The 72,089-nt window shown below is 44.7% G+C and overlaps 2 long non-coding RNA genes across 2 annotated transcripts in view; both read right to left on the bottom strand.

The window, feature by feature from the left end:
* Positions 1–15,192: 15,192 nt before the first annotated feature.
* LOC144772161 (uncharacterized) lies at positions 15,193–56,630 on the bottom strand. Its single transcript, XR_013599675.1, has 2 exons — positions 56,481–56,630; positions 15,193–15,402 (listed from the first exon to the last, which is right to left on the bottom strand). It is a non-coding gene; the product is annotated as an uncharacterized LOC144772161 (long non-coding RNA).
* A 4,869-nt stretch (positions 56,631–61,499) lies between these two features.
* Positions 61,500–72,089, bottom strand: part of LOC144773649 (uncharacterized) — a 15,981-nt gene continuing 5,391 nt past the window's right edge. The window contains exons 2-4 of the long non-coding RNA XR_013600044.1: positions 68,516–68,626; positions 64,152–64,250; positions 61,500–61,711 (exon numbers count right to left, since the gene is read on the bottom strand). This is a non-coding gene — a long non-coding RNA (uncharacterized LOC144773649). The remainder of the gene's footprint in view (positions 61,712–64,151; positions 64,251–68,515; positions 68,627–72,089) is intronic.

The raw sequence follows: 72,089 nt of genomic DNA, 5'->3' as shown, positions 1-72,089 counted from the left end.
GGAAGGCATAGATCAGGCATATGAGAAATGGACAGAGGACCGCCTGAAGCCTCTGACCGAATCTACCCTGTTTAAAGTGTGCAAGATGGTTAAACGAATCTCCCCTAACCCATGTTTCAAATTAATACAGTTTAAATCTGTTTTACAGGTACCTTACGCCGAAGAAACTTGCATTAATATATCCTTGCACACAGCCTTTATGCAATAGGTACAATTCACAGGGTGCAGACATCTGCACAAGACATGGCGCTGTAATGAGTTGCTGGGTTTTGGGGTTAAGTGGTTCGAAGATGTTTCATTCAACGAGCACACTGCTCAAGAAATCCATAAAACTGTATTTATTGAGGATATTTCCTTATAGAACAAGCATTTGCAATGCAGTAGGTCTCGCATTTGCAAGAGTTTCAGCTATTACCATTGTAAATGACAATGCCTTTTAGCTATATAAATAAAAGGCAATGACATTTACAATGCCAATATCTCAAACTTGTGTTAATGCGAGACCTTTTGCATTGCAAATGCTTGTTTTATTATTTACTGACTGTCTGCGCCACGGTTACTGCTGGCGGCTCTTCAAACACAGGGCAAATCATATTTTAGAAAGATCATCACACTTTTTTTTTTTATCCCTTTGGCTTTAATGGATTTTTTCATTTCTTTTGAGCACTGCCAGCCAAGTAAAAGTAAGTAAAAGTAAAAGTAAGTATGTCATAGTAGAGATTATACCATTTAGAATAGCCAGGGTTAAATTTAGGCCTGCCCTTCTGGCAGCCTTGTAGTATGGCAATGCACAAGGTGCCCCGCCCGCTGCCAGTGGCAATTGCTGGCGCCTCTGACTCGGTTCATGTGACCGGCCCCACGTGCCAGTAAAAGGAGCAGCATTGTGTGTTTTTTTTACTTACGGAGGTTACTGCTGGTGGCACTGACTTACTAGGAGGCCTGCTGCTGCTTCAAAGTGCCCGCCTCGATGTTGTGCTAAAGGGTGCTGGTGACTCGTCCAGAACGTGTGTGCTGGGGTGTGGCCGCGTGGTCCACCATCCCTGGACAGATAAAAGGTTACGCACGCACGGCACGCTGCCGCAGCTCCCTAGCCTATAGATCTAAATACAGCCCACCTCCAGCAACACTGAAAGCAAACACTGCAGAGAAACACTCTTCTTCACCGAGGAGAGAACTCTGGAGACTGTCTGTGAAGTGAACAACATGGCAGTAAGGCAATTGTATTTAATTTACTTTGACCATAACGTGCAGACTGCAGTGTAGTCGTGTTGATGAAGTGAGTTGCCAGTGGCAGTGTAGACCCGGCCCTGATAAAAAGGTGCCGGTGCTAAACACCAGCAAGCTCCGGCACAAATTAAGCATTTCTATCAGAAGAAATGTGGAAACGCTAGGTGGTAGAAAATATGTGAATACCCTCGAATCCCATACTTTCCTCACAGAAATGTCAGGAAACTGTGTGAGTTTAACTAAAGTTTGAGGTTTTCAGGGCATGCCAGATAAGTAGACCTTTTGTTATTATCAATTGAATTTCTCTCCATTTTTCCTGCATGAAAGAAACAACGTGTTTTGTAAATGCCTTTGGATCACCTCATAGTATATATAACCCCAAGATAATTGATACATGATTAACCACCATTACAAAATTCAGAATAATAGGCACATTTAAGGAATACATAGGGGACCTGCATCTCTATATTTCATTCAATTATTATAAAAAACATCTGTTTTTCAGCATAAAAATACCATTGGGTGACCCTGCACTTTACAAATACACATGTTGCTTTACAAACATACGTTATGTTATGTTACCAGATGGTTACTGACGAAATTTCGATTCAATCAAATGTTTATGGTATTATGGGACGTGAAAGGCTGGGGTAGGCCGGAGGACATTCCCCCTTGTAAATGTGATGACCTCTCTCCCCAAGATACTGTACATTTTTTGCTTTTCTGTAGTCTGTTTTCCATCCCTCGGAAACGGTTTATTACACCATTATTGAAAAAGATGAATTTTAAACAATATAACCCTGCTTTATTATTTCTCCAAATGATGGAAACGCCTGAAACTATGTACTGTGTGGCTAGCTTCTTGGCAGCATCTGTTAGAATAAGGAGGTCTAGACTGGAAGTTTAACGCTGTAAGCTAATTTCCTTTAAATAAGCTCTCGTACCTGTGAAAAATGGCCTCGAATATTAATCGTAATAGGTTCACTATTATGGGCTTTTTATGGAAATGTATATTGAATGGAATTGTAAAATTTTAATCTTTTTTTTATCATGTTTTTTAATTGTCTGTAATTTTGTATAGCATACTTTTATGATTTTAATTAATCGAATAAAGTGGTTTGACTTGACTTGTTACCTTATGTTATTTTATTGTGTGAGTTGCTGGATGGTCAATCCACAATGAAATATTGTTACCAACTTCAGCTCTAGGCATTGCATGATTTGGCACCAGCAAACAAAATATACCCCTGTGACAAGAAAGGTGCGATGGACTTAATAGTATATATATCTGTAAATCAGCTATGAGAACAAAATTCCAGATAAAAATGCTGCCATCTATTTCTATTTTTTCTGTCTATTTTTATTATTATTTTAATTTCAACTACTCACCACTTGGGTGCTGCGTGTGGGTCGGGCATGCTTTAGCACCCACCCATGGAAAAGCACTGGCACTCGCCCGGCAGCAAGCCCTCGGGTTGGCAGCGGAAGAGGTGCTGCAGCCACCCATAACCGTTCCCTGGTGATCTGATGACATCAGAGCAGGCAAGGAGTGCCGATGTCACCAAGAGGTGGTGAGATACCCTGGAAGTCATTTGATTCCAACACAGTCGACGAGAGGACACCTTCTAGGTGAGTCCTCTTTTGTGGATTTTTGTGGGTCGGGTCAGGAGGGAAGAGACACTGAGAGAAAGGGAAAAGTGTTTTCTTTTCCTGGTGTCTGTCTGCTGTGCATTCTTCCTGCAGGATTGTGGGTGGGAGCACAATTGTGCATCAGGAATGCACTCACTAGACACCAGGGATTGTTTCTGTGTGTCCATTTTTAGGACAATCTGCCCCTGAGCGTGGAAAGCCACTAAATATCAGGAATATGTAAAGAAATCATGTTTATACAGAGGGAACACTTGGACACGGGTTACTTCCCTTCCAGGCCCAATTTTTGTTATGTGTCCATCCCCCTGGGGCATATCCAGGGCCGGACTGGGAACCACAACCTGTAGCTGTATTTACTGTTTGATACCGCTACATTTTGTAGGCCTCACAGTAGTACATATCCTACCTTTTAGTTACACAGCGCCCTGCCCTAAGGGCTACCTATGGACTACTTTAGGGGTGACTTATGTGTAATAAAAAGGGAAGTTTAAAGCTTGGCAAGGGGGTTTAAATGCCAAGTTGAAATGGCAGTAAACCTGCGCACACAGACTCTGCGGTGGCAGGTCTGAGACATTTTTTAAGGTGCTACTTCTTTAGGGGGCACAACCAGTGTTGCAGGCCCCCTAGTAGCATTTAAGTTACAGGACATGGGCACAGGTAGGGCCCTCTATTAGGGGCTTTCAAATAATTTAAATATACCAATAGTGGATAAACCAGTGTTAATGTCATTTTAGGTGAGAAGCACATGCACTTCAGCCCTATTCAGCAGTGGTAAAGTGCTCAGACTTCTAAGGCCAACAAAAAGAATCCGCAAAAAGAGGAGGTAAGCAGGCAAAGAAGTTTGGTGGAAGACCACACACTAAGGCTGATTGGTCTATCATCTGTTTTTAAAAAAGGGAACCGCTCGGATCCCAAATGCTACCTCCCCGTTTCTTTGAGAAGCTCCACTGCCTTGATTATTGGCCTCTTCATATGGAATGGATTAGTGGACTCAGCCATGGATCAGAATGTCTTATCTAAAATTTAGTACTGTTTTTTTCTTAGCCCTAGGCAGTATTGTTCAGGGTCTTAACTTGTATCTGACTCTAGGAAAATACATAATTTCAGAACAAGGGGTATTACAACTTGCATTCATGGACCTGAGCACAGCTGTTGAGAGGGTCAATGAGGACAAACTTTGAGCCATCATGTTGGAGTTAGGGGTAGATCCCCAGTTTTTGTTTTTCTTGCAGAACATTAATTTTAATGTGTGTGGTTCAGTTAAATTTGCTGATGGTGGGAATGCACTGAGCACTTTAAGCTTAAACGGGGGAGGAGGGGTTGAGGGGTTTGTCCTGGCTGTATTTTGGCCTTGTATTTTGTTTACACTACACATTAACAGCCTAGAGAAGGCAATGATTGCAATTGGCAGGGACATGCCTAAAATTGGTTTCTGTCTGACCCTACTTATTGCTTTACACAGACGACGCTGTCCTTATATCACCGATCACCACGGGCTTATATTTTTTGCGGATGTATGACATTACAACGCATGCTTTTACCACGCATGCTTTTACATCACAGTTTTTACAACGCATACCATTACAACGCATAGCGCTTTGGGGTGCTGGATAGTGAATAGTTTAATTTACTATTCCAACTCCAGGCCCCGTGGATAGTAGAGAAGGTGTTGGATAGTAAATTAAATCTATTCCCTATCCTAGAGCGCCCCCCAGCGCAATGCGTTGTAATGGTTTGCGTTGTAAAAGTTGCGATGTAAAAGCACTGCGTGGTAAAAGTCGCGTTGTAAAGGATGTTTCCCATTTTTTGCTCAATCAATTTGTGGAATTTCTGGATAAACTTGATTTAAGCACCAATTTCACTTACTCCCAAGTTGTGGTGATTGGGCGTCGGTCTACTAAGACCACAACATATCTCACAAAAGGCAATCTTCCCAGTTGTGTTCCTGTATTTCCTTCCCTGGGAGTCTTGTTCCACTCCTCCCTATCTTGGTCTCCCTGATACCAGCCTGGGGACATATGTTCTCCAGGAGCATGGCTTATGTGTTGATCTTATGATACAGATTTCGGCATGAATCCATCAAGGTCATGCTAGAGATTTACCGCGCGAAAGGTGTTTCCATGGCAGCGATATTTGGGGGCATGCTGATGGGTCTTCCTTTCCAGTTCTTCAGGATAAGTTTCTGAGAAGTCTCCTCTGTCTCACCAGAGTCCATCCTCCATAGTCATACACGCGGAACATAAGGGCAGATTTACAATAAGTGGCGCCTCCCTGCATATCCCCAGGGATGCGCCAGTTATTGTGCGCCGCAGCTCCGCCACTATTGATGTGCCGCATTGTAAATGCGGTGCACCAATTGGCAAAAAAGGCCCAGATGCATCACGCATCTGTGCCGTAAAGGCGACGCATTGCTGGAGTTGCATCGCAAGCGCGACACAGCTCCAGCAATGCTCTGGGGGGTCCTATCTTGTTAATGCTGCATCAATCCTTACGCCTGCTTCAAGCAGGCACAGGGTTTTGACGCAGCATGGGCTCCAAAGTGACTGAGTGAAATCTTGTAGATTTCACTCAGCCACTTTTAGGAGGCGTTCCTGCGCCGGAACGCCCCCCCTTGCACAGGAACGCCTCCTTCTGGCGCAGGGCTTTACAACGTGACGCATCTCCCAGATGCGTCACGTTGTAAGTACCCCGCACCATGGCGCATCTTTTGCACCCACGCTGCGCCACAAAAGTGATGCAACGGCGGCGTAAAACAGGTGCAAGGGGCTTGTAAATCTGCCTCTTGGTATTGATTATATAGGGGACATGTTGTTGCTAAATCCCCTTCTATGGATTTCAATATGGACACATCCTGCTAAACACCCTATCTGACCTATATTATGTTTGATTACCATCCATTCCTTTTGATACGTTTTAGACTAAATTTAATTCACAGTTTGTTCGCGGCCCCCTATGGCAGGGCATATGGCGCAGCCCCCATCGTCTGTCGCTGCGACAACCACTCAGCCCAGGACATGTTGCACTTTATCATGTTTTGCACTTTTTACAAAAGATTGTGTTGTCTTTTATTGCACTTCTGTTTGCTGATAAGCATTTTGCACTAATATGTCCAGCTTTGTTTCATCTAATGTTATTACCAGATGTGTTTACTTGCTTCAAACTGATTTGTTTGTTACCCGATGCTGTTCGTTTGCAAAGGGTTTTATTCATTACAGGATGTGGCTTCTCTAGAAAACTTGTTGCTGCTGTGAATATATGCATTTTCCATCTATGATTAATTTAGATGTACTTTTTACTAAAGCTGAATAAAGATACTTGATGTGGAAGACTTGTTTTTGTGGGGTTTTTTCCTGTGTTCATTTTTAGCTAAAAATGTAACCTGGAGGCACATAAAAGAGTATTTTAAAACCATTTGTTCCAGGTATATTGTAGGTGGCCATTCTTACTTCTTCATATAAATCATTCATTTAGAGGGTGAACAAAGGGGGGTCCAAGAGGCACTCTTGCTTCATACCATTCCTGATATGAAATCTTTTGCTGATGTGTCCTTTCTGATAAGCTTACTAGTGATCTAGTTTGGGTGAACGATAGCTTTATTACAGGAGGGCTGTGTCCATGCCCCTGGTTGATAACTTTTTCCAGAGGTGGGGCCTCATTTATGAGAAATGTGTGAAAGCAGCGATGCGTCACTTCTCAGTCGCACTCCTTGCGACATGATTGATGCGTCATATTTATAATATGATGCATCATATCGCAAGGAGTTACAGATACATCCGTATTTCTGACGTATCTGTAGGCGCAAGAGTGACGCATTGCTGGTGTGTCACGAAAGTGACTCAACTCCAGCAATGTGTACTTTCACAAGGGCAAGTCCCATGTTGTTAGTGTCTGCGTCAGTCTTATGCCTGCCGTGAAGAAGGCGTAAGATTTTGATGCATTAGCGGCCAAGAATCTTATAGATTTCACTGCGTCACTTCCATGACCCTTTCTTGCTTCAAAACGCCCCCCCTTGCATACATTATACCTGGCGCAGGTATAATGTGGCGCAGGGGTTTACAAAGTGGCGCATCTACCTAGATGCGTCACTTTGTAAATATGGCGCATTTTTTACGCCACTGGTGCGTCACAAAAAGTGACGCGCCGGCGGACAAAAAGTGATGCACAGCCTCATAAATGAGGCCTGTGGTGTCTTGGCACCAGGTGAAAAGCTGAAGTGAAGTCAAAAAATGCCTTGTAAAGGGACAGTTCCTTTGCTGTACTGGAATTGTGGATACGGTGTAGGAATGTGACTATCTGCTCGATACTTGAGAGTTCTTCTCTGAACCCACAGTGGATGGGGTGTTATTATTGATGTCACTCTATGCAGAGATACGTGTATATTCAAAAACGAGATCAAGTCACTGTTGTTGAAATCTCCCAAGATGGCCCATCCATCAACCCAGAGTAAGAAATACATGGTCATGAAGGCCCTGCGACCTAGGCCTGAGGTTACTGGTTGACAGATCATAGGTGGGGTGGCTTGAAACCACCCCGAGAGACACGCAAACAGGAAATACCCAGATTAGTCCCACAGATAAGCAGCAACACCAAAATGGTCCCAGGATATTGACCCCATTAAAGCACATAAGGTCAGAGGGGCGCGTGTGTACCCAAAACACCATAAAGTTAGATGCCACATAAAGTTAGGAACATTCAGCCAATCAGAACTCAGCACACAAAGTACACACAGTGATCACTCAATCACCACACCAGACACCTGCACACTTCGCCTACTGGCACTCATTGTGTCTGCACAAGGTCGAGAACTAACTGCATTCTCTGTAAGGTGGCCTGATTTATAACTCCATGACTAGGCCACATTACTTTCTCTAAAATAAGATCTAAATTGTTTTATGATGCTCCAAACTTTATATAAAGGCACTTAGAACAAATGTATGTTGACAGTCCTCAGACCCATTTCTCTGCCTGATCTTGCAGGATGGATATTTGAGGGGCAACCATAATTTGTTCAACTTTCCAAACTATTATGTGTGGCTCAAGAGTGGGATTTCATCTCATTCTTATTTACAACCAGAATCCAAGAAGATCTTCAAATGTTGAACTTCTCTTAATTCGATCTCTCTGATGTGTTTCATTTGTAGGCTTTCCAACCTCCACTGTATTTGTAGGTTTTCAAATCTATCTCAATCTCTTGCCTATAATCAGGTGTAGCCGATCACACAACGGACCCTTTGAGCACTGCACATAAGTACATCAGGGTTGTTATTATCCTAGGAATTTAGTGCTGATAAGAAACCCTCCTTTTAACAGAGTTTGGCCATACGCTTCCCTTTTGGGTCTACCCTTAGAAAAGTGTGACTTAAAATAAAGATCCATTACACTGATTTAAGTTCAATCAATGATTCATCGTGGATCCCCCATTCACCCAGCTTGCCGTTAAATTTGCCGCATATTAGGATATGTACATTAGGCTTGCTCCTTCCTTGATACAGGTTAGACATTTCTTGAAGCCCTTTTTCTTTGTTTATTATTCTTAATGTGCAATTATCCAGTGGTTTAACATCACAAAATTGCAGGCTTTTTATGGCAATTATCCTATTCTTAGGGCGCCATGCATATGGCGGTCCTACATGCTATCTTCACGCCACCACAATTTTTGCCAATTCTATTGTGCATTTCTAGTGGTGATGTATCCAGGAGGTATCCAAGTCCATCTGCACAAAGCTTATATTACCAACTTTTTGAGGGATACCTTCCATATGCGTAGAGATGAACCAGGTGTTTACTTTCCAGGTAGTGCATCTGCTTCCCAGGCTTCCCTGGATGTTTACTAGTCAGAATGTCTTCCACCCGTTGCTTGTTGTTTCCTTCAGCTGCCCCAACAAGGATACTTCCTTCTTGTGTGGGCTAGTTTTTCCTTCTCCACTACTGATACTTCCTGGTGCTTGTGTATTTATTTTCTTTTGCTGGTCACTTTTGGGTCCTGCGATCTGCCTGTTGCCAGGATCAAAGACCTGTGTTTTCATTCTGCGGTCTTATTTGAGGGGACCTTTGGATAGATGTGGTCTTACCTGTGCTGGTACAGATTGAGTACAATGCCAGTTATTGATAATGGGTTTGCAGAGGTTTAGTTTTGCACATATATTCTATTAAGTTTGAGGATCCGGTGCCCACTATTATGCCACAGCTCTTGTCCAAAGTCCTGCTGGATTAGTGAGTTATGATTTGGAGGTTGTCCATTTCAACAGCAGAATCTCCTTGATTATCAGTTAGCCATTTGTATACTTTTTTTCTCTGAGAGATTCTTCCATGCTCTTTTGAGGTTGGTGGCAAATTGCAATTCATAAACTTTCTAATGACTTTAACCCACTTCATGATCTCACGCTGTAGAACTGTACTGCTTGTATCTTTTAAATCATGCTTCTCTTATTGATGTCAGGCCAGAGTGTGTAGCCAAGTTCATCCTTCAGAAGTACAAAGATGATTCTTATGGATCAGTGTGATCAGTAGTTGGTCGTCTCAATTTATTTTTTGGGCAATTGGGACTCTTGGTGGTCCTTATTGGACTGGAATGGTCTGGTCTGGTTTTAAAGGGAAGGCACCTCAAATATCAAATTATCCAATAACCTTGTTTATATTTTGCACAAAAGTCCAACAACAAAGTTTCTTGAGTGATGGTCAGTAGAAACGCTGCAGTCAGTTCACTGAAAGTAACAGAATGTCCAGATCAGAACAATTTTCATTCTCTCTTATTCTTGCTTCTTTTTCTAGTTATCCAACATTCATAATTTATTACAGCATTCAGCAAACACAGCAATGGTCCAGCCAATGAGTTTCGACCCAGCCATGGGACTTTATCAGGGAAATCCTTAATCTTGAAAATTTAATGAGATACCGATTTTTGTGCATTCATCTGCTATGTATTATTTATTTTTCAAAACTAAATCCATTCCACATTAGACACCTCAGCATAGTAGCTAACCCTGGCCGAAGTACTCCGCTACGCTTGCGTAGTTTGCGAAGTTTGAGCTACTTCGCACTACGCGAATTACACATAGCACAGTGCAAACACGCGTACCATAGCGGTCATTGTTTGCTTGCTCGCAGTCTTCAATGTCAAGTTGGTGACCGTGAGCAAGCAAAATGACAACCCGGTGAGACTTTTTCCTCGTTCGCGATCCGCAACATCAAGTTGCCGATCGCGAGCGTGGAAAATAAAGCTCCCGGTGAGATTCTCAATGCAGAAGCTTCAGGTTTCTCATTCGGAGTGGTCGCGTATGCTCGTGACCGCTCGCGATGAGAAACTGCCAGTCTGCGTTGAGAAAGCTGCCACTCGAGTAGAAAACTACTCAAGCGGCAGGAAAACGACTGCTTGTACTGTGCAAGATGCGGTCTGCACTGATTGCACAGTGCGGACAAGCATCCGGCACTGTGCAATTAGTGCGAACAGCATTTTGCACAGTGCACTACGTAGTTCATGTAGTTACGCGTAGCTCACGAAGTGCATTACACGTAGCTCCCGAAGTGCACTTCGCGTAGCCACGTGTAGCGCGACTACGCGAACTACGCCCAGGGTTAACTAGCAGCAACTGCAATAGCAAGACTAACTCCAGCCTGCCAAAGGTCCACTGAGAAGGGATAGACAAAAATCTGTGGAAGAATAAAATTATGTAGTGCAAGTAATTCAAACACAGGCTTTAAAGACACACTGCTGGTGTGCATCTTTTTGTGTCTCTTACACTCTCATGGTTCCAGGGCATTACCACACTGATGTTGTGTGAGACTCTGGCAAATAGCCCCAACAAAACACAACACAACACTAGGGTCTCTAGCTGAAGCTATAAGTACTATCTATGAGCAATTTGCACACATCACTACTGGGCTAGTGCTCAGCTGGTACAGTGATACAAACACACAACAGCACAGTGATACAAACACACAACAGCACCATGCAAACATCTTGGCATGACACAGTATAGCACAATGTGCCCATAGGAATGGACACCCTAGGACACATAACGGCACTTAGTTGTTTCAGCTACCTCTCTAGTCTACCAGTCTACCTTACATTTACTCTCCACCTTGGTCCACATGCCCAGTGATCAGTGAAGCAGTATGGGGCCTGATGTGATGCCCAGGAGGGAAAGATTGTGCCACCCAATTTCACACTGAAGAGTACTGTCTCACTATCTCCCTAGTCAGTTTATGATCCAGATAAAATACAGCCTTCTGTGAGGAGAATACAGTTAAGCCATACACATCCTCAACAGCTAAAGAACTGCTGTAACAAGTAGCTGCAAGCCGAGTAAGGGCCTGGCGGCCAGGAGCCCAAGGTAAGCAAGGATTACAGGAAGAAAGGAGGGTGCCTGTGACCAAGACGCATCGGATGATACGCCGATCACTTCTGTATCTTACTGGAGCCGCCCTAAAGCATCAGACTCCAACTACACCCTAAGAGACACCATCCAATCTGGAGAACATGTGGGAAAAAAGTGTATCCTTCTGAGAAGCAGTGAGGAGGGTAGCTCTTGCAATCTGCATTAAACAAGAGCACATGAAGCTCTGACCAGCCACCTTTCAAGCTGCAGGGGACAATGATAAACACAAGCAAGATTTGCGGCAGAAAGACTACTTTGAATCTTAATTCCAACTTTATAATTATTACTACCTACATTTTGAATGCAGCTGAAAATCACAGATTACTGTATGGATGCTTATTTCATTGGAAATTTACTCTGCCACTGATGGAAAAACAACTTTTTGTGTGAGTTGTAGTTCCCATAGGTAAATTTGCAGGTCATGCTTAGTACTCATGGCTTGAGGTGTCTGTTGTGAAATATATTGTTAGCTTTGGGCCAAATGTACGACCCTGACAATTTGCAACTTCCAAATTGCTCTCGATTACAAGTCGCAATTTGTGAGTTGGAAATTGCCATGTACAACAGTGTCTGAGACACTGTTTGCGATTCCCAATGGGGTCGCAGAATGCATGCCTCATCAATATTCATGAGGAAATCGCAAATTGGGACTCAATTGGGAATGTCTGGCTCTCCCAGGGATGGTGGCCTGCTGGGCTCAACACACCTCCATGTCTGGCACTGCTTTTTAAATAAAGCAGTTTTGTTTTTATAATTGCAGCCCATGTTCCCTAAAGGAAAATAGGATGCATTTTAAAAAGAAGAAAAAATTTACTGTTTCCGTTTCATGTTTTTAAGGGCAGGTAGTGGTCCCTTAGACAACTGCCTGCCCCTAGAAAATATTCACCCCTTCATTTGCACAGGGGAAGAGGTCCCCTGGGGACCCCCTACCATTTGAGAGTGCATTGCCAACCTCTTGAAGATGGTGGTAAATTGCTAGTGTTTTGCAACCGCAATTCAAGTCGCAAAACATTCATACATGGGATAGAGAGTCGCTATTGGGGACACCCTTGAAATGCCCCTTCCTAATAGCGAGTCGCAATTCCTATTTATCGAGTCACAATTTTACTAGGAATTGTACATGGCACTATTCGTTTTTGCAAGTGCAAAGGGGGCGCTAACCCGCTTGCGCATGCTATTTAGGGTCGCACATCTGGCCCTTAGAGCCCACACATATCTTACCATTGGTTTCCTTTATAATCACTCTCATTTGCTTGCTTTTTATTCGTTAGAATGTGGACTTTCTTTCTTCTTTTAGTCTTTCCACTGTTTGCTTTTCAGACTCTACTTTGTCTTTTTGTCTAAGCAATGAGAGTGCATTTATTTTCCAACTGTCTGCTTCATGTACTTCGCTTTCCCATCCCCCACTTTCCATGTTTCTCTCTTGCCTGTGAGCCCCCACACTCACCCTGCAATGCATTCTCACTGAGTGCTCCACTTTGCTCTCTCTCGGTATTGTTTCCTTTCCCCAAATTGTGGCCTCCATGTTGGCTCTACTACCTGCACCCTCAGTTTTGCTTCACCCCACACACTCCCCATGTTACTTCTGCCCTATGGTGCCCTTATCTTGTCCTACTCTCCCATTTACTTCCCCAGAGCTTCTGCCCTCGGAACACCATGGGTCATATTAACAAGCCCCTTGCGACACTTTTACACCGCTGTTTTGTCACTTTTGTGGCGCTGCGGAGGCGTAAACCATGCCCCACGTTGCGACTTATTTACAACGTGACGCATCTAGGCAGATGCGTCACGTTGTAAAGCCCTGCGCCACATGAAACCTGCATCAGGTTTCATATGCGCGTTCTGTCGCAGGGTGGGTGTTCCCTCGCAAGAAGGCCCCGTAAAACTGACGCAGTGAAATCTACAAGATTTCACTGAGTCCGTTTTACAACGCTGCTGCGTCAAATCCTTACGCCTGCTTCAAGCACCACGTTAAGTATGGGTGGCCCCTGTACCTTGCAGGAGTTGTGTCGCACTTGCAATGCAACTCCAGCAATGCGCCGTCCGTACGCCACAAGATGCGTCACGCATCTGCCCCTCCTTGCACCATGGTGCGCCGCATTGTTAATGTGACGCAAACGTGGTGGCGCAAGGGGGGGATTGCATGACACATCTGTTCTAGCGCATCCCTGCTGATTTGCAGAGATGCGCCAGAAGTTGTAAATCTGCCCCCATGTTTATATATCTGCTTGCTTTTGTTACTAACCTGCCGCTGTACCTTCCCGGTCCGAAAACCCAGCAATTTACCCACCCTCCCAGTATCACCATTTTCTTAGGTTGAATTAGATCATGTTGCGTATACAAATTGGCAGTAAATAAAGTAAAGCAACCTTCAAGGCACCCCCTATGATACTGAATCTGGGTTGGTTCAACCTCCGATATGGGTTTGGGCCTGGCTGGAGAGATATGTCTAGAGACAGTTTGTCCCTTTAGCCCAGTTTCAGGGTTGATTTCATCGGTACCATTACTTTAGTCAGGGAGGGGGTGACCTAGCTTGAAGATAGCATCTAGCCACCTGGTGCTCCTGCACCCATTCACTGTAAATATACCGAACAAGGAGTTCTCACATACCCACTAACTCACTCATACAGGCACTCAACGCAACCAGTTGCTGACCCATACAGATAGTCTCACACACACATACTTACTCATACAGATACTAGCACATGCACTCAGTCACCTAAACAGACACTAAAACAACCACATAGTCTCCCATTGAGCCTCTCTCATACTCACTTACTCACCCATACAGTCACTCACACACCCCCCCTCGCCTACCCATACAGCCACTCACATACCTACTCACTCACCCATACACCCACTTAAACACCCATCATTGACCCATACAGCCTGACATGTACCCTCTCATTTACCCATGCAAACACTCATGGACCTGTTCACTCCATACAGTCACTCATGCACCCTGTTTTTCACCATTTGCAGCCATTCACCCACCTGTTTACTTACCCATAGAGCCACAAATTAACCATTTTATTCTCCAATTACAGCCATTTACACACCCACTCATTCACCCACACAGCCACGCACATAGCCGCTCACTTACTCACACAGCCACAGGCACACCCACTCATTCACCCACACAGCCACGCACATAGCCGCTCACTTACTCACACAGCCACAGGCACACCCACTCACTCACCCACACAGCCACGCACATAGCCGCTCACTTACTCACACTGCCACAGGCACACCCACTCGCTCACTCATACATACACTCAAAGACTCACTCACTAATCTATACAGTCTCTCACATACCCACTCACTCATCCACACACCACTTACACACCCACTCACACATCCATACAGGCACTCAAACAGCTACCTACTCATCCATATAGCCACTCACATCCAACTGTCTACCCATAGAGTCACACTCACCCACTCACACACATATGCACACAGTTACACAGACACTTGCATAATCTAATTAAAATAGAATCATTCATTGGTAGTACACAAATTATACTAATGCAACTTTTCTGGTACCTTAGTATATATGTTTAACACTTTAGGAAAACACCAACAATCACAGGATGATGTCATCAGTGATGTCATTTGGAATGTCATGTGTGATGTCATTGACCATATCATGAGTGATCTCACATTTTGTATGAGTGAAATCTGAGCCTAACTATAACGTCCCTGGAACCTTTGTTTTTCTTAGTGAATATGTATATATGTATAAACATGACGTATAAAAATTGCTAGTTTATTAACCCCTTAAGTGCTGCCGTCGGCCAACGGTCGTCACGGGCACTACCTCCCCAGTGCTGCGTGCGACCGCTGGACGTCCAGTTCAGCACCGGATAATGGACAGCGCAGCACTGGGGAGGTTTGTTTACTAGCTCCCAAGTGGTTAAATAGAAAGAGGCATACATTATTGACTGTCTCTTTATTATACATACTCCACAACAGGGTACCAAGTAACATCATAATGAAGCAGTATACAGTAATAGTGCAACCACTGGTATATCCTCTGTTGTCACGAAGACGTCGTCCTAGAGATCATCCACTCAGGGATGAGCCAGTGACTGCTAGAAGGTGGCATCCTTGGAGGGAAAGAGACATGCCAGGCGGCCCCATCAGCCTGAAAGGGAAGGACAGAATTAACAAAAGACCATGAGTGGCAGCATTAGATTCAATAAGCAAACATCCAGTCATTCACTTGAATCCCACAGCATCTCACACAGGTGAATTCCAAGGTGTATCCCAAGCTGGCACATCCACATAGGTTTTATTGTCATTAGGAAAAGTGGTGTACCTCTGTCTGTCAGATACAGAAGTCCCCATTACAGGCATGTTTCTACCCTTTCATGACTTGCCTGCCACAGTTTTTACTGGGCTGAAATATTTGTCCTGTGGACTTGAGTGTGTGTCTGAGACACTCTTGTACCCTCATTGAAAGTCATGACTGAATGAAGGTTGGTTTTACTCCAGAGTGGTCTGGGGACACCTCTGATGATCTAAAATACTTTCTCTAGCAAGTGGTTCTCCATCTGAAATGGACTGAGGTCTTGAGTGTCCCCTTGTCTGATCTCATCTCACAGAGATGTTGAGGATGCTGTTGATGGGCAGTTGGAATCAGTATGTTTCTTGTGCTCACCTGCCTGTTTCTTGGTGAGCTCTGCTGTCTGTGTGTAGCTCCTGTCCTGTGTTACTCTGCACTTGTAATATGCGGGGCGCCGGTGTCAGTGTCCAACAAATTCACACCCAGGGAACAGATAGTCACTGTCTGGACCCAGATTGGAGGCAAGTCTTTCACACTGGATCTGTCCATGCCGGTCGCCTTTGGCTCAAGGACCAATGCAGAGACATGGCTATGTCTGGGAACAGGTGAGCATTGTAAAGTTTTGATTGAACTCCTAAGATATTTTGGTCTCCTGGTTGTTTACATATTTAGCATTGTTATTGTGCAAGTTTATTTCTTTTATTCCTTCTTTTGGGTAGCTAAATATCTTATACATTTTATAAATATTTAAATACATTTGAATTTTTGTGAGGATAGTATCTGTGAAATATTCTAAAGGTCAAAATAATTGTATTTCTTACATTCTTCACAATTTCCATCTGCTCTGTGTAAGAAGGGTTTTTGTGTGGTAAAGACCTCATGAGGACTTGGGGACATATTACCGAGCCCCTTTGCGCCGCTCTTGCCCCAAACAACATGGTGCATGAGCGATGCAAATTAAAAGAGAGATTTATGAAGCCACGGATGGCCACTTTGTGTGGCCCTGAGTGGCTTCTTAATTCTCGCGTAATGCAATGCTGTGTATATCGCTGTGTTGCATTACTCTCTGTTGGGGAGGCGTTTCCATGGGCGTTGCATTCGCCTCTTCAGGTGAGGCGAGAAGGTAAAATCACTGGGCACACTTTGGATTGTTGCCGAAGCATAGACACGAGATTTGGATCAGAGGAGCACTGGCTCCTGCAAATTGTCTTTCGTTCATGATACAGGTGGGACATACTCATAAGTTTGTTGATCAATAAGAATATTGTTGTGTTAACTTAAAGAAGATAGGATTTCTAACACGGGATATAATTTATAAACAAAACAACAGACACTGTGGTCCTCATTTATGAGATGTGATGCATCGTGGCGTGAAAGCAGTGATGCGTCACTTCTCAATGCGCCCTCCTTGCGACACTAATGATGCGTCATATTGACTGTATGACGCATCATGTCACAAGGAGTTACAGATATGTCAGTATTTCTGATGTATCTGGAGACGCGAAATTGACGCTTTGCTGGAGTGTGTCACAAAAGTGACGCAACTCCAGCAATGTGTCCTTTCACATGGGGCAAGCCCCATGTGAAAGGGTCTGCGTCAGTCTTACGCCTGCAGTCAGGCAGGCGTAAGAAATTGACGTATTTGTGTCCTAGTAGTGGCGCAGTGAAATCTGCGTCACTTCTACAAGGCTTACTTACGTGGGCACGCCCACCCTGCATACATTATACCTAACACAGGTATAATGTAGCGCAGGGGTTTTCAAAGTGACGCATCTGCTTAGATGCGTCACTTTGTAAATAGTGCGCAACAGGAGGCATGTTTTACGCCACCGAGGCGTCACAAAAAGTGATGCATCAGAAGCGCAAAACTGTCGCAAGGCCTCATAAATAAGGCCCTTTGTTTGATTCACTATGGCGCCCTGATAGTTTAAAATGGCTGGTAGGGTCCAAATGGGGTGATCTTTTTAACAACGACGAAATGAAATGTAAAAACACGATAGCATGAGTTTCAGCGTACGTTTTGCACTAGGAGCTGTAAATCAATATGACACAATGTCACAGATGCAGTGGGGCTGACATATATAAGCACACTGCAACCGGATCTCTGCTGTTCTTTATATCTTTTAGCCCTGGAAAAGTCGTGGGTTAATCCCTACATGACGAAACACGTGTTGGCAGGCTAAAGAAGACAGAAAATCAAAGACAACACAAATGCTGATTGTGGTTTCTATCACTTACAAATGATGGGGAATGATGGGGAAACATCCTTTACAACGCAACTTTTACAACGCACTACCATTACGACGCAACTTTTACAATGCAAGTTATTACAATGAATTGCGCTGGGGGGCGCTCTAGGATAGGGAATAGTTTAATTACTATCCAACACCTTCCCTACTATCCACGGGGACTGGAGTAGGAATAGTAAATTAAACTATTCACTATCCAGCACCCCCCAACGCAAGTCGTTGTAACGACTTGCGTTGTAAAACCTGCGTCGTAATGGCATGCGTTGTAAAAGCATTCGTTGTAGTGACATACATCCCAAATGATGGTGTCGTTACTGAGCTGTGAGCTCAGCGACATGATCTATGTGTTGAAGTAAGCTGTCCATCCATGGAGCCTATGAGGCTGGACGTCAGAAACTTTAGGGTCTGCTGTCTCTAAATGAGCTGTGCAAGCGAGGGCTGTGTGGACGGGGTTCGGCGTCATACTAGCAAAGGAGTATCCTGCCCGCCAAACTCGAAATCAGGCTCCACCTGTCTTAGCTTTGTTTCCTTTTGAAGCTAGCAGATATCACGTGACAAAGTGAGGTGTGTGGAAAAGTAAAATTTTGCTATGTTCTGTGTCCCTACGCGTCCTCCATCATATGTTATCTGTGCATGATTAATATGCATATGTTATTCCCCATGTTTGATTAAAGACGCAATTATAGTTGTGTCCACCTCTAGTATGCCAGTTTCCAGTTCTCGTGAATAATACGAATATCAGGCCTATGTAAAGCTACGTTGCCACGTTTCTCAGTGTGCACGTTAATGCATTGTAAAATCTCAGTTTCTAGGCCTCAAAAGGGCCTGGACACCAGATTCAGCTCCTGTCCCCTGAAGCCTCGCTGAGGAGCGATACAGCCCCCACCTGTATCCTCGACCCTTCACTTATTTCCTGCATCGCAGTGCCCGGCCCAGCTTGGCTCTGCCTCTGAGTCTGCCAAGAGTATGTTATGATTCGAGTTATCAGTACAGCCCTCTTTCTCTGCATTCCTAAGCTACTGAATCGCATCAATAGTTTCCGTCATTGTCTAGCCTCTACGTCTCCATGTAAGAGAAATACTGCATTTAGTGGTCATTTAATATTCTTCATCGCGCACTACATGTAGAATAATGCATGCTCCAGTCTTAGAGTCTGTTAGCCTTTCCCCTCCTGACTTCTAGTTTATATCAACATGTTCTCTAAACATCAGATACTAGATACTGCTTAGGTACATGTCGCCCTGACTCTCCAGACTTCAGTCTCTGCTCCTAGCACAGAGTTCATAGCCCCCAGCTTCTCCTAGTAACACGTCATCGCCAGTTTGCGCGCACCATCAGGTTAGAGGTCCCGGCTCCTTAGGTAGCCCCCTCCATGGGTTCCGCCCCATTCATGACATATTCTGTTACGTTTGCATCACATGTCTATGTATACGCCCTGTTACACCTACTTTCACCCTTATCTTTCGCGACTGCTACGCGTCACGCTTTCTGCTCCACCCACTGCTACGCCTATTGCAATGTAATGCTATGTGTTTGCGTTATGTATATATGCTCATGTACTGTTATTAAAAGTTATCCTTCCTTCCTTCCTATGCTTCCCTTGTCCCGATCCTGTCCCCGGCAGCTGCCATCCTATTCCCGTGCAGGTCGTCCTGTTCCTGTCCTTATGCTGTATTAAACCTGCAAAACTCCTACTACCTCGAATCTTGACTCTTATTTATTGAGCTATCTGTTATTCATTTATGCATTCAAAAATAGGGTATTATTTATTTATTTACCACATAATGGCGCCCGAATAGGGACTTGCCCTTTCCCCACGCGTCGGTGAAGCCACGCCGACCCCCTGACCCTCTGCAGTCGTGACGGAACTCTTCTGCGCACCGGCAGATATTTCTGCTTCAAGTATCCCTCAGGCCCACGGAGGAGACGGAGGAGGCGGTCCAGCATCCAGACGAGACGGTGGAGGAACGCGGCAAGTCCCGACCAGAGCCCAGGCCGAGAGTCCAAGGTCCGAGGTATCCGGAGGTCCACCCGTAACTGAAGTCCGAAGTTCGTCGTCCGTCGTCGTAGCAGTCCAGTCCAGTCCGAGGCCTTCCGTTCTTGCTGCCCGGTGAGTACCGTTACTGGGGTAGTATCTAGACAGGGTCAATTTAATTGACTCTGGTCCGTGGGTTGGTGGTACACAAGCCCACAAACGAAGTGTCCACTCCGGTGGATACGGGTCCTGACGTGTCTCTTGATGAGACCGGTAAGTTTCGTACTGTTTCAGCAGTGCATCTAGTTTCTGTTCTAGTCAGTTCTGTTCTCGAGAAAATTCATGTATACTGTGTTCCGTATTCCAGGTGGTATTTCTGTTCGAACTGTTATTTTAAATGTTCTTCATGTATTTTAATGTCGTGGTATGAATGGGGAATAAGTATCGTGTTCATTGTGTATTGTATTGTGTCTAGATTACAGTTCAGTCATGCCCTTGTTTTCCAAGTTACGTCAGTTAAAAACTAGAAAGGGTCTGCTGGAAGCAGCAGTTCCTGTCCCGCCTAGGGACAATCCAGGTCATTTTATGTATCAGAGGCATGGCATAAGTGCCATATTGTATCTAGATTTATGGGTCGAGTATACCAAACAGTTAGAGGAAAAGTACAGATGGCCTGTGTCAGGCACATGGGATGCCGAGTGCATCATGAGAGTAGAAGAAGCATTATGGAAAAAGAAAGCCAGACAGTCACAGAAAGATGCCATCGAGTTATGGCGCAAAGAATCTCATAAAAGAACCGAAAAAGAAATCAGAAAGTCAGAATTAAGTAGAGAATCCTTAGAACGAGCCCAAGAAAGGGAATTAATCGAGATTGGTGAACAAGTTAAAACCGAACAGTCAGACAGACAGAGGCATGCTCTTATTAAGGGTATGTATCCTCTTCTTGCCGAGGGCCTGCCAAAAGCGACCCCGGAGGCATCCAGTAACTTTCCGCCACCATTAGTTCCGACCAAGCTACGTCACAAACAGACCGCAGCTGATATTTTCATTTCGTCCTATTTGGACGACACAGTCCCAGAATATGCAAATCCTGTTCGCGCTCCGCCAGTCCCTGCAAATCAGGCACTTCCCGTTCCTCCAGACACCGGGGTACCCCTTGCAGTACCTGCTACGGCCCCCCTGGTCCAGCCCGCCATACCAGTTCAGCCCGCATTTCAATTTCCTGCCACACTAGTACGAAGAGGATCAGTCGACGATTCTAGTTTAGGGGCCGCAGGAGGAGGTCCTCCTCAGACCCCGCCGCCACATAAGCGTTTAACGTCAGCCGAATTACATGCACAAGCGTCACAGCGTACGCCCAGACATCAGACTGTAGCAGAAATAAGAAAAGCCCTTAATGAATGCGGCTATGATCCAGTCCCAGGCGAGGATAATATGGTTTTATATTCATTTCGCGTAAGAAAGGTGGCCGAGTATCTAGTCACCCTACCGAATATGAAAGAAGACCTAGACAGAATATATCGTTTCATCCGTACAGGGGATGATCCAGAAAGCATTAGCGAGGCCATGTTTCAAAGGAAAGCCGAGATCCAGCTCATGATATTAAAGTTTCTGATTAACTGTCTAATAAGAGAACAAGATTACCCGTCTAAAGATCCGGCCGAAATGAAAATCCTGACAAGGTGGAGTGATAATATAGCCGAGGGTAAGCACAAGACCGTCGGTGCTATGGAGAGTATGTACAAGAAAATCCGTAAAGAAATAATAAAGTTACACGAACAGCGTAAAGCAGCACAAGTAAGCGAGAAAGAAAGTAACTCTGATACTGAAGAGGTAGAGGACGAGAATCCCGCCAGAATAGCGTATGTAGGAAAATCTAGATTTCCAGATCGCCATTTACGCCTAGAACACAAGTCTACTTTCCATCATCCAGCACCAGAACAAGGTTCTCTAGAACAAGTGTTTCAAGCTACCGATCACATTCTGAAATCACGAATCGGTTACAGTGAGTTAAGTACTATGCATGAACAAGAACTAGCCCGATCAGCAGTCCGATGGACTACTGATTCTACCACTTTTCCAGACGAAATAGTGGCACAAATGTTTCTGAAAATGCCCCCAGCCGAGCAACGACTGGCGGGTATGTATATGATTCAGCACCTCATTACATTGTATGAGGGTCAGCACTCTGATCCAGGCCCGTTACATGATATCCTAAACGAGTTACTCCAGTATAGATGGAAAGGTCTAGGTACCGATTTAATTAGTGTCATTCTAGAACAGCGTCACAAATATAGAACGTTTTTGAACCCGCATTTTGTTCACGTCTCACCCCCAGAAAGTAAACCATTTTACATGGAGAGACAGAATCCGTTACGAGAAGTCCACCCAGTTAGAGGAACGGGTGGCGAACTAGAACGAGTGTTTGTTTACACTCCGATCACAAAGATGGAACTCTTAGAGATGAAAAAATTAATTCCCTGTCATGATAAAGATCCAGCAGGGTTCCATCGAGAATTAAAAGACATGCTCCGTATGGGAGAATACACGTATCCAGATATAATTAAAATGTTAAAGGTTCTGTTGCCCGCAGGGGTGTATGAAAAGCTCAAGGAAAAAGAATGGGAGGTGGGAGAGAAAAAGATCGATTGGGCAGTTCTAGAAGCTGAAGATAAGGCACGAGTACCAGGTACCGGTCTTGGAGCGAAATGTAAAGAATTACCTGAATTATTGATTCAAGTTTTACCCAGATTGTTAACAACGAAAAAGGAAGACTGGGATGCAATCTCAGCCTGTAAACAGAAACAAGACGAAGACATTAGTGATTTTTATTCTAGATTTTAGAAATGTTTTAGCATCAACAGTGGCCTCAAGACAAGTAGTGAGTCATACCCTCACCTTTTTGTTACTAAATTAGTCGAGAATTCAAGTCCACAAATTAAGAATCGAGTTTTGAAAGTCGAAAGTACCTGGCAAGCTAATACCCCGTCCCAGATGTTACAGATGCTCCAATACCACCAGAATAGAATCAGAGAAGAGCAAGAACACGAGAGAAAGCGTATGAAAGACACGAAAATGAAAGTACTAGTTGCACAATCTGTTCCTCAAGACAGTCAGAAGAGGGGTCCGAATCAAGCCAGTCATCCGGCAGCTCCCGTTAAAGGGAACTGCAATTATTGTAAACAGCCAGGTCATTTTATAAACGAGTGTACAGTTCTGAAACACAACATAGCTACTGGTAAGACTAAAGAAAGACCACGTCCGCCTAGACAAGAACAAGTTTTACAGATTCCTCAGCCACAGAATGCACCACAGACGGTTACAGCACCGCAGCCCATCGCTGCAACACAGCATGTTACACAGCAAATGTATCAGTATGCACAGTCTGAGTATCCAGAGTACCAGCCATATTCATGAAACAGCCTAGAGAGGGAGGTAGGCTTGCCTCTCATCGAGATACCTGTAGATCAAGAAGGTCCCTATGTTCATAGTCAAGTATTAGGGAAAGACAGAAAGTTTTTGATTGATACAGGGGCAAGTAGGACCACAATTAGTCACGCCGAAGTTCCAGGGGCTCCGCTCTCAGGCTCTAGAAATGTTTCCCTTGGATTTTCAGGAAAACCCATCGTAAATGAAATATCAAAGCCAGTTACTCTAGAAGTAGGTCCATTGTCCCGTACTACTGACCTGTTACTTACTAAGTCATGTCCAGAGAATTTATTAGGCATTAAAACACTGAAAGAGTTAGGTGCAGTTATATGCTGTTCCCCAGAGGGAATACGATTGTTCCTGCGTGACTTTAAGGGTCACTATGTATTACGAGATTTTGATCCCAGATTGTCTAATGTTCCGCAGCATTTATGGGCGCAAGGTCCAACTGATGTAGGGTACATGCAAATCACACCCCATCGTGTGACTCTCAAGCCAGGTGTAGTGTTACCACGAATCAGACAGTACAGATTGCCACCTGAGGCTGTAGCAGCCTTATCCAAAATTATTGACGAGCTCATCGCTCAAGGAGTAGTTGTAGAAACTGACTCCAATGTATGCAATTCTCCGATCATTCCAGTCATGAAACGTACTGATCCAAATGCACCCCCAGTATATCGATTAGTGATTGACCTACGAGAACTTAACAAATGTATTATTCCTCAGTACCCAGTTGTCCCAGATATCTCTTCCTTATTGACAGCCATTGATTCCGAAGCCACGTTCTTTACTGTAATCGACCTCAAGAACGCATTTTTCAGTGTTCCCATTCATCCAGGCAGCCAGTTTCTTTTCGGATTTTGTTTAAATGGAAGGAGCTATATGTTCACACAAGCTCCTCAAGGTTTCACAGAAAGTCCTAGTATTTACAGTCAAGCACTCAAGAGACAGCTTGATAATATTCACATGCCAACTGACACTGCCCTGCTCCAGTATGTCGATGATCTACTGGTCACAGCCCGCTCTGAACGTGACTGCGAGCGAGCGTCACTGACGGTTCTGTATTTCCTAGCCGAGATGGGGCACAAGGTGTCCCCTTCGAAGCTTCAATTCTGTGTCCAGCAAGTGGTATACTTAGGACACTTACTGTCCAAGAGGGGTAGGCAGTTGACACCTGACCGTATCCAGTTAATAGCGAGTCTTCCTCAGCCCAAGACCCAGAAGGAGGTACGTGCTTTTATCGGCCTCACTTCTTACTGCCGACAATGGATTCCTCAGTATGCATTTCTAGCCAAGCCACTGATACAGTTAACGACACAGGAGACAGCCGTATCGTCTGTCCTCCCTTGGACATCTGAACATACACTCAGTTTCAATGAGTTAAAGAAAGCTTTATGCCAAGCTCCAGTTCTAGCTACACCGAACTACAGTAAGCCTTTTACACTTTTCGTCACTGAACGTGAAGGTACAGCATTATCTGTTCTCACACAAGATCAAGCAGGACAATACAAGCCTTGTGCTTATTTTTCGAGCACATTGGATCCTGTAGCCCAGGCTCTGCCTGCGTGCCTCAAGTCAGTTGCAGCCACAGCACTAGCTATCAGACAAAGTGATTCCATAGTATTAGGACACTCCCTGACAGTACAAGTTCCACACTCCGTGGAAGTTCTTTTAAACCGAACACAGACTCAGCACTTGACAATCGCACGTTTAACAGGTTATGAATTGACACTGTTCCAGCCACACATAGAAATCAGACGCTGCAACATCCTGAACCCTGCTACACTGTTACCATCAGTTACTTTAAGTCCGGACACACACGACTGTGTGGAAGTAGTCAACATCATGACAAAGCCAAGACAAGATCTGACAGATATTCCATTACCAGATCCCGACCTGACACTTTATGTGGATGGTTCATGTATGAGAACAAGTACAGGAGAACTAGTCGCCGCATATGCAGTGACTACTGACACCGAAGTTATTGAGACACACCGTATTGACACCCTGTCCGCTCAAGCAGCAGAGCTAGTTGCTCTGACACAAGCCTGCATACACGCTAAGAACCGGAAAGTTAATGTTTACACAGATTCACGCTACGCATTTGGAGTCGTACACGACTTTGGAGTGCTCTGGCAGGAGAGAGGTTTCATGACTTCTCATGGAACCAAGATTCAGCATGGTCTCCTTATTCAAGCTCTGTTAGATGCCATACATTTACCGACATCCATTGCTATCATGAAATGCAAAGCACATACGAAAGTTACTGACATTATTTCCCAGGGTAACGATCTAGCAGATCGCACAGCCAAGCTTACAGCACAGACTCCAGACATTCCAGTTAACATGACACACACTCCAGATCCGATTACATGTATGACAGTTAAGGATCCTACTCAAGATGTCATAGATATCCAGCTACATGCTACTCCCGATGAAATCAAGAAATGGTCCGAACAAGGAGGGGTCCAGACAGATCAAGGATGGGTGACGAAGGGTAGAGCCACATGGTTTCTCCCCGACTCTATGGTTCAAGTCATTATCAATACCGCACATAGTCCAGCACATTTAGGAGAAAAAGCTATGTTAGACAGTATCCAGAAAATTTGGTTCAACAAGCATTTACGAGCTGCAGCCAAGCAGAAAGTCCGTACCTGTATGATATGTTGTCAGTTTAATCCAGGTAAAAGTGTCCCGGTGGAACAAGGGGGATTCCAGCCTCCTGACCACCCTTTTGAAGTCCTCCAGATGGATTATATTCAGATGGAGCGATGTCGAGGTTTCAAGTATGTCCTTGTAGTTGTATGCGCTTTGTCCAGGTGGACAGAGGCATATCCAGTCCCAGATTACACAGCCGCGACCACTGCCAAGCAGTTGGTTCGTGAGTTCTTCCCCCGTTACGGACTCCCTAGGGTCGTATATTCTGATAACGGCCAGCCATTCTCCTCAGAGTTAATGAAGCATGTTTCCCTTTTGTTAGGATACCAGTGGAAGTTCCATTGTGTACGCCATCCTGAAGCAGCAGGTCTCGTAGAGAGACATAACCAGACCCTGAAAATTCGCATCACAAAAATTTGTAAAGAGAAAGGTGTGGACTGGCTAGTAGCTCTGCCAGTCGCTTTATTCTATATGCGCATGGTCGCACATTCCAGATCAGGTCTGTCCCCGTATGAGGTCGTTTTCGGCCGCCCCCCTAACATGTGGGGTACTCCTAGACCCCGAAGTATTACCGATGTTTCAAGTAATATGCTGACAGATTACCTAGCTTCCTTGATGTCTGCCCTCAACTCTTGTCGTTCACAGGTTGCCGCCGCATTTCCAGACAATACCGAGGTGGCACCGCATGAAATCGTTCCCGGATCCATGGTCTTAATTCGCAATTTTGATCGCTCAAGTCCGCTGGAGCCACGCTGGAAGGAGCCCCGACAGGTCCTCCTCGCCACCCGTACGGCCGTGAAGTTGGAGGGTCGCAAAGGCTGGGTGCACCTTTCGCACGTGAAAAAGTTTTATGGACTGAAACCGGTCTCAAAGAACATTTCCCAGGATTTGAAGGACTGCCAAAGTACTATTCTTAAGGACTGTCCCGCAAAAGACATTGCTACAAACCCTCCCCTGTTAGAGAAAACTCCGCAACAGGAGTATAAGTTGAAACTCCGGTCTAGTAAAATAAGTCAGCCAGTTTGATTGTCTAAGTCCTCCCCTAGGTGAAATGGTTAGACTGTTTCTGACATGTATAAAATAGACCCCCATAGTGAGAGAGTTAGTCAAAACTCAATCCGATGTATCGTTTTTCTATGTTTCATATTATTTCTCAGCATTATGATTTCCTGCACCAGTTATGCCTTTTACCTGTATTTTCCAGTTTCTCATGTAAATACGTCTTCTAATGTTACAGTAGAGCACACGTTTAGTGATCTGCCTCCTCATGAACTCTCTTACCGCCTCGCTATGCGAAATAATACTTTCATCCGCATGTTACATTATTCACACCAGACCAGCAATGCCACTAATTGTTGGGTGTGTGGTCGACTCCCCCCTTTCCAGACGCCGAAGGGAGTTCTGCCACTCTTTCCTTATCCGTTTTCACATAATGGTTCGTGTGGAGCATGGTCCACGTTAACGTCGTCCTCAACAGATATGTCTTTTCTTAACAGTACATGTTTTCCAGACAAGCAAGGTCTTCCCCACAGAACCGGGTTAGATCTAGAAAATGAAGTGTATAATTTAGGTAATTATTCTTCGAATTTCATGGTCCTGAATGTTCAGTCTGATACTACTCCAGACTTACCTGCTATTTCAGTACTACCAGTCAAAGGCGAATTATGTGTCCGAAATAATGGTTCCGTACATGTAGGACATAGTGATTGTACTACTATTGTCAAGTATAGTGACAGTAGGAAATCTATTTTCAAAGCTTCACGTCATTCTTATTTTATTTGTGGTCAGACCGCATATGTTCGTCTGCCCCTCGATTGGGAGGGAACCTGTTACATTGCCTTCCTACTGCCACCGGTTTTTCTAGCCCCACCCGATTACCATAGGAATTCCCACCTAGTACATACTAGACACAAGAGAAACCTCCCGATTGTCGATTATACTGAAACTGCTCTAGAACAATATATAGATATCAATAAAGGTGTCTTTCCTTATTTAGGTACAGTTGTGAATAGTAAACTGATACGTAGATTAACCAGAACCCTCGAAGCAGTAGTAATTGAGACTACTTCTGCTCTAAGTAATTTAACCGAAGAACAATCCTTTATGAGAATTGTCGTGCTCCAAAATCGTCTCGTCCTTGACGTCATACTGGCCGATAGGGGCGGGGCCTGTAGAGTCATCGGATCTAGTTGCTGCATTTTCATTCCAAATAACGCGCCGTCTGTTTATTCAGCTATAACCAGACTTCATAAAATTGCCCATCTGTTACACCAAAATCCAGGCACCTGGACTTGGTCCGGTTGGTTCTGGAATATAATTTCCGCCTGGGGATGGAAAGTCTTGTCCTTTCTAGGTATTGCAGTAGCGATCATATTTAGCTGCTGCCTATGTATACAATGTGGCCCTGCGATTTGCGGCATTTGTGCTACCTCTTGTATTCCTAGTCCCAAGCCCCGTTCTAAATCCTGTTCCAAGAAAATTCGAGACGAGCAAATGATACTGTATGAAATGATAGATGGTATCATGAATATTGATGTTTCCTGAAGGAAACGTAGTGACAAGGAGGGAATGTGGAAAAGTAAAATTTTGCTATGTTCTGTGTCCCTACGCGTCCTCCATCATATGTTATCTGTGCATGATTAATATGCATATGTTATTCCCCATGTTTGATTAAAGACGCAATTATAGTTGTGTCCACCTCTAGTATGCCAGTTTCCAGTTCTCGTGAATAATACGAATATCAGGCCTATGTAAAGCTACGTTGCCACGTTTCTCAGTGTGCACGTTAATGCATTGTAAAATCTCCGTTTCTAGGCCTCAAAAGGGCCTGGACACCAGATTCAGCTCCTGTCCCCTGAAGCCTCGCTGAGGAGCGATACGGCCCCCACCTGTATCCTCGACCCTTCACTTATTTCCTGCATCGCAGTGCCCGGCCCAGCTTGGCTCTGCCTCTGAGTCTGCCAAGAGTATGTTATGATTCGAGTTATCAGTACAGCCCTCTTTCTCTGCATTCCTAAGCTACTGAATCGCATCAATAGTTTCCGTCATTGTCTAGCCTCTACGTCTCCATGTAAGAGAAATACTGCATTTAGTGGTCATTTAATATTCTTCATCGCGCACTACATGTAGAATAATGCATGCTCCAGTCTTAGAGTCTGTTAGCCTTTCCCCTCCTAACTTCTAGTTTATATCAACATGTTCTCTAAACATCAGATACTAGATACTGCTTAGGTACATGTCGCCCTGACTCTCCAGACTTCAGTCTCTGCTCCTAGCACAGAGTTCATAGCCCCCAGCTTCTCCTAGTAACACGTCATCGCCAGTTTGCGCGCACCATCAGGTTAGAGGTCCCGGCTCCTTAGGTAGCCCCCTCCATGGGTTCCGCCCCATTCATGACATATTCTGTTACGTTTGCATCACATGTCTATGTATACGCCCTGTTACACCTACTTTCACCCTTATCTTTCGCGACTGCTACGCGTCACGCTTTCTGCTCCACCCACTGCTACGCCTATTGCGATGTAATGCTATGTGTTTGCGTTATGTATATATGCTCATGTACTGTTATTAAAAGTTATCCTTCCTTCCTTCCTATGCTTCCCTTGTCCCGATCCTGTCCCCGGCAGCTGCCATCCTATTCCCGTGCAGGTCGTCCTGTTCCTGTCCTTATGCTGTATTAAACCTGCAAAACTCCTACTACCTCGAATCTTGACTCTTATTTATTGAGCTATCTGTTATTCATTTATGCATTCAAAAATAGGGTATTATTTATTTATTTACCACAGGTGGATGATCTAACACTAGGGGCCAACAGATGGGCACATATTTTATTTATTCAAGCTAAAAAGAACTTTTGGAAATAGAGGACAGCAAATATTACATTTGACCACTAAAGATCTAGGGCCATATTATCAAGGTGAAGTATCGGCGCTTTTTCGGCGAATTGTGCCAAGAAAGCGGTGATACTTCCAGCGCCCTATCAACAAGGGCATGCTAACGCCTGCCTCAAGCCTCATACCGCCCCACTTTGCATGTCAGCGATAAACATCGCTAATGACATGCAAAGTGGGCTTTCCCACGCCCAACTACATGTAAAATGTAGTTAGAGGTGGGAACGCATTATTTTCAAGGCGGCCCGTGATAGGCGTTGTGAGATAAAAACCTGCGATAAACTCGTTTATCGCAGGTCTCCCAACGCCTGCTATTTTTGGGTCTTAGCCATACTTTGCATGGGGGGGGTGGATTGCAATGCTGAATCAACCCCCCATATTCACAAGGTGAACATTAGCGGGTGAAAACATCGCTTGTTTTCACGCGATAATGTTCACTATCACCATCTATCACCGGTTTGGACATCGCCTGTTAGCTGAGCATTGATAATACGCCACTAACAGGCCGATGCAAATCGGCGATAGATGGCGATAGGATTGTGAGCGATAAATGTATTTATTGCACTTCTTAGATAATATGCCCCCTAGACTTTTTCCTGCGCTTTCACTGAAGAGTTTCATGGTATTTCAGTGGGTCACATTCTTCCATTGTATTGTGAACAAGGTGGAGTTGCTAAATTAACATTCTCAAGCAGCAGTATTCACAGTGGAACCCTCACCACTAACACAAACACATGAGGGGAGGGCCCTATCCTGGGCCAGCCACCACCCTCTTTGCCAAAGCGCCGGGACACTCCTTGGAGTAGCCGTGCGCTATAAAAGAGACCATATAACATAACATAACATAACATAACCGTTCTTCTGTTGTGCTATTGTCAAGTTTGGACTGTCCATCCACACTCACCTCCACATCATGCGCATGCTGTCCCGCCACAAGATGTTTTTTTGCATTTTTTGCCATCTGCACATTTTTCGCCTAGCTTACACAAATTTGCACATATTCCTGGGAAAAAAGTAAAGAAGCAAGAAAAGGACATTAAAAACTGGGTGTGGGAATATTAGAACAGCTGTGACAAGTGGAGCGGTACCCCACCTTGTAATCAGCTCCTATGTGCACTGGTGCTTATAAGAACTAATGCATCATATCCCAAACTATCGCGACAAACAAGATGGCGGAAGGAAGCAATTGAGATGGTGCTGCCAAAGCAAAGGGGATAACTCTGCATGCATTCAGTCTCATCTTTTTTAGTCTGTGTCTGTCCTTACAGAAGGGGCCTGTGAGTCTGTCCAGACAGCTGGGCTCTATCTAGTGCCACAAAGTGTCTCACAGCTCTTCATCAGGAGGTGGCGGCTGTCCCCTAACTGAGAAGGATGCGCCCTGACTCAGGGCCGGTGAGCACCTGCCTGGCATTGGTACTCCAGCCGTCCCTCACCCAGGAGCCCCAGTAGGGCTGGAATAAGCCCAAGGTTGCTTGCATTGCCTTAGACCCCCTGGTGACTCAGGATGGGTTCCTCATCCATTGCAGCGCGTCTGCAGCCCACCAGCACATGGGAAGACACTGATGAGTGAATACACAATCAAATCGAATGACACCCAAAGAAATGTAAACATGTTTGGGTCCTTTCATAGAGCAAACCTTGCTATCGAGGCACATGGGGCCAGCTGTACATAGACTTCCGTTTGAGATTTCCTAATAGCGATGAGGCTATCGCAAACAGCTGCGTACAACCGTGCGAATCCCAATGGGTTGCAAGGGACCTGCCTCGTTAATATTCATGAAGCAGGTCGCAATTTGCGACCCACTGGGAAAGGCCAACACTGACAGGGGTTGCTGCCTGCCGGGGACAGCGGACCACCATGTCTGTGACTGCCTTTTTCAAAAAGCAGCTTTTTGTTATGAAACATACCCCGTTAAAGGAAAACAGAATGCATTTTTTTTAATAAACTGAAAAGTTTCCTTTTCATTTTTTAAGAGTAGGCAGTGGTCCGTGGCTGCGCAGCCTGCTCTTAGAAAATGTTTGCCTCCAAATTCACATAGAGGAAGGCTCCCTTAGGGACCCCTTCCCCTTTGCATTTGAGTTACCCCTACTTCACAGTGTCTGTAAAGTATGAATGTTTTGCGACCGGACTCATTATTAGGACTGGGCACCCTTAGCATGCCGCTTCCTGATAGTGATTTGCAAACCCAAGTTGCAATTCGGTAATAGCTTACCGAATCGGAAATAGGGCCTTATTGATTTTAAAAGTGCTTTTTTTCATGTCCCAAACATTTGTGAGCTGAAAAGAGCTTTGTACAGCTGGCCCATTGCGCTGTTCAATGGAAAGGGTATAGAGTGACGGCAAGTAAGAATCAGGAAAGAAGGGGGGTACCGATGAACTCATATTTCTACAGGTTGAGTGGTTCCTTAAAGATGGGCCTCAGGTTCTTCTGAAGTGGGTTGTGTAGCATGAGTTGGATATATTTGTTTATTTTGTTTAATGACATTGGGGCCGATTCACAGAACTAACTTAAGACAAAATCCTAAACTTACTACTTTTGGCATTCACAGAAGTTAGGATTTTGTCTTAAGTTTGTCTTAAGACAGTCTTAAGAAAGACTTAAGACTAAATCCTAACTTAAGACTGTCTTAAGTCTGTCTAAGTTTGTCTAAAGACAAAATCCTAACTCCAAAAGTAGTAAGTTTAGGATTCTGTCTTAAGGTCGTTCTGTGAATCGGGCCCATTGTGTGGAGTGCACTACACAGTTAATTCTCGCTAGGCACCCAACGGCCAAAGGAAAAAGCATGGACCAAGGAGATACTTGGACAGAGGGCTGAACCCAGTCACCAAATAGAGGGGTTTTCAGCCCCACCCCATTGCAGCTCACGAAGGTCGGTCTTTTTTAAAGGTCTGGATACAGGATGACCGCTCTTTAGGGCCTTTGGCACCAAAACAGTGACAACCCTTCCAGCACTTTAAAAAACATTGAAACCGGGGATCTAAGCGCTCAGACTGGGCAGCGGGTCCTGGTTTGAACCCTGGAGCTAGAAGAGGCCTCGTTCTTTGTGCATTTGCAGATTACAATGATGATTTTGAATATGCTCTGTCCATACATTGGCAGCCTGCGATAAGATCTAGGGCCCGATGTACGAACTTTTCATTTTATGAGTCGCAATTAGAGACTCGCAAAATGAAATGTACTAATGCGTCTCAGACACATTAGCGATTCCCAAATGGAGTCGCAATGGACCTGCCTCATCAATATTCATGAGCCCGCTTGCAATTTGCGACTCATTGGGAATGGGAAATAACACAGGGATGGTGGCCAACTCAGGACAGCAGATCACCATGTCTGTGTTTGCTTTTTAATAAAGCTGTTTTTTTTTAATTGAAATGTGTGAGGATATAAGTTTAAGGCGTATTGGAGGCTCCGTGCGACGACATGGAGAGGAGCATGGGCCGATAAGTGGCACATCTGGAGATGCTGTGTTCAGTGAGCCGCTGGGCACCTGCATGTCAAGACCATTGCTTTTACCTTTGCTTCTCATGATAGTGCTAAGATTCTGAGCACCTATTTGAATCTCAAATGGCTCTTCAGGCTCCAATAGCCTGTGCTTCCTTTCAGTATAAGCCAATCTCATGACCAAATGTTCTCTTTCAAGTATCAAATAATTTTGTTCAGGTTCAGACCAACATGGGACGAATGAAAGAAATAGAATATTCCAGGACACCATCATTCTGACTCTCCTTTTCAGAGACCTTTGATTCTACAATTAACATTCACAAAGACCTGTCTTGACAAATCAAGATGATACCAGATAGGGACTTGGGTAAAAATACTTTTGAGCATATTAAAGGCTTTTTCAATGTGACTGTCCTAACAAAATCCTTTCTTTACATTTCCCTTTTTCAAGACTCAAGTAATATTGTGTATATCTGCAAAGTTCTGACTGACAGGCTGAATAGGGTGTCGAAAGACGTGCGGGTTGTAAGCCCCGTCAATGCCTTTCCCTTTTTAGCATCTCCAGAGCCTCTGTTAAGCCTCTTGGCACAGATGTACCAGCATTGTGGGTGAGTGGAAGCTGGGGCCAGGCTGCCCTTCTCTTCTTAGGGCCAGATGTAGGAAGGCTATTACCAGTTCCGTTACTGACCGGTATTAGGCTTTTCTGATGTAGGGGCCGAAATTAAGGATTCGGTAATTTACCGAATCGGTAATTTAAGGAATCAGTAAATTACCGATTTCCTAAATACTGATTCGGTAAATTACCAAATTCCTAATGTAGGGAGCATATAAATGAGTGCTTATCCCATGTTAGGATTCGTTATTTACCACCAACTACAAGTTGGTGTTAAATAACAAAAAAAAAAAAGCAATTTTATGCAAATTGCTTCAGTGCCATGTTGCAGACATACATGCCCTTAGGGCATGTATGTCTGCAACATGTGCACCCATACACAATTGAGGGGTGCAACAGGGTGTCAAAGTGACACCCTGCCACCCTTCAATGTATTCCCCCTTTTACCGAATCGGTATTTACCGATTCGGTAATTGACATTCATTCCTATGGGCCTCCAGGCCCATTGGAATGAATGACAATTACCAAATCGGTAAATACAGATTCGGTAAATACCCAATCTTAGCGATTCGGTAATTTTTAGCGAATAATTTGCTACATAGCATTTACCGATTTGAAAATACCGAATGGGTAAAATTCTGTATTTTCGAATCGGTAATGCTATTTACCTACATCTGGCCCTTAGTGTTGAGAGTCATGGAGCAGAACACCCAGTTGATGAACCTGGTGTGGAAGTAGGGAAGGATGCATTTCTGTGAAACATTCTTTTACTTAAGAGTGTTTCTTTTTGTAGGCGCTCAGGCTGAACCTTGTCTTCAGGGAGTTCAACTTCAAGAAGGCCCTCCACATCCAGGATTGGTTGGTGAACAGTAGTTCTACAGATGGGCAATGCCTCTTCCAGATGCTATCTACAAACACGCCTTTCACAGTTAAGAAGATTGGGCTTAAACAGGTCAATGTGTATTGTGTTTGTATATATGTCCAAGAGTGAGTGGTGTACCTGCTTGTGTTTTAGAGTCTCACTGTGTTTCAGGGATCAGGTTGTACCATGTTGGCGATGCTTAGAAAGGTCACAACACAGATGGTGTCGCTTTTGAGACACTTTGCTTCCTTATTTTTTGGCTTTGGCTTTTCCAGTTTTGACTGAGGCTCCATATCCATGTTAGAGCTGTGAAGGTACCTGTCTACATTCTTAATCCCTCTCTCCTCATAAGTCTTAAAACCAATTAATAAAAAATGAGTAATCAGTCAATCTCTCATCAGCCCTCAGTCTCCTTCCACCTAATTCCATGATCACTCACCCATTGTTGGAGATACGCAGCTCCAGCCACCACAATCGTTCCTTTCGCACGTTTTGCCCACCTCAGGACATGGTTGATTGGGCACACATAGCTGTGCACATGTTCCAGCACCTGACACAAAAACAGGACAAAAAATTAAACAATGCATATTTTAATCATGTTTGTGAGATCTGTGTTATGTAACTCATAGCAACACCTCAGTCTTCAACATGCACCGACCAGCAGGACTTTAGTCTTTAACACACTCAGTCTACCAGGACCTCAGTACTCAACAACTGCAGTTCAGCAGGACCTCTGCTTTCAATGCCCTCAGTCCAGCAGGACCTCGGAGTTCTATACCCTCAGTCCAGCAGGACCTCAGAGTTTTATACCCTCAGTCCAGCAGGGCTTCATAGTTCTATACCCTCAGTCCAGCAGGACCTCAGAGTTCTATACCCTCAGTCCAGCAGGGCTTCATAGTTCTATACCCTCAGTCCAGCAGGACCTCAGAGTTCTATACCCTCAGTCCAGCAGGATCTCCAACTCTAACACCTTCAGCTAAAGGGGGTCTTAGGTTCCATCAGCCGCTGGCTCTTTTTTACAAAAACACAGAACATTGGTCAACCTGGGCTATGGGGCCCAGGGCTTAAGGGGGTGTTTCCAAACAAGCACTAGAGACCCAACCCTCACATTATTCCAAACAACACTCTCAGGTAGGAAGCAGTAAACTCACAGCAACCATATATGTGTACATATATATATATTCACTGAAAAAACCATAGGTTATAGACCATATATAGTTAGGAATTAGCATTTACAAAACCTTGAAAATTCACTGAAAAAACCATAGGTTATAGACCATATATAGTTAGGAATTAGCATTTACAAAACCTTGAAAATTCACTGAAAAAAAAATAGGTTATAGACCATATATCGTTAGGAATTAGCATTTACAAAACCTTATTTTACTCACAGAAAACCATTGAAATTCCATATATAGTTAGTTGCACTAACTATATATCGCGCACCCGCAATCCACTGCTGATGATGTCACATATTACATCATTCATGACATGGTCAGTGACATCACTGATGACATCACTGATGACATCTCAAATGATTAATCTTTCCAAAGTTCTTCTAAATATTTGGGACCGTTTCCCTTGCCTCTGATGCTGTCAGTGCCACTTCTTTGATGAATGTACTGGCAGGTCGGGGGTTCTCCTCCAAATCTCTCTTTTATGCAGCACTATAATTAATTGGTGCCACCTCTCCATATGACAATGCATGGTATAGTTTTTCGGTTCCTCTGGAGAGTACATCGTGGCAGATGAAGTGTGTAACGTACCGGGCATTTACCTTTTTTTGCATGTACAGGAAAGGAAAAAAAATCGAGAGTCCGAGTTCTAAGGTGTCCCAGGGCCATTTCAGTGGACCAGGCCCAAATCCAAAGAACAGGCCGCCATTTTGAGAGTCCTGTTGCAGCCGCCTGTCGCTGTAGCATCAAGAGCAGCCGAAACTCAGCTGAATGGCAACTGAAACGGTAAAGGGGCGCCCCACTACAGCAGACGAGCCTCCACCTAGGAAGGCCCTTTCACGCCGCCTCCCCCCGCCCCCTTCGGGCACCCCACGCCGTTATTCGGAGCAGTATTGTAGGATGGCCACACCAGTGCGGTAACTTGCTAGACATCACCTCGGTGGTAACCGAATCTCAGCGCCTTGTGGTGTCTTCTCTTCAGAAAATATTGTTGCGCTGCCTTTGGCCCCATTCGCACATCGGTCCGCTACTGACGCCATCTCACAGGCTAATGGGGCACCCCACGCCGAGTTCCAGCATTGTAGGATGGCCACACCAGTACAGCAACTTGCTAGACATCACCTCGGTGCCATCCGGATCTTGGCATCTCAGCGCCTTGTGGTGTCTTCTAGTCAGAAAATATTGTTGCGCTGCCTTTGGCCCCATTCGCACATCGGTCCGCTACTGACACCATCTCACAGGCCAACAGGGCGCCCCACGCCAACTTTTACCATTGTAGGATGGCCACACCAGTGCCACAACTTGCTAGACACCACCTCGGTGCCATCCGGATCTTGGCATCTCAGCGCCTTGTGGTGTCTTCTATTCAGAAAATATTGTTGCGCTGCCTTTGGCCCCATTCGCACATCGGTCCGCTACTGACGCCATCTCACAGGCCAACGGGGCGCCCCACGCCGACTTTCAACATTGTAGGATGGCCACACCAGTGCGGCAACTTACTAGACACCACCTCGGTGCCATCCGGATCTTGGCGCGTTGTGCTGCCTTCGGCCTATTCGCACATCGGTCCGCAACTGACGCGAACTCACAGGCCAACGGGGCGCCCCACGCCGACTTTCAGCATTGTAGGATGGCCACACCAGTGCTGCAACTTGCTGGACACCACCTCGGTGCCATCCGGATCTTGGCGCGTTGTGTTGCCTTCGGCCTATTCGCACATCGGTCCGCTACTGACGCCGCCTCACGTGCCAACGTATTTTCTCCGCATTTTATACCCTATGCCGCATAACAGGTCATGTGACTTGTTTATAAAACTTTTCATTGGTTCATTTTACTTTTGGTTTCCTAATGATGGAAGGCTTGATCATATGACCTAAAAATAACACTTTTCATTGGATGAAAACTTTTTTTTTTTCCCAAACGATGAAAGCCCCACCTTGTTTCTGGATGTTTCAGACTGAAGCTGGCGTCACCATGAAAGCACCACCATCTCGTGGCTCCGTCGTGGTCATTCCGCGAGCAATCATGGCAGCCGCTCCCCACCAGAAGCCTGCAGGAGTCGGGGGCCCCCAAAACTTTTGATGAATCATCAAGGCGGAGGGGACGCTTTCGAGAATGGGGTCCAAGACCTAGCAGACAAGCGTCCGATTTCCAAGGTGTCCCAGGGCCATTTCAGTGGACCAGGCCCAAAAAGGAAACAGCCTGCCGCCATTTTGAGAGTCCTGTGACAGCCGCCTATCGCTGCACCGCAAGAGTGGGTGCAACTCAGCTAAATTGCGGCTTTTGACACAGTGGACCAAAAGCGGACGGAATGGCAACTGAAACGGTAAAGGGGCGCCCCACTACAACAGACGAGACTCCACCTGGAGAGGCCCGTTCACGCCGCCTCCCCCCCCCCCGGGGCGCCCCACGCCGTTATTCGGAGCAGCATTGTAGGATACCAAAACCAGTGCGGCAACTTACTGGACATCACCTTGGTGCCATCGTTCTGCTGCCTTGGAACTATTCGCACAACAGTTTGCTACTGATGACCCACCCCCCGCGACGCCCCACGCCGGATGCCGAAATCAGTGCGGCACCCAGGCAACATCACCTGGGTGCCGTCCAGAAATCTGGACGTTGTGCTGCGTTGGGACTATTCGCACAGCCGACCGCTACTTCGTTGTTTTTCCCTAAAAATGTTTATATGTTATTACTGTTTTTGTTTTGTTCTATATATTTATAAGTTATTAAAGTTTTATAATCTTACTACTTTGTTGGAGTGCTATATATTTTTAATGTGACACATAATTGTAAAAACTTTGATGTACAAAGAGTCATCCCTGGAATCTTCCGCTTCAGGCTCGGTCCCCTCCCCAATCACAATACAGGATGGTTTTCAGATAATAGGAACGCGTCTGCTGTGACGGATCTCATCGAGTGTGGGCCTTGATCTACTATAACTCCTTTGAAGAGGGGTGATTCTTTACAGCTGGGGCCATAAACTACATCTGCAGGGCTAGCTGATACCCTAGGACCGGCCTGGTAAATCGGACACAGAGGAAAAGGAGTGTCAGAGGGTGCGGTAGTGAATAGGGCGAAAGGGAGGTGTCGGGCGGGCACAGGGTGTGATTCTCAGGGAAGAGCAGCGCAGATGGGGGGTGGTTTATTACCCATGCATAAGACAGAGAGCGGGGGTGACCACTGCCTGGGTGAGATGCTTGCGAGGGTGGGGAGCCATGCTAAGGATCGACAGCGTGCACAGAGTGGGTCTGGTCAAGGCATCTAAAATGACTGCCGTGCACGACAAAAGTGTGGCATTTGAAAAAAGGCAAGATGGCGCAGACAATGTTTTTCAACACTTCCTGATTTCCTTCGAATCGAACGTTAACAGACGTTGGGGCATATTACCAAAGTTAAGCGATATTTATCCCTAACGATGCTTAGCAACGAATTTTTTACCGCTAAGCATCGTCAGAAATTATCGCAGATAAACCTTGCTATTATCAAGGTTTATCGCAAATACGATAAAAAACGACCGCAATGCATTAATATCGCTGAAAACTCAGCGATATTCATGCATTACCGAGCTAATGCTCTTAGCCATGTTATCCACCTCCCATTGGATAACATGGCTAAGAACTGCTCAGGGCAGGTGGTAGCTTTTGGAGATATTTGCGCTTATCGCGAATATTTCCAAAAGTTGGTAATAGGAGATAGCGATGTTAGCGACTGTTTCCAGTCGCTAACATCTTGGCATGCCCACTTTGCATGTCATTAGTGATAAATATCACTCACATGCAAAGTGGGGCCCAAGATGGTCGCTATCTCCTACTAGCGGTCGCTAACTGGTGTTAGCAACAGCTAGGTAATACAGAGATAATTTTATCTCCGCGAAGCGGAGCGCTGTTACAGATATATATCTTTTTTTGAACGTTAATTTCTTAAAATCCACTGAAGCACATATATTGAGACCTAGCAAAGGCACATCGAGCTACCAGTCCCTACAATTTTGCCAAGTTTCGCGCAAATCCATTCAGCCGTTCGATTATTATTATTATTTTTTTTTTTGCCCCGCGGGTCCCTTTTAAAACCTCCACATCAAACCTAAGAGGTCAAGGAGGATCTACTATGCCCCCTTATGGTCATTTGCCCCTTCGCTTTGGCCTCCTCTTGTCTCTCGATCCTACCGAGAGACAAGATGGCGGCCGCTACGGACTGTTTGCAATGTTTACAGACGCCGGAGAACCAATCAGCTTCACAAAGCTCCGTAACGCGAAAAGTACGCGAAGCGGAGCGCTGTTACAGATATATATCTTTTTTTGAACGTTAATTTCTCAAAATCCACTGAAGCACATATATTGAGACCTAGCAAAGGCACATCGGGCTACCAGTCCCTACAATTTTGCCAAGTTTCGTGCAAATCCATTCAGCCGTTCGATTATTATTATTTTATTTTTTTTTGCCCCGCGGGGCCCTTTTAAAACCTCCACATCAAACCTAGAGGGTCAGGGAGGATCTACTATGCCCCCTTATGGTCATTTGCCCCTTCGCTTTGGCCTCCTCTTGTCTCTCGATCCTACCGAGAGACAAGATGGCGGCCGCTACGGACTGTTTGGAATGTTTACAGACGCCGGAGAACCAATCAGCTTCGCTTCACAAAGCTCCGTAACGCGTAAAGTCCGCGAACCGGAGCGCTGCCTGGTCCGCTGTTACAGATATATATCTTTTTTTGAACGTTAATTTCTCAAAATCCACTGAAGCACATATATTGAGACCTACAAAAGGCACATCGGGCTACCAGTCCCTACAATTTTGCCAAGTTTCGTGCAAATCCATTCAGCCGTTCGGCCTAAAAGTGAGGCCAACCGCCCTATGGAAAACTCAATGTTAAAAACACGTTTTGGGACCCCCCTTTTTTCTCGGCCCCCCCTTGACGAACCCCCCCCAAATTTCCAGGGGCTGCTCAGAAACAAAATGTGCCATTTTCCTGAAAAGTTCAGCCAATTCCGTCCACAAACGCCAAAGTTATTAGACATAGAATTTTCAAAAAACCCATAGAGAAAAAATCCTAACTATATATGCCTACTGGCGACCGCCAGTAGGTAATATATATATATACTTCAATTTTCATAGGAATTACTTAAGTCATGACAGGAAAGTTCATGAGGGATTCACACAAATGCAATTTTAAAGAAATCCAATGTATGTGTTGGTGCAGGAGACTTTCACCACCATTGACACAGAACATTCTGCCAATGTGGTACTAAAATGTAGGTACATTTTGTTTTCATGCTGTATGTTATCGAATTCCTTCTGGTCACCAAGTGTTTTAAATTCCAGAGTAACATAAATTCCATGCCGATGCTGAAATCGCCTGTTTTAATCCTGATGATACCAGCCAGCTTACTGAGTCCCCCTCCCACTGACCTTAGGGGTATATCTACAAGAGGATATCGCCAACAGAACGTCAGCGTTAGCGACATCCTGCTGCCCATATTCCCATCTCCTTATTTGCAAAGCGGCATTAAGCCACTTGGCGTGGCATAACGCCTCTTTGTAAAAATGTCCCTCCGTTTCCAGGTGGGCTATTTATGAGACGGTTTGCATCGCTCTTGCACCACACAACATGATGCAAGTGCAACGCAAACCTTATATATGATTTGTGAAGCCACACAAGGGCACTTTGTTTGGTCCTGAGCAGCTTCACATATCTGTAGCAGAGCAACGCAGCGCAAATCACTGAGTTGCCGCTCTCTGCCCTGGGAAGGCGTTCCATGGGGGGTGCGTGAGTGTTGCCGTGCAACTCTCATAGTTTTTGACACATTATCAGATGTACCAGAATTGGTGGACTTGGGAATGCACCAAAAAGATACGCCTTCTCAGCGGAGGTATAACGTTGAGAGTATCTATAGAGGGATGTATGACATTACAACGCATGCTTTTACATCGCATGCCTTTACAACGCGGTTTTTACAACGCAAACCTTTACAACGCATAGCGCTTTGGGGTGCTGGATAGTGAATAGTTTAATTTACTATTCCAACTCCAGTCCCCGTGGACACTAGGGGAGGTGTTGGACAGTAAATTAAACTTATTCCCTATCCTAGAGTGCCCCCCAGCGCAATGCGTTGTAATGGTTTGCGTTGTAAAAGTTGCGTCGTAAAGGCACTGCGTCGTAAAAGTTGCGTTGTAAAGGATGTTTCCCCTATAGAGTGACTAAAAAGCAGTCTCACGTTCAATCGACTAAGACTCATTCTCTTGTGAAAGGAAAGACATCCTAGAGCGGCATGCTGTGTTTTCCTTGCACCCTATTGCATGACTGCATTTGAATGACGTGGCCATGTTAGGTAAGGGAAAACCACCCAGGAAACAATAGGATTGCAGCAAGCACTCTTTTCTAAAAGAACACAACTTCTGTCCAATCAAATAGTTTGGGAAGGAAGATCAACATGTGGGCGGAGCCAAAGGCCCTCTCTCAGTCCCACTTCTATAGGATCTTAAAGCTGATGTTTTGGTGTTACTGAAGACATGAAACAGGATCCTTCAGGGGAACAGATCAGACAGCCTCATCTGATGCCATATTTAGTGCTGTGGCTGTGGCAGGCTGCCTCATCATTAACCTCATGCTCGCGGCGGTTTTTTAAAGTTTTTTTAAGTTTTAAAAACCCCGCGGTTCATGACGAGCTCAGCTCGTCATGAGCGCACGGCAGGTAAAACTCATGACGAGCTGAGCTCGTCATCAGCCTCGAAGGGGTTAATAAACAAGGTGCTTTAAAATCCATACATTAATTTTGCAACAGGAGGACCTGAACAGAACAAGCACTGGCGTTGCCAATAGGTTTCGCATTTGGAAAGTTGGAGCTATTGGTTTTGTAAATGACATTTTATATTTATATATTGTTATTGACAATGCCAATAATGATATATAAATATAAAATGTCATTTACAAAACCAATAGCTCCAACTTTCCAAATGCGAAACCTATTGGCAACGCCAGTGCTTGTTAATGCTTGTTTCAGTTGTTTCAGCTCTCTCCAAGAGTGCATGTTGTCTCCCTTCCTCCGCCTAGCGCTATGTTCCTCTCTCCCATATATGCCTTTACCGAGGGCAATGTACGCAAGAAGGTCTGTAAATGTACAAAAACGAAACACTATCAGTTTTGAAAATTTCTCCCCTACTGTGATTCGTGTGCCAAGGATGTCTCAGTGTTACATAAACAGCCCCTCTCTGCTAACCCTTCACAGACTGCTGTGCCCCCTGGGCCCACCTCCATGTAATGAAGAAATACCCTCCCCCTCTTTCAAATGAGCCAGGGTGAGGCTGTAAGCCGGTCACTTTAGGCTGCAGAAGTGGCACTACCAGAAGCCCCCCGCCACACGAGAGCACCCTGGTATTCTCACAGCGGGATGTTATTTGTCACAGAGGACACGGCTCCATGCTGGCGCCGCTCGGATAACAATCCGCAGTGACAGCACTAAAAGCGTTGTGTGTGTTTGTGCTGGGAGGCGGCGGGCTGGGGGCGGGAGGAGTGTTTCAATAGTGGATGGCTGGGGAAGCTTTAGTAAGCACTGTAAATGGGAGGCATGTCGCAGAGAGCGCACACCAGCCATCTCAAAATGAAGACACGACCAGGAGGAAGCAGCATTAATGAAACTTTAAACTGGCAGCAGCAAATGCGTCTCAAAGCACACAAAACACGCTGCATTCTAAACAAATAATTAAATAAAAAAAACATATTGCCAACCGATGAAATAAAGGAAGCAAAAAAAAAGATTAAGCACTGTGTCCGGAGGAGTGTTTCACCAGTGGACGGCTGGGGAAGCTTCAGTAAGCGCGAAAGTGAAAGCATTTTGCTCGCGCTTGGAGATGAATGCCAAAGAAAAACAAGCCGAGCCACAGAAATGATAGGAGCCTTAGCCATTGTTAAAGATAAACGCGTGGCAGGCGGATTAGGGAGATGCGCGGAGGGATGCCGGATGGGGGGGCGGGAATGCGAACGAGGGGAGGAGAAGTGTGGCAGGCGGATTAGGGAAATGCGCGTGCTTGTGTGGTCACGTGACTCACATGCACTGTGGAAAAACTGCAGTGGTTTGACGAATCGATCGAGCACTTGAATTTTCGCCTATTACATTCGCAAGCGAATGATAATAGGCGAAACCTAAAAATAAAATATGACACCAACGCAAGTGGGAATACCCCCAGGGAGTCAGGGTTTTTAGTTTTTCATCTTTGGAAACTAAACTCCAACTTTGTGAGTTTTGTTTTTCTGAAAACAAAAGCGTTTGCTGAGCGGCCAAACAGCTGTGAAACATGGCTGACCCTCACCAAACTTTCACTGTCTTCAGTGGTGCAGACATGACAGGGAATCCCCTGGAGGCAGAGACAGGCCAGACACACTTTAAATGAAGCCCAGTGAGAATGGAGCTGTTCCCCCATCCCACAGCGCCACCCAGAGGGCAGGGGGGGGACAGTCAGCCGCTGACTGCCAGCACATACTGCCTGGTTAGCATGGACTTATTTTGGTCCTTGTCAGACTGTAAATTTACTTCTGAATCCCGGTTTGTGAAATCACCTGAAATAGAGTTATTTATGTGCTTGAAATATCCGCACACTGCCACACAAGGAACTATTCTTGCAAACCTCGAATTCAATGCTATAAAAAAACACACCCTGCGAAAACTAGCAAGATCACAGGAATCAGATGAAGCATAATATCTTTTAGGAAGGAGGGAATGACTAAATCCACTTAAATTGCAAGCATCTCACTTTTTAGTTCTGGCCTAGAAACAGCTTGAGTGCAACAATCTGCTGTAATAAAAAGAAATACAAATAAAAATCCATGCATGTATAAATGCAGAGAGGGGCTTTACCCATCATTTTGAGTAAATCAGACAGTCTTGGCTAACACCAGACTTTTAAGAAGGCTGACGGTGATGTGTCTTATCAAAACTTAAGTATGCCAGCATTGGGTGCATGTGAGGTATATTAAGAAGTGTGAGCAGCACAGAGGCAGAGCCAGGAGCTGCTGAGCCATTTTATTTGGCAGTTTTATAAACCTCAGGCTTGAGCCGAAGGTATTGAGGCAGTTCACTAGAGCACCAGGTACAACACTCAAAAACACATTCATTTTGGATATTTTTTAGGTGTGGGGCGATCGAGGCCCAGATTCACGGAGGACTTGCGTTCTGCAAGTCGTTGCAAGTCCTTAACAGGTATATACTAAGCCACACATAGCAACTTTGGGGCATACTATCAAGGGGGGGGGGGGCGATAGGAAATTATCGCCGCTTTAGAGGACGTTTTCTGCCGGTAAGCGGCGATAGTTCTATCACCCTATTAGCAAGCTGTCGCTAGGCGATAGCGAGCGGTTTGGTGCCCGCTTTGCATGTCAGAGATATTTATCGCTAATGGCATGCAAAGTGGACGTACCCAAACTGTTAGCGACTGAAAGCAGTCGCTAACATCGCTATCATCTATTACCAACACAGGCGTAGCGATGGAAATATTCGTGCTAAGCGCGAATATCTCCAAAAACTAACACCTGCTCTGACCAGTTTTTAGCCATTATATCCAATGGGAGGTGGATATAATGGCTAAGACCCTGTTAGCGATAATGCGTGAATATCGCTGTATTCTCAGCGATATTCACGGATTTTGACACTATTGCCGTGAATTTTATCACTTTTGAGATAAACAATGCTAATAGCACGTTAGCTCGGCGATAAAATCCGGTGATGCGCGGCGATAAAAATATTGCTGCTAAGCCTACATAGCGATAAATATCGCTATTTGTTGATAATATGCCCCTTTATGTGGCTTTGTGCGCTTTAGGGAAATATTAACACACTGCAGCACATACAGAAGCCGAACTTTACTTTGCCTCAGTGATGGGTTCCTGGCTGTTTCCACGCATCCACCAATGGATTTTGACGCAGTTTCCGGTTTACTAAGGTAAAATAAACTTGCACCAAATGTTGTGCCTCCGAGACCCTGGAATAACAAGAATAAATGTATATTTCTCTCCTCGTTACTTCCCTTTTCTTTGTGTGATGCATTTCGAATCACACATAGAACAAGCATTGGCATAGCCAATAGGTCTCGCTTTTGACACATAGAAAAAGGAAACGGTCTTTAAGGTTTGTTTTTGTGCAAGAAGGGGTCCCTTCATGGTTCCAGGGTGTCTCTGTTGACGCTAGGCAGCACACAGCGCTCCCGGCCAGGAGGCAGCAGACATGTGCCATATCTTTGAACACATGGTGCATGTCTGATGCTACTCTTTCATGCAACACAGCAGAAAGAGTTGTCTTGCTGCGCTGCAGGAAAGGTTAGAATCACAGGATGTGAGCTGATGCCAAGACTCAAACCTGTCTCACCAGTTCCAAAGTCACCAGCTCTTGGAGTAATGCCACATCCTCTCACCGTCTGCCAAAATAGGCAAAGGCATTTTGTTTACAGCTAAAACGATGAATTATGCATGCATCTGAAGTTATGCAACCTGACAAGTAAGAGTGTGGAAGGCCTTACAAGGCTCTGTTAAAATAAAATGGAAAGGGGGACATTTCAGAGTTATTTTGAAAAACAGCTCACATTGGACTGTTTGTGCATTGCATGAAAAGGAACTCGTTTTCTGCTGAAGAGCACACGGTGCAAGAGCTGAATGCTGTCACTCACAGCCAAGCAAGCCAATAGCTGGAGAGGGCTGACTCTGTTGCCCATGCTGAGGTGGCCAGAACAAAAATGTGAGTGACAGAAAAACAGACCAATGTCTAGAGTAGGCGGGCTGAAAACCCCTCTGAATAACTATATTGTGAGCATAATTTTACTAAAATAAATCTGCCTTGACTATCTTAAGATCTAAACAAAGACATAGGTCTGGCATTGACCTTTGGCCTTTCGGCTTTGCTAAGGTTGATGTTGGTTGTGACAGGTGTGTGTATGAAGGCAGCCATTGTTTATATGTTTGATGTGAAAGAACACATTGCACCTGATCTCCCTGACCCGGAAGGTGTCTCCTTGTGCACTTAGAAGAACAGCAGGAAGCTGTCACTCATAGCCAGGTGCACCAGTGGCTGTCGTGGGCTGACCCTGTGCCCCATGCTGTATGCTGTGCTGGGCAGAACCAACTGTGCATGACAATACAGTCGCCCAATCATGAAAAGGGCTGACTGAAAGCCTCTATAAGTGGGCACCCTATATGTAGTTTTATTAAAAGTAATGGGCAACTGGGACTTATGTCGCTTGCATTGGGTCCACGGCACTCTTGCTACGCTAAAGCGTGAAGGGGTATGTGAAATGGTGTGTGATGTGTGTGAGGGCAAAGAGGTGTGTGAGAATGCGAAAAGACATATTTGAATGTCTAGGGATTGTGGGAAAGGTTATGCATGTTTACAAAGCAGTAGGGGCCTCATTTATGAGGCTAAGCGTCACTTTTACGCCGCCGGTGCGTCACTTTTTGTGACGCACCAGTGGCAGAAAAAATGCGCCTTGTTGCACCATATTTACAAAGTGACGCATCTAGGTAGATGCGTCACTTTGTAAACCCCTGCGTCACATTATACCTTCACTAGGTGTAATGTATGCAAAGGGGACGTATTGATGCAAGGAAGGGTCGTAAAAGTGACGCAGTGAAATCTATGAGATTTGACTGCGCCACTTCTAGGTCACAAATGCGCAGGCCATTTCACATGGGGCTTGCCCCATGTGAAAGGACACATTGCTGGAGTTGCATCACTTTTGTGATACACTCCAGCAATGCGTCACTTTTGCGCCATACAGATACGTCAGAAATACTGACGTATCTGTAACTCCTTGCGCAATGATGCGTCATACTGTAAATATGACGCATCATTTGTGTTGCAAGGAGGGCGCAGTGAAAAGTGACGCATCGCTGTTTTCACGCAGCGATGCGTCACTTTTCAAAAATGAAGCCCCTAGTGTGTATGTGGAAAGGTATATGTGAATGTGAAGGCACATGGGTGAATGTGGAAAAATATGTGTGAATGTGAAAGGGTGTGTGTGTTGATATGAAAGGATGTGAGTGAGTGTGAAGGCATAAATGGGAATTCGAAGGCCTTACATGAATGTGAAGGGTTATGTGTGAATATGAAGAGAACTATGTAAATGAGAAGAGGTGATTGTGTGTATGAAATGGTATATGTGATTGTGGACAGAGGTGTGTGTATGATGTGAGAATATGGACTAATATGTGTGTGAATGTGAATAGGTGTAGTTCAATTTCAATGGATATATGTGAATGTGAATAATTGTGTGTGAATGTGAAGGTTTGTATATTTGTATGTGCCTGCAGTGCTTAACATCAATTTATTTTCCCTGATGTGTTTCACAGTTAGGCCCCAATTTACAAAGGTGTCATGCAACGCATCGCGACACCCAAAAGTACTGCGCATCACTGTGTGACATGGATAGAGTAGGACAGCAGCATACCCAGAGAGATATTTTATAGATATAAGGGGTAAAAAGGTCCCAATCCCTTACTGGCAGGGAAATGAGCATAGAGTCTTCTGTTTCTGGTTCTTGCCCTTGACAGGGGGAAAACCCCCTAACCCCTTAACCCCTTCCGCCGCAGCGCTAAGGGTAAGGCGGGGCCGCGCGGCGGTCCCGTGCTCGTGACGGAACCGCTCCATCACGGCCCTAAGGTGAGCTGTGCTTGTGACGGAACGGTTCCGTCACGGACCCGCCCGCCCATTAGAACGTCAGCGCAGGCACGGAATTCGTGCCGTGCAGACGCGGCGAGCAGGCCGTGACGGAACCGTTCCGTCACCAGCACAGCCCACCCGAGGCTCGTGACGGAAGGGTTCCGTCACGAGCATGCGGGGGGTTAATGTGAGCAAGGTGCAACAGGTTTTTCTGGGCAAGATTCGTTCCATCCGTGTTTTCTGGAAAAAATTCCAATCACGCACTGGTTTGTTATGAGGTGTTTATAGTATTATTGGCATTCTGTCCTAAGAGTGAGTGAAAGAAAAACAGCCAACACGTGTTTCGCCCCCTTACATGGCCATCCGGCCCGGAGCTTCCTCAGGGCAGGTAATATTTTTGGAAGTCAATCAACGTCGTAGGGAATTAAAGGCCCTAGTGATTCTTAAGTCACGGGCATAATGCCGGGTCAAGCTATGGCAGTCAGCTTACGTCGGTCAGAGAGATATGGCACTCTCCTCCTCTCTCTCTAGTGCCAGTGCAAAATGTTGCTACCAAGCACAACGCGCACACCTTTGCACCTACTTTGTGTGTGCGCTGTACACTGCATCACACATGCAACATCGGGGAAAAAAGGAGAAATGAAAACATTTTTCCTTTTAATGCCTGCTTCCCAGCAGCGCTACTTTTTGGTGCAAATCCCTGTCCACTAATATTACTAGATAGTGTTTTGCATCGAAATCCATGGGTGGTTGCACGGGAACGTGCATGTATCACCCATGCAACGCCACCTTGACGCTAAGTAACACAAAGAAGCTCTTTGCACGGGTTTGCATTACTTTTCCTACAAACCAACTCAAATACTAGTTTGCGTCGGTGTGTAAATCCCCAACAAGGGTTTTGAGTAGGATTTGTGTTAAAAACCCAACGCGAAACCTTTGTAAATCTTGGCCCAAGTGTTTTATTTACAGACAGCGCAGCTCTAAAATAGTGGCAAGGTGTGTATCTTTTAGTTTCTGAGCTGAGCTGTCTGAAAATAAAGTGTAAATAATATCTCTTACAACAAGTCTCTTTCATGGCTTTGCTTCCTCCGTTTCACCCTCAGCACCTTCTCAAAACCTCCCCATGCTTTCTGACCTGGTCCTGACATGGTACATTCTATGTACAGAACGGTAAACAACCTTTACAACGCAACTTTTACCACGCAGTGCCTTTACAACGCAACTTTTACAACGCAAACCATTACAACGCATTGCGCTGGGGGGCGCTCTAGGATAGGCAGTCTTGAGTTTAGGCCTAACTGATGCTTTTCTGCCTGGGGGGGGGAGTATTAGAAGCCCCTTTCGATGACAAACAGAATACCCTGACAGAGTTACAAACAGAACACATAGTAGAGAATCAAGAAAGTGTAAAATCAAAGGACATATTAGAGAAGGAAGACTTAACAACAGCTAAATTGGGTAAGAATAAGAAGGCTACTCCTCAAAACCTAGATCCAGTGATCGGAAATGCACTTGAAGCAATTGTCTCCTCAATTTCAGAGATGAGAGAGGAAATAAGGCAGGACTTCACAATATCTAAGACGAATCAAGCGGAGATTAGAGACACTTGCGAAGAGCTGGGACAAAAACTTGAAGGCCTTTGTGAGAGAACGGAGGCACTGGAAAGTTCAGTGGGCCAACTGACTACAAATTTAGAAGCAGCTAGATCCAAAATTTACACTCTTCAAAGAGATGGGGACGACATGAGAGAAAAAATCGAAATGTTAGAAAACTATTCCAGACGCAACAATATCCGACTCCTCAAGATACCGAAGGGAAAAGAAGGGGGGGACCTCAAGAAATTCATTGTACATCTCATAAAAGATACATTGAATTTGGAAGAAACGTTTGAGGACCTGGAAAAAGACATTCAGCCAATACATAGGGACCCTTTTCGCCTGAATCCTGCAAGGACTAAGCCAAGGAAAGTTCTAGTTAATTTTTTAACGTATGCCCTTAAATACAACATCTTAAACCTTGCCTTAAAAGTTGGTTCTATAAAGGGACCAGACTTCGTATTTGAAATTCGATCAGATCTCTCGAAGACCACCCTAGAGAGGCAGTGGGAGTTGGGGCAACGTATGGATAAATTCAGGTCACTTGGCGCAACGGTCCAGAGGAGATTCCCCGCTTTTCTTAGGATTATGTACAACAACAAGATGCACAATGTTCGCTCCACTCATGATGCGGATGAGTTACTTGAATCTATTAGAGATCATGCTCAAGCTCAGGCGCACAAAACAAATTAAGTAAGAATATGAATCTGAACAGGAATAGTTATAAAATCAACAGAGAAATTTAAAAAAAAAAAAAAAAAGAAGGGAAAATCAAAATGATTAAGGGGTGATGTGGAAGTAATATGAGGGGAAACGAAAATATATCAAAAAGTTGAAAAAAAAAATATATAAAGTCTATCTTAAAAAAAGAAAAACTATATATATATAAACAGAAAGGGAAATGAAATAATTTAGAGCACATACACTCACTTTATTTAAATACCAAAAACGAAAATCAAGCATACCTCATTTTCATCTCTTTTATTCATGATGTTTTGATTTCTATAAAACAGAATTAGATACGGCTATGGTTTTTTCACGAAAGGTGGTAGAGGGGCGAAGGACAGGTTATTGGTGGGTGGAAATTGGCTCAACGCCGAGCCAGAATAAGTAAGGGGGGGTTTCCCAGGGGGGAGGGGGGAAGGGGGGGCAATAAAATGAAAAATCCTCATTTGTCAGATCAATCTAATTTTTCAGAAACCAACCGCTCACAGCATGCAAACAAAAATACTTTAAAGCTAGATAAATATCAAATTCATAATTCAAAAATGAAGAAGATAGAGAAGAGGAAGGCAGGGGGTGAAGTTAAATGATGGCAAACTTAAATTTCATGTCCTGGAATGTCAATGGTCTGCGAGTGCAAGGAAGAAGAGATAGGATTCTACAATATCTTAGGGATTCGCAAGCGCAGATCATTGCGTTGCAGGAAACGCACCTTCTTAAGTCTGAGGCCAATACTATACTCAAGAGACATAGATGGATAGATACATTTTGCTCCACTGACCACAATGCGAATGTAAGAGGGATCATATTTATATTTTAAAAATCTGCAAGAGCACAAATCCTAGATTGTAGGGAAGACAAGACAGGAAGATGGTTGATAGTTAAAGTCTCACTTGAGGTCAGAACAGAACATTGGTAGGTTATTACGGTCCAAATTCCGATGATCCATCGCATCTGGATGCCGTAAGAAACCATTTGATATCAACTCAGGATCCAATAATCTGGATGGGAGACTTCAATATTGTTCTTGATCTAACTTTGGATAAATCGAATAAATCCAGAGTTGCTAGTATGGTAAAATCAAGAGAAACTCTTAAATTAATTATGAAACATCTAGGACTGGCGGATTTGTGGAGAGAAAAAGCGGGCAATAAGCCGGGAGTATCCTTTAGAAACAGTCGCTTTAAACATAAATCTAGAATTGATTACGTCTTTTTTAGCTACTGTCTAAAGGATACCCTAATATCAATAAATTATATACCATCACACATATCAGACCACTCAGCGATAGTTTTTACCCTAAGAAGAGACAATTTAGTAAAACATCATTCCTGGTCTTTCGATCGGACCATTTTGTTGGAGCAGGAAGAGGTCAATTTTTTATCAGACATAGCTATATCCTTTTTCGATATTAATACAGTTTCTGCTACCCCTACAATGGTCTGGGAGACATTTAAGGCCTTCTTAAGGGGGCAGATCACAAACAGAGCCTCTTATAGACGGAGGAAATATAATGAGAAAATTAGGAAAATAGAAGAGGACATGACATTTTTAGAATTAAGACTGGATCCGACAGTTGTAACATCTCCAGATCATGAAAAGCTGGCCGAATTGAAAAATCAATTAGAAAATATTCTGCAAGAAAGAATAAATAAGAGGTGGGAAGTGAGTAAATCTTCCCACTTTGAGTTTGGCGAAGCTTCAGGAAAAATTTTGCCGTGGAAAATTAAAAATGATAAAGCCCTTAACTATGTAAGAGAAATCAGGGTTGCAGGGGAGACAGAGACTAGATGTACTAATCAAGATATAGGAAGGGCATTTTATGAATTTTTTGAGGAGATCCATAAAGAAGACCTCTCTAATGATCAACAGGCAAGAGATAGGTGGTTAGGTTCCATTATACTTCCAACTCTAACAATAAATCAAAATCTGTCACTTGAGAAAGAGATCTCGGAGGAAGAAGTCATAAAAGCAATCCGTCACTCAAAAAAGGGAAAAGCGGCAGGGCCGGATGGCCTGCCAGGAGAAATATATAGATCTCTTGAACAGATTGTAGCCCCAGAACTCACGGTACTCTTTAATGGAATCTTACTAAATGGCGACATACCACCTAAATCTTGGGGAGAAGCCACCATAGTGCTTATTCCTAAACCAGGAAAATCCCCATTGGAGTGTGGTTCATACAGACCAATATCACTTCTTAACAGCGATTATAAACTTTTTACTAACATCATTTCCACAAGATTGGCTAGTGTCATTGGCAGCATCATTCACCCTGACCAAAAGGGATTTATTAAAGGCAGACAGTTAGCAGAGTTAACTCATGAACTGGTGGGGGCCATAGACATAGCAACTGCCACCTCTGTACCCCTGGCTACCCTGACCCTAGACGCGACCAAAGCATTTGATAGAGTCAATTGGCTCTATCTCAATGATGCATTAAAAAAATTGAATTGTGGGGAAGGCTTTTGCAGAACAATTAAATTACTTTACAACACACCTTCTGCAAGGATAATGAATAATGGGGGCCTGACTGATGCATTCAATATAACTAGGGGCACAAGGCAGGGCTGCCCGCTTTCCCCACTCCTTTTTAATTTATATGTTAACCGTTTGCTCAAAGGCTTAGGACCGAGGCTAAAATTCCATCCTTTAGCTATGGAGAGTGGGGAAAGCGGGTAGCTTTATACGCGGATGATATCCTGATATGTACATCTGACCCAGTTAAGGCATTCCCAGTTATTATCGCATGTGCAAAAGAATTTTGGCAAATATCGGGATATGATATAAACTCTAGCAAGACAGAGGTAATGGTATGGAACCTTCCAAATATCCAGTTAGAAGCAAAGATCTCAACATCTATGCGCTATTTAGAAATAAGAATAACACAGGGAGTGGATAAAATAGGATCAAATAATCTAGAGAGAACACATACTGAAAGTAAGAAACTTTTAAAGTCTTGGTCACACTTACCACTCTCTATAACTGGTAGAGTGAATCTAGTTAAAATGTGTATCCTCCCCAAGTTTACTTTTATGTTTAATACAATCCCAACTGCATTTGAGCAGAAACAATTGGAAAAATCTAAGAGGGAAATTAATTCTTTTATATGGAATTATAAAACTACAAGAATTGCATGGAAGAAATTAAGAAGAAGAAGGGAAAAGGGGGGTCTTGCACTCCCAGACCTGTTGTACTACTCATGGGCTTTTCAGATTTCACATTCGAGAATGTTATTGAAAACACCATCTAATTTAACTTCTAATTCCATGTATAAAGCAACAGTAATGGGGGCAAACTTAACACCTGAAGGATGTATGTTCAAATTCGGAAACTACAAATTTTTCAAAAAAATTAAACTTAAAATGGCACAATCATGGGCTAAAAATTGGTATAACATAAGAAAAAAAATAGGCCTGTCATATTATTCTACGTATTCTCCAATTTGGGACTCACCTGGCTTACCAGTATTCTTGAAATTTATGTTATAAAATACCATAAAACAAGCAGGGATTACTAGGTGGGGTCAACTGATCAGAGACGGGAAACTAATATCCTGGAACGAATTACAAGAACTAGTAGGAACAGGAATATCCAGATTTAAATATATCCAACTAGATAGCTGGGTGAGATCACAAAGCTGTATAGACTCCAACATTGGAAAAATTAATGCGCTAGAACAAATGCTGGTAGAGCGACCCAGCGGAGGAAAAGAAGTAGCCACCTGGTATTGGCAGATGTTAGAAGAAAATGATGGGGAGTTTAAATTACCAGACGAGTTATGGGGGACAGTGATTGACACTCCATGTGATGAGAAATGGCAACAATCCTGTGGCTTACTGTATAAAACGGTAAAAACCCGCATGGCTAAGACGTAACCATCTTTTTTCAATTCACCGCGCATATATAACACCATTAAAATTGTCTAAATTTCTCCCAGACAAAAAATGTAACAAATGTAACATGGTAGATGCTAATGACATACACATGTTCCTAGAATGTCCAGTTCTCCTGAATTTCTGGGAAGAGGTGAAGAACACTTTGAACTCTATCTTACAAACATCTTTGTCAATTACTCTTCCACTTGTCATCTTTGGAATAGAAGATAATATTAAGGGCAAGGAGAAATCTTTCCTTTTTTATGCGATTTTATTGGCAAGAAGACAGATCTGTATTCAGTGGACAGATAAAACTCCCCCTCTACATTCTCGGTGGCTGTTTTCTTTATATGAAACATCTAAAATGGACCTCCAAAGAACTGCTAGCAAACGTAATTTGGCCTTTTGGGATCTTCGGATTAACTGGAAATGAACCCAGGGTTTTTTTTTTTTTGTTTTTTTTTTTCCCGGGTCCGCTGATTATGCCATTAACGCCCTTAGACCTGGGCCAGCTTAGAATCGATTGGGTCCTACGGGTTGAAAAAATACCTAGATAGAACTAAATATATTTCTTCTCAGTTTTGGGACATCTATGCCATCGGAAAAATTAAATCACGGCTTTGAGCCGTGAATGGTGGTTGGCAGGACCCTTTACGGAAAAGGGAAGGCAAATGAGGACAAAAAAAAAAAAAGCAAAAAAAAAATGTACTATCCAACACCTTCCCTACTATCCACGGGGACTGGAGTTGGAATAGTAAATTAATCAATTCACTATCCAGCGCCTAAAAGCACTATGCGTTGTAATGGTATGCGTTGTAAAAACCTCGTTGTAAAAGCATGCGATGTAAAAGCATGCGTTGTTATGTCATACATCCGTACAGAACATTACACGTTCACACAATGGAGCCCTCTTTCACTCCACCCCCTCCAGGTGCAGAAAACAGGGCGGCTTTGGATCCAGTCACAGTGAAGCATAAAGGGTCCAGGATCCTATCATGAACAGCTGCGTATGCGCAGTGCAGAGCTGTGCACCTCTTATTCTGCATCTGGGGTGTCTCAAATTCATACAGATGAGATGACCCGGAATTTCTTCTCGTTAAAGCATTAAATGGAGAAACCAGAAGTCTGGGACAGCAAGCAAGGATTGCCTCCCTCTGATTCCGACTTCTTCTGTCTAAACTTCCTCTCTCACTCTCGCTCTCTCGAGCCTCCCCACCTAACCCTCTCCCCTTTCACAAAAAACCCATCTGTTGGCCTTCAGGAAGGCGTTGAAGACATGGTTAGAGTGGAGAAGTGTGGCTCACTGGTTAGAGCGGCATACCCTGATGCAGAGGTCAGACCCGGGACCAGGGTTCAATTCCCGACGCGGCAGGGTCTTGAGCTCAAAATGTCCATGGACTCGATAATTCTCGCCTTGGTGCCTCGAATCATGGGTTCACACTCTGCGACTCTGGGCAATAGCTTGCTTAATCTCCACTATGGCCCCACCACGATGGGATGCCTGGTCTTCACCTTGGGTATGCCCAGTAGGGGTTATCTCCCAGGGAAAGCCAGGACGGGTTTCCAAAGCAAGCGCTAAGAGACCTGTCAGTGATTTGGCGCTATATAAATCGAAATTAACATAACATGGTTGTTCAGTCTCTAAGGTGCTTTTGAACCATTTAGTTGTATCCTGTCTGATGAGCAAGCGCCTTGACACCCTCGGGTTAATGCCTCGCGCTCTATGAATCTCCTTTTCATTTCATTTCTTTCGGGTAACCCAGATGATGTGCTGCTGAAGTGGACCTATTTAATGGTTCTGTTTCTTACCTTGTGGTGCTGAGAACACTTCCCCTGCCCAGAGGGCGAGCACAGTGAGGAGTAGGAGGCAGCCCGCAGTCTTCATGGTGATGCTGGAGACGGTGGCGTATGATCTCTGGAGCTCAACTTCTATAGGTTTTATAGACCCCTGGGTGGGACTCTCACAGCTGGCGTTGTTGGTGACACCCTCAAGGCTGGTCACGAGTGTTGCGTGAGTGACGCCACTCCAGTGCCAGTAATAACTCCCAGCAGCATTACCTGTTCCCCTTGAGCAATATTTATTTATATTAATTCATGGTTTCATAATTTATACAGGTGTTCCTGTTACATTAAAACAACGGTATCCTAATGTGTAGCGCCAAGTGTGATCCCGGCCGCTGTCTGATCTACACGTCCTTTGCAACCTGGCACATTCCGTCCTCTGTAGGAACAAACTAGATTTCTCCACCATTTGGAGAGAGGCCCAGCACTGACGCCTCTCTTGCAACGTTTGTCCCAATTCCTTTCTTCCAAACTGGTCTAAGCTGCCTGGGCACTTGGATCATGGCTAAACCTTCTCTTGACTCCAACTCTCCTCCTCCTCCCTCTCAGCCTCAGTCCCCTCTTCTTAATCACTTGAAGCTTCTCTTCCCTCTATCACAGATCACCTCACATCACGTCATATTCGATACTGCAAGGCCATACTCAAAATATTGTAGGCGACATATCGATGACCAAGATATCAACGAAGCAAGTCATGAGAAGCGTAGGAACGCCGATGCTCACCCATGGAACGCCGATGCTCACCCATGGAACGCCGATGCTCACCCATGGAACACCGATGCTCACCCATGGAACGCCGATGCTCACCCATGGAACGCCGATGCTCACCCATGTAACGCCTTCCCAGGGCAAAGGAGCGCAAGGCAGCGACTTGACCAGCCTGCGTTAATCCAGGTTTACCAACCAGCTTGCCTTGCTTGGCAAATCCTGCTTAAGTATTGCGTTACCCTTGCGATACTGTGTGTGACTCAAGGGCAAGATGATACAGGGCTAAATCTGTCCCCCTATTAGCACGTTGTCAAAAACACAGAAAGGGCTCTAAAGAAAGTCAAACCATTTCTTCCAGAAATAGACTTCAGAACTGCTGTTGAAGCCCTTGTGCTCTCGCATCTGGATGGTGGTAATGCTGCAGTCTCCCAGACTCCACACTTGGCACCCCTCAGGGGCATCGAGCACACCACAACACGTCTCGTCCATGGCCTGAAGAATACGATGCATAAATGCATAACCTTACCTTAACTCCACATCTATGTTTGTTCACGATAAATACACAGTCAAAGTAAACCTTTGCTCCTCTCTGCACACTTACCTGTTTGATATTTTTGCAGCCAATATTTGGGGAACAGAATTTCATGTTGTTGATATTCTGGTGCCATACCCTTCTGATGTCTCTGAACCCCCTTACACGGCTGACCCTATCAATGGCTCCTAAAACTATCACTGTATCCTTAGAACTGTCCTCCCTAAGCGAGGTTTGGGATCCACGCTGTTGTGACTCATTGTCTTTCTCTCACCACAGGGGCTTTGCCATGAGGACGGTTGACTCCCTCAGGGTTGGGTCTGAGGTCCTTACCTTTATTTCCATATATGTAGGCTTTCCTGTTTTCAGTTTCTATTTTTGGTAAATTCTGGTGGGGTTTTTTCAGTGTTTTCAATATCTTAAAAAACTGTTGTTATCAGTGGTTACACATTTTCACGCCACTAAAAACAACAGAAAAAGTGTTTTTCCGGTGTTTATGAAACGTTTTGCTTTTATCATTGCTTGCTTTCTGCACTGAAAGAACATGGTATATAGACAGTGTACGTATAGTGTATATGAGGTCCAAATAGATTTTTGCAAATTAATCTTATTGTAGTACACCACACAATACTTCTTCAGTGAGTCTTTGGGTCATGTGTGCTCGCTCTTTCCTTCCCATGTAAACTTCTGTGAAAAGGCCCTCTCAGCATTCATAGCCCCTTGGGCTGAGAACCATCAGCTAAGGGACACAGTTGAGATGACTGTTTCGTTGATGCCACATAAAGCACGAAATGATAAATATTTGCATTTTAGTTCCTGTGCATTAGAAACCAGTGCACCAGAATGGACTAAAAAGTCAATAGCATCCCTCATTAACTCTTAAGATTGTAAAGATGCTTTCAGCATACCATCTAACAAGTGGCAAGGATCTACTACAGGCAATCACTTCAGCTCGGGTATAAATTTTGACAGGTCATCAAACAACTTATTTATATACGTAGCTGAATCACTGCAAATACAAACAATATCACTCCAATCTTTGTTGAACTTGGAAAGGACCTTTTTAGCAGAGCATTACAAGTGACACTGCGTTCCATGTTTTCCAAAAGTCTGGTGTCATGTTTTCACCAATATCCCAGATGCTTGGTGATATCTATACTTGTCACTATACCTTGCATTGAATGTTTAAAGCCTGAGGTGTTGGCATTTCACCTACTATCAATACTGACCAACTAGAAACTATGGTCTGATGTATTAAGGGTTTTTACCCATTCTCTGCGGGTAAATGTGATGACACATATTAGTTAAGATTTTTATGAAACCAGCCATTTTACCTATCGGTGAAAGAATCAAATGCAGCCAAAATATCAAATAGGAGTTTGATATTTCCTGATTCTCTATAGTTTATAAAATAATTAAACTAGACCTAAAACATGAAACTAAACCCTGCATCTTTAGACCAAAGGCCACAAAACTGAAAAAGTAAAAGGAAGAAACAATATTTTAGTGGCATCCCTAAGGAACAAAACTCAAGCAGAATAATGTTACCCAGTCTTTCCCTCTGCTACTTGTATAACAAAGTTACATTGTATTGACCCCTTCAGGAAGAAAAAAATTACTTTCACTCTCTTTTTCCTTTCTTTGAATGGCATTTAGTTTGTGGTTGTCCAGGTGTTTTTTCAGTGTTTATATGTTTTCACCGGTGAGGGCTATTTTTCTTTCAGTGGGGTTTTATCAGTTATTATAGGTTTAAACCTAAAACCACACAGCCTACATATATGCATCGCTTTATCTTCTTTTTGGACTGCAGTGTTTTCTGCCATCTTGCTGTGATGGGTCAGATGTGTTTTTTTTTATTTCAACCTTTTCTTCTGTGGAATCTATGACATACTTTATTTCTGTTGTAGTACTGTTTACTCCTGGATGGCTGCTCATTCTGGACGCAGCACCCCTGGCTGCAGTGTATCAGACGTGCCACTCAGGCAGCTTCATCTTACCCCCTCTTTTCCCCGCATTTACTCCTTCCTGTAATCAGAGAATCATCATACATGGGGCTTTCAAATGGCAATGCTTTTTTAAATTCATAAAACCTCTCCAGAAGGGCTTTAACAAATTGCAATCGCTGGGGCATATTCTCAAGAAAGTGTGAAAACCATCATAACCCTTTCTACCCGTCCGTACACCACAAGATGCGTCACGCATCTGCCCCTCCTTGCACCATGGTGCGCCGCATTGTAAATGTGATGCATCCGTGGTGGTGCAAGGGGGGGATTGCATGACACATCTGTTCTGGCGCATCCCTGCTGATTTGCAGAGATGCGGCAGAAGTTGTAAATCTGCCCCCATGTTTATATATCTGCTTGCTTTTGTTACTCACCTGCCGCTGTACCTTCCCGGTCCGAAAACCCAGCAATTTACCCACCCTCCCAGTATCACCATTTTCTTAGGTTGAATTAGATCATGTTGCGTATACAAATTGGCAGTAAATAAAGTAAAGCAACCTTCAAGGCACCCACTATGATACTGAGTCTGGGTTGGTTCAACCTCCGATGTGGGTTTGGGGCTGGCTGGAGAGATATGCCTAGAGACAGTTTGTCCCTTTAGCCCAGTTTCAGGGTTGGTTTCATCGGTACCATTACTTTAGTCAGGGAGGGGGTGACCTAGTTCGAAGATAGCATCTAGCCACCTGGTGCTCCTGCACCCATTCACTGTAAATATACCGAACAAGGAGTTCTCACATACCCACTAACTCACTCATACAGGCACTCAACGCAACCAGTTGCTCACCCATACAGATAGTCTCTCACACACACACACTTACTCATACAGATACTAGCACATGCACTCAGTCACCTAAACAGACACTAAAACAACCACATAGTCTCCCATTGAGCCTCTCTCATACTCACTTACTCACCCATACAGCCACTCACACACCCACTCGCCTACCCATACAGCCACTCACATACCTACTCACTCACCCATACACCCACTTAAACACCCATCATTGACCCATACAGTCACTCATGCACCCTGTTTTTCACCATTTGCAGCCATTCACCCACCTGTTTACTGACCCATAGAGCCACAAATTAACCATTTTATTCTCCATTTACAGCCATTTACACACCCACTCGTTCACCCACACAGCCACCCACACAGCCACGCACATAGCCTCTCACTTACTCACACAGCCACAGGCACACCCACTCACTCACTCATATAAAAACTCAAAGACGCACGCATTAATCTATACAGTCTCTCACATACCCACTCACTCATCAACACACCACTTGCACACCCACTCACACATCCATACAGGCACTCAAACAGCTACCTACTCATCCATATAGCCACTCACATCCAACTGTATACCCATAGAGCCACACTCACCCACTCACACACATATACACACAGTTACACAGACACTTGCATAATCTAATTAAAATAGAATCATTCATTGGTCGTACACAAACTATACTAATGTAACTTTTGTGGCACCTTAGTATATATGTTTAACACTTTAGGAAAACACCAACAATCACAGGATGATGTCATCAGTGATGTCATTTGGAATGTCATGTGTGATGTCATTGACCATATCATGAGTGATCTCACATTTTGTATGAGTGAAATCTGAGCCTAACTATAACGTCCCTGGAACCTTTGTTTTTCTGAGTGAATATGTATATATGTATAAACATGACGTATACAAATCGCCAGTTTATTAAATAGAAAGAGGCATATATTATTGACTGTCTCTTTATTATACATACTCCACAACAGGGTACCAAGTAACATCATAATGAAGCAGTATACAGTAATAGTGCAACCACTGGTATATCCTCTGTTGTCACGAAGACGTCGTCCTAGAGATCAACCACTGAGAGATGAGCCAGTGACTGGTAGAAGGTGGCATCCTTGGAGGGAAAGAGACATGCCAGGCGGCCCCATCAGCCTGAAAGGGAAGGACGAAAGACCATGAGTGGCAGCCTGAGATTCAATAAGCAAACATCCAGTCATTCACTTGAATCCCACAGCATCTCATACAGGTGAATTCCAAGGTGTATCCCAAGCTGGCACATCCACATAGGTTTCATTGTCATTAGGAAAAGTGGTTTACCTCTGTGTGTCAGATACAGAAATCCCCATTACAGGCATGTTTCTACCCTTTCATGACTTGCCTGCCACAGTTTTTACTGGGCTGAAATATTTGTCCTGTGGACTTGAGTGTGTGTCTGAGACACTCTTGTACCCTCATTGAAAGTCATGACTGAATGAAGGTTGGTTTTACTCCAGAGTGGTTTGGGGACACCTCTGATGATCTAAAATACTTTCTCTAGCAAGTGCTTCTCCATCTGAAATGGACTGAGGTCTTGAGTGTCCCCTTGTCTGATCTCATCTGACAGAGATGTTGAGGATGCTGTTGATGGGCAGTTGGAATCAGTATGTTTCTTGTGCTCACCAGCCTGCTTTTTGGTGAGTTCTGCTGTCTGTGTGTAGCTCCTGTCCTGTGTTACTCTGCACTTGTAATATGTGGGGCGCCGGTGTCAGTGTCCAACAAATTCACACCCAGGGAACAGATAGTCACTGTCTGGACCCAGATTGGAGGCAAGTCTTTCACACTGGATCTGTCCATGCCGGTCGCCTTTGGCTCAAGGACCAATGCAGAGGCATGGCTATGTCTGGGAACAGGTGAGCATTGTAAAGTTTTGATTGAACTCCTAAGATATTTTGGTCTCCTGGTTGTTTACATATTTAGCATTGTTATTGTGCATGTTTATTTCTTTTATTCCTTCTTTTGGGTAGCTAAATATCTTATACATTTTATAAATATTTAAATACATTTGAATTTTTGTGAGGATAGTATCCGTGAAATATTCTAAAGGTCAAAATAATTGTATTTCTTACATTCTTCACAATTTCCATCTGCTCTGTGTAAGAAGGGTTTTTGTGTGGTAAAGACCTCATGAGGACTTGGGGACATATTACCGAGCCCCTTTGCGCCGCTCTTGCCCCAAACAACATGGTGCATGAGCGATGCAAATTAAAAGAGAGATTTATGAAGCCACGGATGGCCACTTTGTGTGGCCCTGAGTGGCTTCTTAATTCTCGCGTAATGCAATGCTGTGTAAATCGCTGTGTTGCATTACTCTGTGGTAGGGATGCGTTTCCGTGGGCAAGAAGGTAAAATCACCGGGCACACTTTTGATTGTTGCTGAGGCATAGACACACGAGATTTGGATCAGAGAAGCATTGTCTCCAGCAAATTGTCTTTCGCTCATGATACGGGTGGGACATACTCATTAGTTTGTTGATCAATAAGAATATTGTTGTGTTAACGTAGAGAAGTTAGGATTTCTAACACAGTGATACAATTTATAGACAGAACAATGCAGTGGGGCTGTCATATGTAAGCACACTGCAACCGGATCAGTGCTGTTCATTATATCTTTTAGCCCTGAAGAAGTCATGGGTTAATCCCTACACGACGAAACACGTGTTGTCTGGCTAAAGAAAACAGAAAATAAAAGACAACACAAATACTGACTGTGGTTTGTATCATCTACAAATGATGGTGTCGTTACTGAGCTGTGAGCTCAGCGACATGATCTATGTGTTGAAGTAAGCTGTCCATCCATGGAGCCTATGAGGCTCGACATCAGAAACGTTATGGTCTGCTGTCTCTAAATGAGGTGTGCAAGCGAGGGCTGTGCGGACGGGGTTCTGCCTCATACTTGCAATGGAGTATCCTGCCCGCCAAACTATAAATCAGGCTCCACCTGTCTTAGCTGAGTTTCCGTTTGAAGCAAACAGATATCATGTGACAAAGTGAGGTAGATGGTCTGAGACTAGGGGCACAAGATGGGAATATATTTTATTTCTTTAGGACTGCAAATATTACATTTGACCACTAAAGATATGGGGGCATATTATCCAGGACGGCGTTAGAATTATCACCGGTTTAGTGGCAGAAAACTGCAGCTAAAGCGGCGATAATGGGCTTGAGAATTCCAATAGAAGCCCAGGTTCACACCAGAACCTGGTCTTCTATGCAAATTCTCATAGGCATATTATCAAGCCCATTATTGATGCTTTAGCAGCAGTTTTCTGCTACTAAACCTTACGATAATATTTAACGCCGTCCTTGATAATATGCCCCCTAGACTTTTTCCTACGCTTTCACTGAAGAGTCTCATGGTATTTCAGTAGGTCACATTCTTCCATTTTATTGTGAACAAGGTGGAGTTGCTAAATTAACATTCTCAAGCAGCAGTATTCATAGTGGGACCCTCACCACTAACACAAACACACAAGGGGAGGGCCCTATCCTGGGCCAGCCACCACCCTTCTTCTGTTGTGCTATTGTCAAGGTTGGACTGTCCATCCACACTCACCTCCAGATCATGCGCATGCTGTCCCGCCACAAGATGTTCTTTTGCATGTTTTGCCATCGGCACATTTTTCGCCTAGCACACACAAATTTGCACATATTCCTGGAACAAAAAGTAAAGAAGCAAGAAGAGAACATTAAAAACTGGGTGTGAGAATATTAGAACAGCTGTGACAAGTGGAGCGGTACCCCACCTTGTAACCATCTCCTATGTGCACTGGTGCTTATAAGAACCAATTCATCATACCCCAAACTATCGCGACAAACAAGATGGCGGAAGGAAGCAATTGAGATGGTGCTGCCAAAGCACAGGGGTGAACTCTGCATGCATTCAGTCTCATCTTTTTTAGTCTGTGTCTGTCCTTACAGAAGGGGCCTGTGAGTCTGTCCAGACAGCTGGGCTCTATCTAGTGCCACAAAGTGTCTCACAGCTCTTCATCAGGAGGTGGCGGCTGTCCCCTAACTGAGAAGGATGCGCCCTGACTCAGGGCCGGTGAGCACCTGGCATTGGTACTCCAGCCTTCCCTCACCCAGGAGCCCCAGTAGGGCTGGAATAAGCCCAAGGTTGCTTGCATTGCCTTAGACCCCCTGGTGACTCAGGATGGGTTCCTCATCCATTGCAGTGCGTCTGCAGCCCACCAGCACATGGGAAGACACTGATGAGCGAATACACAATCAAATCGAATGACACCCAAAGAAATGTAAACATGTTTGGGTCCTTTCATAGAGCAAACCTTGCTATCGAGGCACATGGGGCCAGCTGTACATAGACTTCCGTTTGAGATTTCCTAATAGCGATGAGGCTATCGCAAACAGCTGCGTACAACCGTGCGATTCCCAATGGGTTGCAAGGGACCTGCCTCGTTAATATTCGTGAAGCAGGTCGCAATTTGCGACCCATTGGGAATGGCCAACACAGACAGGGGTGGCTGCCTGCCGGGGACAGCAGACCACCATGTCTGTGACTGCCTTTTTCAAAAAGCAGCTTTTTATTATGAAACATACCCCATTAAAGGAAAACAGGATGCATTTTTTTTTTATAAACTGAAAAGTTTCCTTTTCATTTTTTAAGAGTAGGCAATGGTCCGTGGCTGCGCAGCCTGCTCTTAGAAAATGTTTGCCGCCAAATTCACATAGGGAAGGCTCCCTTAGGGACCCCTTCCCCTTTGCATTTGGGTTACCCCTACTTCACAGTGTCTGTAAAGTATGAATGTTTTGCAACCGGGCTTATTATTAGGACTGGACGCCCTTGGCATGCCGCTTCCTGATAGTGATTTGCAAACCCAAGTTGCAATTCGGTAATAGCTTACCGAATCAGAAATAGGGCCTTATTGATTTTAAAAGTGCATTTTTTCATGTCCCAAACATTTGTGAGCTGAAAAGAGCTTTGTACAGCTGGCCCATTGCGCTGTTCAATGGAAAGGGTATAGAGTGGCGGCAAGTAAGACTCAGGTAAGAAGGGGGGTACCGATGAACTCATATTTCTACAGGTTGAGTGGTTCCTTAAAGATGGGCCTCAGGTTCTTCTGAAGTGGGTTGTATAGCATGAGTTGGATATATTTGTTTATTTTGTTTAATGACATTGGGGCCGATTCACAGAACTAACTTAAGACAAATACTAAACTCACTACAGAAGTTAGGATTTTGTCTTAAGTTTGTCTTAAGACAGACTTAAGACTAAATCCTAACTTAAGACTGTCTTAAGTCTGTCGAAGTTTGTCCTAACTTCTGTGAATACCAAAAGTAGTAAGTTTAGGATTTTGTCTTAAGGTCGTTCTGTGAATCGGGCCCATTGTATGGAGTGCACTACAGAGTTAATTCTCGCTAGGCACCCAACGGCCAAAGGAAAAAGCATGGATCAAGGAGATACTTGGACAGAGGACTGAACCCAGCCACCAAATAGAGGGGTTTTCAGCCCCACCCCATTGCAGCTCACGAAGGTCGGTCTTTTTTAAAGGTCTGGATACCGGATGACCGCTCTTTAGGGTCTTTGGCACCAAAACAGTGACATCCCTTCCAGCAATTTAAAAAACATTGAAACCGGGGATCTAAGCGCTTAGACTGGGCAGCGGGTCCTGGTTTGAACCCTGGAGCTAGAAGAGGCCTCGTTCTTTGTGCATTTGTAGATTACAATGATGATTTTGAATATGCTCTGTCTATACATTGGCAGCCTGGGATAAGATCTATCGCCCAATGTACGAACTTCTCATTTTATGAGTCCCAATTCGAGACTCGCAAAATGAAATGTACTAATGCGTCTCAGACACATTAGCAATTCCCAAGAGGAGTCGCAATGGACCTGCCTCATCAATATTCATGAGCCCGTTTGCAATTTGCGACTCATCGGGAATGGGAAATAACACAGGGATAGTGGCCAACTGGGGACAACAGATCACCATGTCTGTGTTTGCTTTTTAATAAAGCAATTTTTTGGTGGCTCGTGCGACCACATGGGGAGGAGCATGGACCGAGTGGACTAGCGGCACATCTGGAGATGCTGTGTTCAGTGAGCCGCTGGGCACCTGTATGTCAAGACCATTGCCTTTACCTTTGCTTCTCATGATAGTGATAAGATTCTGAGCTCCTATTTGAATTTCAAATGGCTCTTTGGTCTCGAATAGTCTGTGTTTCCTTTCAGTATAGGCCAATCTCATGACCAAGTGTTCTCTTTCAAGTATCAAATAATTTTGTTCAGGTTCAGACCAACAAGGGACGAATGAAAGAAATTGAATATTCCAGGCCACCATCATTCTGACTCTCCTTTTCAGAGACCTTTGATTGTACAATTAACATTCACAAAGAACTGTCTTGACAAATCAAGATGATACAAGATAGGTACTTGTGTAAAAATACTTTTGAGCATAGTAAAGGCTTTTTCAATGTGATTGTCCTAACAAAATCCTTTATTTACATTTCCCTTTTTCAGGACTCAAGTAATATTGTGAATATCTGCAAAGTTCTGACTGACAGGCTGAATACGGTGTCGCAAGACGTGCGGGTTGTGAGCCCCGTCAAGGCCTTTCCCTTTTTGGCTTCTCCAGAGCCTCTGTTAAGCCTCTTGGCACAGATGTATCAGCATTGTGGATGAGTGGAAGCTGGGGTCAGGCTGCCCTTCTCTTCTTAGGGCCAGATGTAGGAAGGCTATTACCAGTTCCGTTACTGACCGGTATTAGGCTTTTCTGATGTAGGGGCCGAAATTAAGGATTCGGTAATTTACCGAATCGGTAATTTAAGGAATCGGTAAATTACCGAATTCCTAATGTAGGGAGCACTTAAATGAGTGCTTATCCCATCTTAGGATTCGTTATTGACCACCAACTACAAGTTGGTGGTAAATAACGAAAAAAAAAAAAGCAATTTTATGCAAATTGCTTCAGTGCCATGTTGCAGACATAAAGCCCTTAGGGCATGTATGTCTGCAACATGTGCACTCATACACAATCGAGGGGTGCAACAGGATGTCAAAGTAACACCCTGCCACCCTTCAACGTTTTCCCGCTTTTACCGAATCGGTATTTACCGATTCGGTAATTGACATTCATTCCTATGGGCCTCCAGGCCTCCAGGCCCATAGGAATGAATGACAATTACCGAATCGGTAAATACAGATTCGGTAAATACCCAATCTTAGCGATTCGGTAATTTTTAGAGAATAATTTGCTACATAGCATTTACCGATTCGAAAATACCGAATCGGTAAAATTCTGTATTTTCGAATCGGTAAATGCTATTTACCTACATCTGGCCCTTAGTGTTGAGAGTCATGGAGCAGAAGGCACAGTTGATGAACCTGGTGTGGAAGTAGGGAAGGATGCATTTCTGTGAAACATTCTTTTACTTAAGAGTGTTTCTTTTTGTAGGTGCTCAGGCTGAACCTTGTCTTCAGGGAGTTCAACTTCAAGAAGGCCCTCCACATCCTGGATTGGTTGGTGAACAGTAGTTCTACAGATAGGCAATGCCTCTTCCAGATGCTATCTACAAACACGCCTTTCACAGTTAAGAAGATTGGGCTTAAACAGGTCAATGTGTATTGTGTTTGTATATATGTCCAAGAGTGAGTGGTGTACCTGCTTGTGTTTTAGAGTCTCACTGTGTTTCAGGGATCAGGTTGTACCATGTTGGCGATGCTTAGAAAGGTCACAACACAGATGGTGTCGCTTTTGAGACACTTTGCTTCCTCATTTTTTGGCTTTGGCTTTTCCAGTTTTGACTGAGGCTCCATATCCATGTTAGAGCTGTGAAGGTACCTGTCTACATTCTTAATCCCTCTCTCCTCAAAAGTCTTAAAACCAATTAATAAAAAATGAGTAATCAGTCAATCTCTCATCAGCCCTCAGTCTCCTTCCACCTAATTCCATGAACACTCACCCATTGTTGGAGATACGCAGCTCCAGCCACCACAATCGTTCCTTTCGCACGTATCGCCCTTCTTAGGACATGGTTGATTGGGCACACATAGCTGTGCACATATTCCAGCACCTGACACAAAAACAGGAAACATTTTAAACAATGCATATTTTTTACATGTTTGTGATATCTGTGTTATGAAACGACTGGCAACACCTCAGTCTTCAACATGCACCGACCAGCAGGACTTCAGTCTTTAACACCCTCAGTCTGCCGGAACCTCAGTCCTCAACAACTGCAGTTCAGCAGGACCTCTGCTTTCAATGCCCTCAGTCCAGCAGGACCTCGGAGTTCTATACCCTCAGTCCAGCAGGACCTCAGAGTTCTATACCCTCAGTCCAGCAGGACCTCAGAGTTTTATACCCTCAGTCCAGCAGGACCTCAGAGTTCTATACCCTCAGTCCAGCAGGGCCTCAGAGTTCTATAACCTCAGTCCAGCAGGGCCTCAGAGTTCTATACCCTCAGTCCAGCAGGGCCTCAGAGTTCTATACCCTCAGTCCAGCAGGGCCTCAGAGTTCTATACCCTCAGTCCAGCAGGGCCTCAGAGTTCTATACCCTCAGTCCAGCAGGACCTCAGAGTTCTATACCCTCAGTCCAGCAGGACCTCAGAGTTCTATACCCTCAGTCCAGCAGGACCTCAGAGTTCTATACCCTCAGTCCAGCAGGGCTTCAGAGTTCTATACCCTCAGTCCAGTAGGACCTCAGAGTTCTATACCCTCAGTCCAGCAGGACCTCAGAGTTCTATACCCTCAGTCCAGCAGGACCTCAGAGTTCTATACCCTCAGTCCAGCAGGACTTTAGAGTTCTATACCCTCAGTCCAGCAGGGCCTCAGAGTTCTATACCCTCAGTCCAGCAGGACCTCAGAGTTCTATACCCTCAGTCCAGCAGGACCTCAGAGTTCTATACCCTCAGTCCAGCAGGACCTCAGAGTTCTATACCCTCAGTCCAGCAGGGCCTCAGAGTTCTATACCCTCAGTCCAGCAGGACCTCAGAGTTCTATACCCTCAGTCCAGCAGGACCTCAGAGTTTTATACCCTCAGTCCAGCAGGGCTTCATAGTTCTATACCCTCAGTCCAGCAGGGCCTCAGTGTTCTATACCCTCAGTCCAGCAGGGCCTCAGAGTTCTATAACCTCAGTCCAGCAGGGCCTCAGAGTTCTATACCCTCAGTCCAGCAGGGCCTCAGAGTTCTATACCCTCAGTCCAGCAGGGCCTCAGAGTTCTATACCCTCAGTCCAGCAGGACCTCAGAGTTCTATACCCTCAGTCCAGCAGGACCTCAGAGTTCTATACCCTCAGTCCAGCAGGACCTCAGAGTTCTATACCCTCAGTCCAGCAGGGCTTCAGAGTTCTATACCCTCAGTCCAGCAGGACCTCAGAGTTCTATACCCTCAGTCCAGCAGGACCTCAGAGTTCTATACCCTCAGTCCAGCAGGACTTCAGAGTTCTATACCCTCAGTCCAGCAGGACCTCAGAGTTCTATACCCTCAGTCCAGCAGGGCCTCAGAGTTCTATACCCTCAGTCCAGCAGGACCTCAGAGTTCTATACCCTCAGTCCAGCAGGACCTCAGAGTTCTATACCCTCAGTCCAGCAGGACCTCAGAGTTCTATACCCTCAGTCCAGCAGGGCCTCAGAGTTCTATACCCTCAGTCCAGCAGGACCTCAGAGTTCTATACCCTCAGTCCAGCAGGACCTCAGAGTTCTATACCCTCAGTCCAGCGGGACCTCAGAGTTCTATACCCTCAGTCCAGCGGGACCTCAGAGTTCTATACCCTCAGTCCAGCGGGACCTCAGAGTTCTATACCCTCAGTCCAGCAGGACCTCAGAGTTCTATACCCTCAGTCCAGCAGGACCTCAGAGTTCTATACCCTCAGTCCAGCAGGGCCTCAGAGTTCTATACCCTCAGTCCAGCAGGACCTCAGAGTTCGATACCCTCAGTCCAGCAGGACCTCAGAGTTCTATACCCTCAGTCCAGCAGGACCTCAGAGTTCTATACCCTCAGTCCAGCAGGACCTCAGAGTTCGATACCCTCAGTCCAGCAGGGCCTCAGAGTTCTATACCCTCAGTCCAGCAGGACCTCAGAGTTCTATACCCTCAGTCCAGCAGGACCTCAGAGTTCTATACCCTCAGTCCAGCAGGACCTCAGAGTTCTATACCCTCAGTCCAGCAGGGCCTCAGAGTTCTATACCCTCAGTCCAGCAGGACCTCAGAGTTCTATACCCTCAGTCCAGCGGGACCTCAGAGTTCTATACCCTCAGTCCAGCAGGACCTCAGAGTTCTATACCCTCAGTCCAGCGGGACCTCAGAGTTCTATACCCTCAGTCCAGCAGGACCTCAGAGTTCTATACCCTCAGTCCAGCAGGGCCTCAGAGTTCTATACCCTCAGTCCAGCAGGACCTCAGAGGTCTATACCCTCAGTCCAGCAGGACCTCAGAGGTCTATACCCTCAGTCCAGCAGGATCTCAGAGTTCTATACCCTCAGTCCAGCAGGACCTCAGAGGTCTATACCCTCAGTCCAGCAGGACCTCAGAGTTCTATACCCTCAGTCCAGCAGGATCTCCAACTCTAACACCTTCAGCTAAAGGGGGTCTTAGGTTCCATCAGCCGCTGGCTCTTTTTTACAAAAACACAGAACATTGGTCATCCTGGGCTATGGGGCCCAGGGCTTAAGGGGGTGTTTCCAAACAAGCACTAGAGACCCAACCGTCACATTATTCCAAACAACACTCTCAGGTAGGAAGCAGTAAACTCACAGCAACCATATATATGTACATATATATATATACTTCAATTTTCATAGGAATTACTTAAGTCATGACAGGAAAGTTGATGAGGGATTCACACAAATGCAATTTTAAAGGAATCCAATGTATGTGTTGGTGCAGGAGACTTTCACCACCATTGACACAGAACATTCTGCCAGTGTGGTACTACAATGTAGGTACATTTTGTTTTGCTGGAGTTGCGTCACTTTTGTGACACACCCCAGCAATGCGTCACTTTTGCGCCTACAGAAACGTCAGAAATACTGACGTATCTGTAACTCCTTGCGACATGATGCGTCATACTGAAAATATGACGCATCATTGGTGTCGCAAGGAGGACGCAGTGAAAAGTGACGCATCGCTGTTTTCACGCAGCGATGCGTCACTTTTCATAAATGAGGCCCAGGGTTTTTAGTTTTTCATTTTTGAAAAAAAACCAAATGCTTTTGCTGAGCGGCCAAACAGCTTTTCAACATGGCTGTCCCTCACCAAACAAACTTTCACTGTCTTCAGTGGTGCAGACATGACAGGGAATCCCCTGGAGGCAGAGACAGGCCAGACACACTTTAAATGAAGCCCAGTGAGAATGGAGCTGTTCCCCCATCCCACAGCGCCACCCAGAGGGCAGGGGGGGGACAGTCAGCCGCTGACTGCCAGCACATACTGCCTGGATAGCATGGACTTATTTTGGTCCTTCTCAGACTGTACATTTACTTCTGAATCCCGGTTTGTGAAATCACCTGAAATAGAGTTATTTATGTGCTTGAAATA

Source organism: Lissotriton helveticus, chromosome 8 (assembly GCF_964261635.1).
Source record: "Lissotriton helveticus chromosome 8, aLisHel1.1, whole genome shotgun sequence".
NCBI classification, from domain to species: domain Eukaryota; kingdom Metazoa; phylum Chordata; class Amphibia; order Caudata; family Salamandridae; genus Lissotriton; species Lissotriton helveticus.
This window is presented reverse-complemented; position numbering and strand designations above follow the sequence as displayed.